Raw genomic sequence first — 72,089 nt, 5'->3', positions numbered from 1 at the left:
TGAACCCCTGAGAATGTTGGAAACTCTGCTGCAATAGGATCAGTTGAAAAATGTAGCATAACAAATGAATTCTGGAAACGTGTGTTCGTGTTTACATTACTTGTACTTGTTTGGCGGATGCTTTTCTCCAAAGCAAGGTAGAGCTCAGAGTAAACAAAGGTTCATTCCACAATGAACAGAGGACTTGGATACGCTGGTTATTGAAGCACATATTCCAGTAACTTCCGACAGAAGTTACATAGGAACTCATACGAGAAAAAAATTAAACCGAGCACACTTTTTTTTTTCCAAAGATGAATTAAAACAACAGGTTTATTCCAGGCTTTTTCAGTTTTCAAATACTATTTGCAACTGAGCATCTGCTTTCTCCCAAACGGCAAAGTTGCGCACCTAAGGCGGTTTGAGTTCTGCTTGAGCTGTGAAAAATTGTACAAGGCACAGCGAGCGTTGCCTCTTTGTTGTCCAGATTGAAGGAAGTGGGCTTTTAGTTTTGTTTAGAAGCAAAAACTGGAAAGGTGTGATCCACCTCCAAGGTGCCACACGTTTGGCTAGATAAGTGTGGAGCGCAGGGAAAATTGGATGTCCTCGGATTTTAAGTGCTTTGAGCAACTCGGCGAAATGATTTGGCCCTTGTCTCGGCCTCCATCTACGTAATGAGTTTCGGACGGGGCTGCCTAAGCCACGCAGATACCGGGGACAATTTTTAATGTTTAATCTGGAGCAACTCCTTGTACTTAAGGCTGCAACGTCTTCATTTAAATATTGCTAAGCCTCTCCTGAAAGCCCTGAGAGCAGCAAAAAAGATATCTGACCTCTGAATGGGGCATAAAAAATTGCATTGGCCCTTCATAACACAGGGATTAATCGCACATATGATTACACATTAAATTACCTGGTATGTAAGCATTTGTGCACCGCTTGGGTGTCAGCACGTCAAGGTTTTCCCAAGTTGGTAGCAACTACTTCCTTGCGTTTAAAAAAAAAAAATCCTTGTAACCAATTGGTTTTTGACTGATATAGAGTGACATTCTGCCTGGCTTACCCTTTTCCTTACAAAAAGGAAAGATTAAGACAATCCGTTGCAAGCCACCTCAACTTTGCAAGGTGCTTAAGGACTAAGAGCAAAGAGGATTCCTCCACCAGTGGAAGGAAGATGCTGAGGAATCCGGCCGCATTAGCTGTACCCACCTGGAAGTCGGCACCAGATCACGACACCTCTGCCCTTTGTTTATCAGCTTATCCTCTACTTTTAACATCGATAAAGCCGTACCTGCCGCACTCCACGCCAGCGTCCCTTCCGCCTTTGCGCAAGTCTGCTGCACTTCCGCAGCTTGTCAACATCTATTGTCGAGCATTTACAGTACAAAAGGTCTTACGTAGGACCTAATACCCCGATTTGCAGAAATCCTGAAACTATCTGTTATCTGCCGTCTTCACAATGTGCAAACTTCACTTACACAAGGGTTCGAAATGAAGATAATCAGAAACAGATGTATGGCGTAATTCTCGAGTTTATTTTTCAGAAACTGCTGGCATTTAGTACAAATGTAGAGATGAAGTGTATTGTCCCAGAAACAAAGACGCCAGTGGGAACGTATAGGATCCACTGTCCTATTAAGGCTGCTACATCTCGACTTATTAGTTAGCATTGTACTTTGTGACTTATTTGTGTACTTTTCTGAAGACTACAGGCTTAAATGTTAAGATGTCAAAGCATCTTAGAGGACAGCAATTCTACTCGAAGAAGTTGCTAATAACAGATTGTGGGTTTTTGATGGATCTGATTTAAGTGCTCGGAACATCTGCCGCTCTCTATTTAGCAAAGTGACAGCGGAAAAAGTCTGCTAACAGAGCTCTATCCTTGAACAACTGGGTCCAAGGCACTAATTAATTAAACGGTTTCCAGGGAAAAAAATTTTACAAAAATCAATAGATGGTTATTTTGAAAAAAAAAAGGAAAAACTTGTCAAATGCATGCCAAATCCACCGTATACCATCCAGGTGTAACAACATTAACCTTCTCATTATATGGCAATTTCAAAGCGGGACTTTGATTCCGTGAGAATATCTGAATTACTGAAAACAACAGCTTTGCCACAGAGTTCCACAGGGGGATGGGAGAAGGACCAGACGGCTCCTTCCAATCTGCCGGTGTAACCTGCGCGCCCACTTTGGGTGCCAGTTGCCCATTTGTGCCTGCACAGGCCCGCTCTCAATCACTCGTTTATCTTGCCCGGGTTCCCACCCCAGCCGGGCAGATGGCAACCCCTCCGCTGCCAGACGAGCATGCCAGCACCGGACCAAGCTGGAATACTAAACAAGTCAGCTGTATGCACACGGCATTAGCATACAGTTGACATGTTTGGAAACTCTTACGATATCCCGTGCCGGAGCCTCCTTTTCTCAGAGGAGAGATGTCTATAAGGCCATTTGGCCGAAGAGAGCCCAACAAAAGACCCCTGTAAATAAATAACCTTTTGAAGGAGTCAGATCCATTAAATATGCTCTTTGTTTCCACAGGCCAAGTGTCCACTATGCAGATAACTACTAAGGACAATTTGTTATCCAGGCCCCAACTACTATTGCTGTCCAAAAGCCCGTGGGTGGCGTTTTGAAGAGCCCATATGTTATTATTTTAGTGCTGATTTTGAGTGTCCAGTAAAATCGCAACGTTCCCTGCATTCCAAATATGTTCAATTTACTGATCATTGCAAAGAGGCGAAAACCAAAACGAGGAGAAAACAACGGGGTTCTGTCATCCACTCATATGACCAGAATGAAAAAAATAAAATGCATAATTTTTACATTTTTAAAACTTTATTTCACTAAATTACCACCAAATATCACTTTTTGCATGTATTTTTTATGAGTAATCACACTACGGCCACAAAGGAAAGCAACCAGCCATCAAAGTAACCTTTCATAGCTGCGCAGCTGACGTACATTCGTGCTTAAAAATTTATTAAAAAAGGTTTTTGGTGGTGTGATTGTTTTTGAAAGCGATACAAAAAAGAACGTGTCAAATATTTTCTCATTGCTTTTTTAAAGGATTATTTACTTTATGAGCGCATTAAGTCCAACAATAGAGTTCAACCTGAAAAGGGGTCCTGTAGGCATCTCATGTTATATTATTAATTGTGATTATTACCATTTATTTAATATCTTTTAACTGTACTTCACAGTTGATGCATTTTGTTCTTAAAACTATGTAATTTTGCTCTGTTGTTTTCCTTGTTTTCACAAATGCAGTTTGGCCTTCAGGGAGAGAAATGTTTTGATTCTTTTAATTAGAAGAATAAGACTTCAGTTTCTTCTTGTCCTTACCTTCTGAAAAACTCTTAACTCTCTTTTTGTTTTTAAATGTGGAATTAATGCTATAGGAAAGGCATATAGTAACGGCAATACCAATGCAACCAGCCATGATATGAGCACAGAACTTACTCACAGTGCATAATTTCTTGAATAAGGTAATTAAGGGAAAAAGACATTTTTTTAATTTTTTTTTTTTTTTTTTTTAACAACTGTAAGTTGATTTTTTTCCAACCTAAACTGAAATTACCCATGTGAATAAACTTTAAATACACGCTGGGGCACTCATCACAAATGACATCTGTATTATTAACTACTGTAGGTTCCGTACAACAGCCTGCCCTCCTGGAATTAGAAAATTAAAGAAAATATGCCCAAAACAAACGGAAACGCTGAGCTGAGTTTTCACCAACCTGTACCAAACGATTGTTATATAACCACTGACTGTTTTAACGCCACTTGGAGATTACTTGTCGGCTGGGTACAGATTTTTTTCCCCTAAACAGTCGGTAAACCTCATCTTCCTCTGTGAGTCCGGGGCCGACAGTTGCAGGCAATATTAGAAGCAGTAATTACTCACATCTCTCAGCAGCCTTTGTCTCGGTCCGGCGGAGACCTGAAGCGGATCAGGTACAGGGAGGCGCTGTCTGACCCAGGGGCCAACTGGGCTCCCTGCCTGCCAGCTGTTGCTTGGGGCTCAGGGCTACAGCCGTGCCGTGGAAAGAGCAGAGGAGACAACGGAAACACTGCTCTGCCCCGCTAACCGGAGATCGGCTCTTTAGAAACACTACCGTCCGCTGCAGCTTTGAGCCTTTGAGCACCCAGAAGCCGTACCTGTAACTAAACATGTCCCCATCTGTCCGTCTAACGCCGTCATCGGGTTTCCCGCTGTCTACTGATCCAGCCCTGGAAGTTAAAACCCCAAACGCTCATGTGCCAGGCCCTGCGTGACAGCTGTACTTCCCTGGCTCGGACCACCGAGGACGTGGCTGACCATGGCCGCGCTGAGCTGTCCCCCGGTCGGCTCTTTATGTACCTCGTTGCTTTCCCTTTTTTACAGATTGCTGTGGATAACAATATTTCCTCACATACAACCGTAGGACCGAGACACATTTGGACAGCTTGAAGTCATACAGACTGTATATATGTAAAATGTAAATATTCTGGTCTTCCTGTCGAGCTATGGCATTTACACATGCCTTGAAGTATGTCATGGTAAAAATAGCAAAAGCTGCATTTGTTTTGCGTTGACAATTGCTGTTCTTCCATGTGTAATGATGCTCAGGCCGTCTGAAAATCTTAAACGATCAACCCAAATAATTCATTCATTCATTTACTGATTGATTCATTCATTCATTCATTCATTCATTCATTACTGCTTGTCCAGTGTGGGTTGCAGTAATCTGCAGCTTTACCTGGAGCCACAGGGCACACCAAGGATGGGCAACTATCACAGGGTTGCCACAGACTCTGTCTCTCTCTCTCTCTCTCTCTCTCTCTCTCTCTCTCGCTCTGTATCTCACAAACACACACACACACACACACACACACACACACACACACACACACACACACACACACACTATGGGAAGTTTAGAGTCACCAGTGCACCTGAAACATGTGTTCTGACTGTGGGAAGAAACCAGAGCAAACACGGTGCCAACATGCAAACTCCACATAAACTGAGCGGGCTTCGAACCAATCTTCGATTGCACGGCCTGGGTGCCATGAAGAGTAAATGCCTCCTGCTCCGTGACCAAGCCATCCAAACACTTAAAGATTTCAGCTTTATGGATCTAATTAATTTGAGAACCAAAAATTATTAGAAATTTGACGGTATGTCATCATGTCACCATCGTTAACCAATTGTCCAAGTTTGGGTCCCAGTGGTCTGAAGCCTACCTTGGACAGTCCAAGACACACACACACACACACATTTTCAGAACCGCTTGTCCCTTACGGGGTCACGGGGAACCGGAGCCTACCCGGCAACACAGGGCGTAAGGCCGGAGGGGGAAGGGGACACACCCAGGAAGGGACGCCAGTCCGTCACAAGGCACCCCAAGCGAGACTCGAACCCCAGACCCACCGGAGAGTAGGACTGCGGTCCAACCCACTGCGCCACCGCACCCCCCCAGTCCAAGACAATACTACATTGTATTTTATTACACTTCATCTTATACTTTATAGGAGGAATCATAATGCATAAGTGCAAATATGTTGTTTTAATGATCTTTTTTTGAAAATGTTAAGTTGGAGTGATTTTAACATATCAACGTCAGCAGTCGGGCAACCGGTCGAGACTTCATTTCTTCGACTTGTGCTACCTTTCAAAGTTTACGTTTGACAAGAGTCTTGAGTCGGGGAGTAAAATCGAAGTGCCTTTCCAAGTTCCACTTCTTTGAAATGGAGATGAAATTTTGGAAGATCAGACACATATTTGGTGTCTGCAAAAAAAAAGTCTTCCTCTGTGAAAAAGTCTCTTCTTCATCCATAAGTTCTTACAATCTTTGCAGGAACATTTGAACTCGACCGATCAGGATTTTCGAGCAGATTTTTTTTTCTGTTGAAGGTCAGCCATACCGTATTAGCTGGATGAAGAAACAAGCTTGAACAGTTACCAGCCACTTGCACTGCACTGTCAAGTGCTTCTCCATTGCATGGAAGTACATTTTACTTTTCAGCTGGGCTTGTTCAGTTCTACAGACAAAACCACCAGAGACAATTGCACAAAACCTACCTGTCAGTCAGCTGACCTTTTTCCTACCTACCTAGATTGACTAATCCATCAACTATAATCACTATCTGCAACGTAAAAGAATGAACCGCTTAATGGCCAGTTTGGTATTGTCATACTGTATGTAACAAAATTTAAAATCTAGATGGTTTTAACTATTTAATGATTTTCTGGAATAGACAGTTTTTAATTCAGTGCTTACACAGAGTAGAAAATTGAAATACATTGAAATACATGACTCATTTTGAGTGCCAGAATGGTGATTTGTATAGATGTGAGCAAAGGTTCAGTTTGGAGGAATTGTCTTGGTAACTAGTCAATATTTGGATTTCTTTTTTAGGGTTTTCCTGACTTCCTCAAGTGTGAGTTTGTTTGATTGATGGCAAAGAACGAGTCACTGTGTCGAAAGGCAAGCGATTAATCTACTCCTCAGTCACACAGGTATAGTTCAACTGGATTCCCCAAAGGTCAGACCGCCCTTGCGTGAGCAAGGCATTGTGGGATGTTGTTAATGTTTAACTCTCCTTGACAAACATGTGGAAACATATGTGAAACATGTCATGGTATAAGGGAAGGACCCCCCCGAGCACAGAGGTGTGGCCTCAGGTGAGGGATGAATACAAGGAGCACAGAAGAGCAATAGTCATAGGATGCTGGTGCAAAACATAATTGTGATTGCATTTTTTTTTTTTTTTTCATTTTTCAGGGTCCATCATAAACCCTAATAGTTACGTTTCTTTTTTGAAGTGGTTAAGAGCAACAGCAGCACTGGGTCACAGTGACATGGAAACTGCACACAGAGAGAAATTACAAATACAGTTACATGTGTTAAACCAGGGCTGAGATGTTCCTGGAGATAAGTTATAAAGGTGTGTTACAGTAAACTAGATTCTGTAAATAAACTAGGAATATAAATACAAAGGATATTATGGTATCGGTGCTGCTCCTGAATTATTAAAGCCAGAAGAAGTAAACCTAAACACAGTTCCTTACAAAATTTCAATGCACCATTGAGCAGACAAATTTTTCATTTAAGAATATTTAAGTAAATTTAAATCTCCCGACCTTTAATTATATATTTGTAATAGGTACGATTAGCATGATTCGACAGTATTCCTTTGACACGCATCTCCTGAACGTGACTTAATCTTCCACTGTTGACCTATGTTGGGAATTATGCTTTCCTGATACCATGTAATTAGGTATCACCCATAACAGTTGTATTGTGGTGAGGAGAAGGTGGGTGTACTGAAGTGGTGACACAGCATACACAAATTGGATTGCGGTCTTTTAATATAAATTGAAGATCAAAGTGGACCTTAAAGCTGAGCGCCTAACTTCTCAATAATAGCCTAAAAACTATTACCTGAAACAGATTTGCGGTATCATCCACTTAATGCTCAGCTCCAAAAAATATAATGTCGAACTGGGCGGGAGTTTTATTTCTTGCAAAACAACTACACTTTGTGAAAGTTGCTACTGGCGCAAATGTTCCCAACATTCCAAATTGTTTTTTTGTGTTTATGTTTCAAGGCGACGAAAGATTATGAATGAAATTATTGAAGTGCTACATTACATTATTTACCCGAAAAGGAGCTTGACCCAAACTGTATAACAGGCAATAACCCAGATTACATTACCAATCAAGGCTGTTTCTTCTCTGTTCTTATATTTTCTGGGCTCTTCATCACATTAATGGAATTTGCAAGTTATGTTTTAGTTTAATCATATTTTCTCATATTTGATTACTCCCTCATGGGAATTTTATATTGCTTCATGGTTGACAGCAAGTCATGTCTTCAAGTGCAAAATGATGTCAGAATAGAGACTGTAAACAGAAATAGATTAAGTGACCACAGTAGGACACACTGAATGTGGTTTATTATATTCCACTGAAAGGATGTCTTAATAATGGTACATATAAACTTGTATACAATGGGCTTTCCTCATTTTAAAAAATCCTTTGTTGGATCTCGGCATGATTAACAACATTTTCCTTTCTAATGAAATTGACTCCCTATGGATGGGCAGCAGGATTACGTAATTTTAGCCAATCAGCTTTAGAAGTGGCATTTATTTCAAAAGAAATGTAGCTGCATCCATGGCAACAGCTGGGTGTTTTCAGCTCAGATCTGCATCTTTAGATATAATAAAAACATCTGGTCCTTTATAAACGATTGATATTTTGTCCCTGGGAAACTGCTCGAATACATTAGCAAATCAAGTATAATGATTTTGTTTATCTCAAGACTGCTGCTGCAAAATTACATGCAAGTACCTATCTAGGGACTGTATGTTTACAAAAGTGCAATGTACAGTATACTGGATGAAAGCAACCAATGTTAATAAAATCTTTCCAAGTCCTTAACAAGCTCAAAACTTTTGAATGACCCTATTTAAATAACCATGAATTACTGATGAGTCATCGTAAAGCTTGTTATTTATTGGAGATTTTTCACAATGCACTAAATGAAATAAAATTATCCAATCCGCTTTTACTAGTATTTTGGGATGTATAAGTACCTTTGTTATTATGACCATCAGTCAGCAGAGCCTATATTGTGGAGAACTTTGCATAACTGTCTCCTTCTAATTTCCAAGTCTTTGTATCTTTCCAGAATAATTCCAATGCCAAAATGTGCATATTCAGATTAATATGAAGCCCTTATAATAACTTCCTGCATTTGTGTTAGTCAGTCATCGCAAAATGTTCACTGTACAAATTATTTGCTTCTCATTGTTTTCTGGGTACCAAATAATATTATAGCTTCTATTCTACTCACAAATTAATAACTGTTATTGGCATCACCTTACTGCTTTGTTTGCACTTACATTTTAACACAGGTATGTTAGGAGCTTCCATCCATAGCTTCCTTTCCACTTTCTTATCCTCTCCTAGATTCAGCATTATGTATTACAGCACATGCCACAATGAATCCCTCACTTTCCAGCGCTCTGAAAATTTGCTTTTGAAAACATAAGAGTAAACCTGGGCTCCTCGTTCAGGATATGGGTGAGGGGTGAATGAAAACGGAATGCAGACACAACCCCTTCCACCAGCAAGAACAGCAATGTGACAACTGGGAGATCATTTAAATATGGAAACACCAAAGCTGTCAATTAAATATGTGCATTAAATATACACTTGTAGAAATGTATTACTTTTATTACTTTTTAGGCTCTGGGCCTTTCACTGCAAGTGGCTGATGATGGATGGATGGATGGATGGATGGATGGATGGATGGATGGATGGATGGATTTGTTTGTTTAGATGTTGACATTGCCAAGGTGACTTACTTAATACAAGGTAAGAGGTGCTTCTTAAGGTTTCACAATAGCAGCTGATGGCAATATAGATGTTATGCAACATATATAGACAAAGTGACACGGCACATACAGTTAACAGAAAAAGGGCTAACTAAAAACTCTCCAATGTCTCTCAACCCCCCCGTGACCTCATTCACAGATTCATGGGAAGGAACTTCAAATATGATTCAGATATTTCTTTAGTGTAGTGATTTTTAACTGCATATCAAACTTTAGCCGTGATAAAGACACACCTGAACAGCAATGTACAAAACAAGGTCTTAGCTAAGGATTTCCTCCTAATGCACGGAATTTGTTGTGAAAGCTGATTGGTTGAGTGACGTTGATAATACTTTTTTTATGGAACTATTTATTTTAAATCTTCTGCTTAAATATTGCAAATACTTCAAAAAATAAATTGAGCTCAAGTTGAGTTCAAAATTTCTAATTCTAGTTACTAGTTCAATTGAACATGTAGAAGTTAAATTAAGTATTTCAAATATTAGTTGTTCAGCCTTACACGGGACAGCAGGTAGAATGGCAGTTGAAGGCATGGACTTGTTACTCTGAAGTCTGGACTTTCTAGCCCCTCTACTTGCTTTTGTACCTTTGACAGTGGTGCTTATGCTAAAATGCGCCCTTAAAAATAGGTTCAACTGTGCAAATCTCTTCACTCTAATGTCAGCTGAGTGGTTCTTTAAATGGATATCCATCAATGTATATCTGCAATGAATTACAGAATTCAAGAATGTAATGAAAGAATTACATTAAGATTTCCTTCAACTTTTTTCCAATAATATACAGCACTAAACACCATACAATTAGTATGATTAGAATGATTAGCAGTTGAGGAGCAGTATACAGAGGTGATTGTTCCAGAGGCACAGTTTGTTCCATCCTGTACTTCTGTGCCAATGATCATAACAAATGAAAATGGTTTGTATGTGTTCTTCATTACCCTTTATCCTCAGTTTGATGAGTGATATTCACAAAGTGCTATTAAAGTTTTTTTTCCCCCAGAAATGTTTATGAGTTTTTAGTGATTTAGGCTCATTTCATTTGAAAATGAATTTCAAAGGAAAACACCAAATTAAGGTTGTGAAAAAACAGTATACAGCTCTGGCCATTTTTTTATTTTATCAAACACATTCTGAGTGCATACAGTACATGGACATATTATACAGGTGGTCCTCAATTTACGATGGAGTTACGTTCCGCGAAACCCATCGGAAGTCGAAAATATCATAAATCAAAAATGCATTTAATACACCTAATACACACCTCTGCGTGACAGATTGGGAGATGCGGATCGCTGCCGCTGCCCAGCATCACAAGAGAGTATCATTCTGCGTATCACTTGCCAAGAAAAAATCAAAATTCAAAGTACAGTTTCCACTGAATGTCTATCACCAGCTCACCATCGTAAAGTCGAAAACAATCTTAAGTCGAGCCATCGTAAATCGGGGCCCACCTGTATAGTTTGGGAGAATACCCATGAACTGCTAAAATTAATTTCATGTTGAGCAGAGAACATTTTCCCATGTGTTAAAACAAAGTTTCGTTGCAGCTGAATTTATTTCGCCAATAGACGCTTCCACTGGGAGGTATGTTCTCAGAGGTTCATGAAAGCTATTTCTGTACCCGAAAAAGATCTTACTGTAATCGAACATTATTACGGAGAATATTTTCTAGAAAAAAGCGTTACCAATTTGCTTTTTTCAAGCAACCCCTTTTACTAAAGGCTCTCCGAGGTCTAGGGTTTCAGTGGAGGTACTCGACAGGTGCATTCTCGCCAAGTGCCTAAGTCTCAGATTAATGGTGGAAAAAGTAATCGACGTGTGGTCTTTATCGCCACGCACACTGAAAGCTCCCATTACCCTGTTCCAACATACGAGGAAGGACCACAGGTGAGCTGGAATGAGGGGAAACTTCTGTTATTGTCACTTCTGTTTTGCTGCTATTTCCGCAATCAGGACTTGGCATTTTTTGTAACTCACATCATTATATGATTTCACCTCTGCTGGATTAGATGTAGTCTGCTCTGTCCCTGGAGAGTCCTGATGTGTGTATTATTAACATGTACATTCATTATAAGGATGGTAAGTTTCTCGACGAAAGCTTCAGGTGTAAATCAGGCGCTCCATTACGCTTCTTGCAGTCTTAAACTGACTGGATGGAGGTCCTCTGGGACTGACCATATTGCATTAGGTCATGGTACTTGCAACATGCAGATATGCTGTACTGACCACATTAGGAGGGCAGATTGTCTCCTCCTTTCTCTCTCTCTCTCTCTCTCTCTCTCTCTCTCTCACACACACACACACACACACACTTTTATACTCCCTTCGGGACAAATTCCCACACACTCACTGCTCAGGGCACTTTGCTTCTGCAATACTGACATATTGCTTCAGACGCAGAGATGACAACTCATTAAAGCTTTTCTGATCGTGATAATCTCCTTTAATCCAGGGCTGATCAAATCTTTTACACCTGATTAGATCTCTGAATCCAAAACACCAATGAGTCGCTTGAAGCTCAGTTAATCTATTTTCTCCTAAATCTTTAATAAAGGTACCAAAATCAGCCAGGGATTTACAGTAAGCAGCTGAACTCATGTATTTTTAGGCAAAATATTTTTTTTTAAATGTTTCCGGCATCTTGTCATGCATCAATCTATAAATCGAGATATGTTGCATACTGGCACTTGAGTTCAGCCCTGATCCTGCTCCCATCCGCCGCGATAATGTTTTCTCAAAGATATTATACATGCAAGGCCATAATTTCAGTGAGTTAGAGGAATGTCTCAGTTTAAAAGCTGAAATCAAAGTCAGCCCCGTGTAGGCTTTTACCAGTGATTTATTGTGGATTATCAAGGCATTATACTATAAAACTGTGGATCAGTTGATCACCTACGAAAACCTTACAATTAAATAGTCAAACAGACTCACTGAAACCTGCAATAGAATCACAGCAATCTCTCCACATGTGTAGGCAGTACGATGATGTTAGCTGGTGCAGATATCTTAAAAGCCTTAAAAGCAGAACTCCTTTGTTTAAAGAAAATTTGTGTTCCTAATAAGCCATGAAAGATTTCATTTTCTTTCATTTCACTTTATTTTATTTTCAGCCCGAGACGCCTCAAAGGTTGTGGCGACAGAAGGGAGCGAACAAATACGCAGCCCAAGCTTTTGCACACTATCAAACCTGGCAACAGACAAACCCAACCACGAGACATTAAAAACGCATACAGTACGTACATTTGAATATTAAACCCGAGGCCCACCGCTTCCTTTTGTGTATTCTGATTAACGTGGCAGCTGGCGCTGCAGTTTGTCCAACTGTTTGCGTGTCTGTTTGTGCTGCTGTCTGTCACGTTTCGCTTGCGACCATATTTATCAGCTCTTCTCCCATGCGGCACCCAGACGACACACCTACGGAGACGCACCTACAGTGATCTTCGCCAGGTTCACACCTGCAAGCCCTCACCCCTGCCCTGCCTATCACTGACCCACAGAACATCGCGTGAATGCTAGATGGGGGGCCTTTCAGGTACTCGACCGCATTTACATGCTTTTACTCCTTCAGCTGACGCTGTTCCCCAATGTGACTTTTCGACATTTTACAACTGGCTCATTTTACTGCACCAGTTCAAAGTAGGTGGTTTGATCAAGAGTACTACAGAAGGTGGGATTCAAACCCAGATTCTCCAGCTCAGCCTTATAGCTTTTCACGCACATTAATCTTTAAATGTGCGCCTTGGTACTCATGTTACCGCCCAGTATTTCTATTTGTGTTCTCCGTTAAGCACCCTGAGACATCCTGATGGGAAGGGCGCTATACAAAAATGCAGAACTGGGCTTAGATACTTCATTTTGAGTTTTACATACTTTGCCCACCTGGTTTTTCTTGTGCAAATGTGCGTGAAAACAAGCACAGCATAAAGTAACCACAATGAAAGAATACAATTCTTTGATATCACTGACGTGGATTTTTTTTTCCTTTCTTTTTTTTCCTCTTTCCCTCAGCTGCTTGTATTTCGAAAAGAACTTAAGACTCCAGCAGCTACCAGACCAATCTCAGAAATTCATCTTAAAAGTGAAAGGGTTAAAAAAAAAAACCTACTTTCAGTGCATTCCTTTCTTTGGCAAAGACAAAATGCGCTGCCCAACCCCACCACAGGCAAACACAGGTGTGTGTTGAGGAAACTCGCTAAAGCGCGCACGCACACACACACACACACACACACACACTCTGAAGTGCAGTACTAGGATTAATATTTCATCAGGAAGCTTTAGTAATGATCTGAAATCTGAGGCTCTGCTTGAACTTTTATACTAATTCAATAATTGCAGCTCTGTCTGGGATGGGCGTCTTCCAGCACTTTAACAAGCTGCGCTTCCAGTCACAGAGGTTAACACCTAAGTTCAAACTTTAATTAACACTTTAGGTAGATGTTTGTTTAACGTTGTAGAGCTTCCCTGGGCTACGATGTCTGACCCCAAGCCATACACGCAACACACTGTACAGATCCATGTGTACCGAAGGGCTAAATTAAACTCCCTTTTTTATATTACGCGCTGCAGTTTGTCTTTACCGTTTCGGTTCAGCACAAGAATATATCAGATCATAGACGAGAAGCTGGACACAAATAATGAACTCTTTGCAGCAAGCGTTAGTGACACATCACATGCGAAATGTCAATCTGGAAAAATGTAATTGTATTCGCTGTGATTTCCTCACCTTTTCTTATAGGAATCAACCACAGGAAGAGCTTCTTGATTTCTCACGTTCCTCCCGATAACACGACATTGCTATCCTGTAACGTTCTCCTCTTTCCCTTACCCAGGTACCACTGGAATTACTGCAAAACAGAATCAATGTGATTTGCACTGAATGCCTAATTAAATGTTCACTGGGATATGCTGAGAAAGGACAAACTGTGTTCCAAAGTATCAGCATTGCTGATCAGGGTAGCATGAAAGGTAATCACCGAGAACACACAGGCATCAGGGGTGTGTAACCTGCGGAAACCCAAACAGCAGATGTAGTATGATAAGGGAAAAGGAATATTGTGCAACTGAACCCACTGTGTCTCATAGAATGATGACTTCATTTTTTACATTCAAAACAGGAAGAGAAATGTCATTCCTAAGGTCCTACAACACATATTAGGAAAAAATGAAATTAAACTTCAATACAATTTAAGATGACCACATTACTGCACTGGCATGTGTGTTACTGCTGAACTTTGCCATGGCAATGCATTGAGATTTCTCTTCGAAATAGAGCATAGCATCTTCAAAACAGAAATGTGAAAGCATTATTACTACTGTCTTTATAATAAAAAAAAATCAGATAGTAAGCAATAGAATTCTAAGAAAATGACACTCAAAAAAAGTGATGTTCATGTATTATTGTATGGATGTATTATACTTCATTGAACCTCTTTCTGTGCATTGCATACTGTATCATACAAGCAAACAGAGCAGCATTCCGGAAGCAAATGGAAGAAAAAAGAACTCTGACAAAGAGTCCAGGCCATTGCAATAATTACTGTTTAACAGTGCTGCTGATGTTACTGAAAAGTCAAGTTTCATTAATTGTCAGAGACTCCTTCCACGCCTCCTTCTAAGCGGTGACATGTCTCAGGATATTATACTTTCAAGGTAAGAATGACCGATGTACATGCAACGTAAAGCGATTGTTTTATATAACAGAATGAAATTTAATTGTCAATCACAGATTACTGCGAAGAAAAAATTTTTCTGATCATAATTTCATGAACACTGCCTTACAGTGATTTGTGAAAAACAAAGCTTGATGTTTCAATTCTGTATGCGTTCCCCTTACACAAAGGGGAAACTAAAACAGCTGATTTTCAGAACCCACCGATATATGACCAAAGTAATAAAACCATCCACTAAGAAATAACAGATGACACGAGAAGGTAATGTGATTAAATGCCTTGACAAAAAAGAAGAAAACCAAACAATAATAATGTAATTACCCTTTTGACCACACAATATGCCTCCAAACAATAGGTTGTGTGTTTACCAGAAGGTTAAGACAGAGCTCTTGTCATTATAGAAATATGTTTGTTGATAATACTCATATTGTTCTGCCTCTGTCGAAGACACAGGCTACAGCCAGAGCCTTGCTACCTAACCATGTCATACACACACACACACACACACACACACAAAGTTTAGTGTCTTTTTAAATGAGAAATTCAGGGACACACGTCTGACTGTGATTGTAAGTATTTACAGTATATGTAATGGCATCTGAAAGAAGATGTCAAATTTCATTGATCCCCCAACAATTAAATATCACATTTATTATTTGTTTAAATTTATTTTTTACTGGTATTCATTACTTAGCTGTTGCTTTTATATGAAGTGAAATACACAGTTTTACCCATTTACACACCAGGATGTTTTCCTGGAGCTTTTCATATTAACTGTAACTCAGAGTACATGAGTCTATGTTCCCAATTTTTACAGAAACCTAAATACTGACAAGGATCGAGGTCCTAGGTCTTACTAGGACAGTATATACATATATCTATATATATATATATATATATATATATGATAACACTGTGATAATACTGATAATTAATCTCCGCAGGGAAATTCACAACAGATTCACTTTATTCCCCGAGGGTCGACTCACAGCTCCATTAGGGTGTTGGTGGCAGACCCAACAGTGATTAAAGATCGCAAAGCAGCTACTGTTGCTCCCAGATGTCACCCCCTAGGCACTGGCCCCTGACTGTCTGCTTGTTGTGGTTCCAGCTGAGGGTGCGAACCCACCCCCTACCCCCCCAAGCCAATGTGACAGCTGCTTCCAGCTGCATTCCGGGACAGCGCTGTCACAAGGCATCGCTGTTGGTCCACTCACACCGCTGTCAGAGGTCCTTCTTTTTCTGCTTCACTGGGAGATGGTGGTGAGTTGTCACGTTTCAGCTTCCTGACGCCCAGTAATGATAATGAACGCGGCAGGCTCACTGCTGCTGGAGTAGGGTTTACCGCAGGTGGAGTCGTACTCTTTACTCCACATTCCTCTTGTGCTTAATATGATGGCCCACGGGAGGGAATACACACTTCGTCATTCTCTAAGATTAATATACAAATCAAGTGCTTTGATTTTTAGCTAATTCTACCTATTTTAGATCAATTAAACTAAGGGTAGCCTGCTTCTGCATTTAAAAATATGTAAAGAAATTGATAACGTTTTCTTTCCGTAAGGCTTATTTTCATATCCCAAAAGATAAATAATTAAGGTATTTTGTAGATTACTTTTGAAATTCACACCAAAGAAAAACATTTTTTTAAAAACAGAGGCCGTTTCTATGAATATGGTGAGCGATGGTAAAGTCTTCACGACATTTGCCAAATAGGCATAAATCTGAATTTATCTGGTCAGTTGTATTTCTTTACAGGAAACACTGGCATAAACAAAATGAGTCAGAGACTTACCCCGTCCTACTACTTGTTTAACGGTACTGTAACTAAGAAGACAAATCTCTGTGTGCCATGTGGCAAAGGGGAAAAAACCCTCCACTCCAATTTCCAGCAAAATTAGTGATGAGGAAAAACACCACGAGTGACCCCAGGAGACGCAGTCTGACAGAACCTGTCAAAGCGATAAGATCTCCCCGAAATTAAGAGAAGGTGAAAGGCCAATCTCTCCCAGTAATCTTGTCGTGATTAACATTGGGATAATTACACGTTGCGTAGCTGTGGGAAACTGGCTCTTCCTAAAAGGGCAATGCAACTTTAGATTATCATCGTTTGAGTTTTCATAACCAATACTGCAGGTACCATTTTTAGTTCCCGAAGGAGGGAAACTCTTCATCTTAGGGAAGCATAACTTTGTTACATATTTTTTCCCCCACAAAGAGTCCAAAAGATTAACCTTGACAGAACCACGTCTAAGGGAAAAAGAAAGCAAAATCACAATACCTACATTTACTCTGCGCTTTTCTCCAAAGCAGCCGACAATTACTTACCCATTTATACAGCAGGGTAATTTTTACTCGAGCGTCTCACGGTAAGCACCTTGATCAAGGGTTTCAATACAGTAGATTGGATTCAAACATGCAACCTTCAGCTCCAAAGGCATCAGCACCAACTACGGCACAACCTGCTGCCTCACACATGCACAGCTAGCTTCTCATTCTGAAGCGATGGGAATTACCGGACAAATGCCTGAGCATACACACAAGTTTTATGTCCGATGGAGTTTTTAGCAATGCTCACTAATCTGATGTAGCATTTCAGCGAGGACCACACACTGGTCGTCTGAATGGGATTCCTAAAGCACCCTAATGGGAGAGTAAGGTCATTAAGAAAAAACACAAAACTGTCATGCTTGATTATGTTCCAGAACAATGGATAGGTGCAGGTTCTGACCGACTGGAAGGTGGGTTTAACTAGAAGTTTTCCATCCCCCTTCCTACAGTGACCTCCTGCTGAAATAATTTGAGCAGTCGTTATAAGGGGCCCGTGCTGCTTTCGTTCTGGGAGTTTTCGTTCTCTCCACAGGCTCTTGCCACATACACATCAGAAGCAGGGTAACCAAACCAACTTTGACTACCCTACAGGTGCCAAGTTAGCCCAAAGTGCACTTCCATGGTGCATGTTGACTGCAAGGCAGTGAACATTACAACGGTGCTGAAAGACAAGTTAAAGGGTTTATTTTTGCTGCAGTCTTTGGTGTGAGAGACCAGCATTCAATATTCAATGCAAGTTGACTTGAATCCTCAGTGCAAATGCTACACTGCTGCACCTCCCACTCATTTAATTACCCTCGGTTATATACAGGATATTGGAAGAACCTTGAAATTATGCCGTTTGACTGCATGGACTTACGTGCTAAACCTCAAAAATCCATTCCATAAGTGGAAAAAAGTATTCCAACTTTCTCTATTTTTGCATCTTTTTTGACATTGAAGTTAACGTGATAATTTGTAAATTTTGCATGAATGAAGCCCGAGTGGAAAAAAAGTATTGTTTTTGTTATTTCATTATTGTGAAACATAATGAAATGGACAATAATGGGTGATGAAAAAGTCACAATCAAAAACTGGCTGTGTCACCTTTAGCTGCAATGAGTGCAACACTTGGTCACTGTTGGCAGCAGTGAGAGATGTTAGAGGCAGTTGTTAGTGCAGTGGTTAGATGCCATTGCTTTTAGACGCAAAAGGTTGCAGGTTTAAATCCAGAAAAGTTAACCTCCAGCTATATACTCTTGAGCAATGTACTTCCCCTAAAATTGGTCCAGTAAAAGTGTCCAGCTGTAAAATAGGCGAATAATTGTAGGTAGCTTAACACCGTAAATCGACTTGGTGAAAGTGTCATAAATGTAGAGGTGGAGGAATTCTGGACCACTCCTCCATACATAACTGCTTTCGGTCGGCAATATTTGCAGTTTGAAAATATTTGAACACAAACAGCAGCAAAAATACAGGAAATTGGAAACAGCAAATGTATATATTTTATATAGTTCTTGACTTAATCCAAGTTCTCATTTTCAGGTTTGCTTGGGAGGAACTGTTTCCAAGACAGCTACTGGCTACCATATTAAGCAGTTTAAGAACAACCAGTTACTATGACAATGGGAAGATCCTGTAAAGAAGGAATGAGCACGTACAGTTAGCTGACTACCAGAAGATCGAGAGGTCAAGTATTCTAACCGCTGTCGTGTCTTGCTAAAGACGTTCACGCTCATTGATGCTCATGATCCAAAATTACTGCATGGATGGTTTATATGCATCCCTAAATTATAATGTCTTTGTAAATGATTTGAGCTGATTGGCTCTAAAGAGTGATGGGGTTTGGAGTTTACCTGTTGCTATGGTTGTCATCACAAAACACACTGATGCTAAGGATCAGCATGGAAATACTGTAGCAGGGGTACTGATCAAACATTGGCTGCATTTTTTCGACACCTGAGTATATTCTTTCAGTTGAGCCTTAGAGTTTCATAAGCATCCTGATCAATCAGCTGTGCAGTGTACACCATTACCGTAAGTAAAATAGACTCTTATCATCCCGAAGTTAATGGACTGTGCAAACATTTTAATTGCATCCATACTCTTCCACCAGACCAAAATCATGCCAGCTGCATTTTATTTTAAATGTTACATCATTCATCACCTGCTGAGTGAGGAACAACAAGAATAATAGCTGGTCACCATGTTAACTCACCATGTTAACATCAGCTCCTGCATCACATGCACAAAATAAGTCCATAGCTAATATATTATAAAATACATTATACAGTGGTAAACTTCAAGGCATTAAATACTAACAAAGGCAACAACAGTCTGGAAGTATTTTGTATTGTACACGATGTCACTGGATGTGACGCTGGATTGTTATTAATGTATTATATGTATTATTTTTCAAAGTGTTCACATGTGATGATCCATCGTCAAGTGTGTTGTAAAAAGATCACTTACATATCATGTAAGCTGTAGGACTCTAAGATTTACTGGTATTGTTTATTACTAGTTTTCACAGGCTTTTTTGAATTGCTGTTCCTCGCTGGCTATAAAAATGTCAAGCAATTTCCAGAACCATGTGTGCTCGCAACCTCGAACTAAAATGAAAATAATTTCCGGAATTATTCCGAGTTTTCATGTTTATTGTCATCACAACAAAAATCCATGCCACAAAGTGACCATCTATACATTTATAGGATGAATGGACAAAAAGCAAATAACTGTCCCCTTTATTTAACCTGGTTTGCTTAATCATGTTGTGTAGTAACTGCACAATGGGAACGACAATGGAGTAAAAGCACTGAACATTGTCCCAGAAATTTTAACAGTTACTGATATTTTTTGCCAGTTTTGTGTTTTGAAGATTTCATTGTTTGTATTATGTACACTAGAGAGCCTCCCCCCACCCTTCTCAGTTGACCTTAATCAGATTTTGAAAGAGAAATAGAGATAAAAAATAAAAATAAAAAATATGTATAACATAGGTCTGTGAAGCCAGAGGCAGAGCAGCGGCACCCCTGTCTCAAGTATTCGTGCAGTACAGAAGGAATGAAGGAGCAGTTGTGTGTGGGAGGTATAAACTGTTTAATTACAGGAATGAGCAAGCCAGTTTGATTATTTATATTTCACAGTATCGTAATTAGTTTGGTTTCACGCTGATTTTCGAAAGCTTATTGTAACCCGCAAAACAAGCAGCAATGCTAAGGTTAAACTGAACAACATGAGGTGCTACAACATGTTGGTTGTGGATTTAAACCCCAGGCAAGCCAGTTCTGTATGCTTCTGCACAACAGACCGTTTCATCAGACGTGTAGATGCGATTCACAGTTTTTAGGACTTTAAATCACAGTCGACTTTGGCAAACCATAATGAAGTCCAGGAAATCATACGTGATACATCATCTTAGATACTGGGCTGATGAACTTAGAACTCCAAAAAGCTAAACACGAACAAACAGTAAAAGCTTAGCCTGCAGCACAGCTGAGATGTGTTTTTCTAAGAAGAAATTTAAATAAGGGAATACAACTGTTTCAGGAGCCAGCATCGAGCACGGTGGCATCCCGATAAAGCGACTATGCATGCGAAAACATACAAGGTTGATCGTTCACCCCGATACAAATGGCAGCTCGCTGTGGGTGTTCCAGTTTCTTGTTTGGTCGTGGTCTGTTGCTAAAGCTACAGCAGGCAACCGGCTCTACTAGTCCCTCAGCTCTGCGCCGTCTAGACCGCCTGCCTTCGAGACTCCTCCATGTGGGCTGTCAACAGGAAAAAACATCCGAGCCGTTCCTCAAAAAAGCTCAAGATAAAGGCCAGCTGGAGAGCTGGTCTAACTCACCTGGCATGTGGTTATGCTCACTATAAAACATATTCCAAAACAGATGTATTTATAATTAATATACGTATATATAAACATACTATTTATTTGTGTAGATGGGGTTTTCAGGTTCGCTTTGTGCGTCCTACAGAAAAAGTTTTTTAGACCACAACGAACTAATATCCCTGTCACTCTCCCTCTGTTCTTCTTCCTCGTGTCTTAATATATTGCAAAACAAGGATGAAGTGTGTGTGTGTTGACAGATTCAGAAAATGACAGATGAAGCGGTGTTCCACTACCCACCCGACACACAGTTACCCGAAGACAAACCTAGTGCCTAGACAGGGAGGTTCTCAGATCCCTAGTAAAGGTGATCACTACATCTTTCACTGGATATAAGGGAGATGATTGTGCTTAACCCTCAAAGGCCCATGTCTACAGACCGCAGAAGTAGCTGCGGAAACACAACGAGGACTGCTGCTGAAAAAAATGTTTTGAATGAGGCCGCATGCTCTGCGGACTGAAGAACATTTTCCTAAACCTAGTTATACTTACACGCAGGCACAAATAAAAAAGCTGCTCTTTTCTGTATTCAGAAGATCACCAGAGAAAATTTTCCTTTGTTTAAGATACTTTTATAACGTAGATTTAAAATCTGGACAACCTTAACTAACTTTGTGCCTTTTCTGAAGAATATAATTAATAATGAAACTGAAATAATCTTCGATTCAAACGATATATTTTCAAAACTTTTACGTTACTAATGTGACGGCTCAAATGAGGGCCGTTGTTGGTAAAACAAGGAAAAAGTGAAATAATGATTATGTTTTTAGTTTTACAGTTAAATTGCAGAAGGTGTTATGTTGCTCGTGAAGCAAATGGAAAAATTTACCAAAGTGTATGGACACAGTAACCCGTGAAGTAGTGTAGTCATTTAGAGCTCAGGGTGTGTATTTAGACTTGATCTTACCCCTCTGATTTATCCATTAGTCGGAATTCGTTGTTTACTTTCTGGATTCTTATCGCTGCTTAGCCTCTGTTTGCATGTGATTTTTCACCTCATGGCATACAGCAGTACTATATGCTCCTAAGCAGTTTTTTCCCTCTCTTTTCCCGCTCACCATAAATACTGGGAAACATATTCTTCTGCTGTATTTAAAGAAGGCAGTTTTAATACAACAAACGCAGTACAACTGCTGATACAAGTGGTAGTGTCGTGGTTAGTCCAAAGGTTGCAGGTTTGAATCCCACCTCTAGCTTCAGTATCCTTAAGCAAGGTGCTCACTCTACATCGCTCTAGGAAAACTACCTGGATGCATAAATAGGTAAAAAATTGTAAGTCGCTTTGGAGAACTGTCAGCTCAATGAGTAAATGTAATAGAAATGAAGAACTTTGTCCATTCACAAGTTTCCACAAATGGATGAAGTGTCGAATTGTGAGAATTATTTTCATGACTTCTCATTAGTTGTTAAAAGTCTACATAATATACTTCATTGATATCATTTTAGATTTGAAAATGTGCCAACGATACATAATTATATGGTTCATAATTTCAGATATCCAGATCACAGATGCAATTATTTGAAGGTGATAACACTCGATAAATGAAAATTGCCATAAATATAAAGTATGCAAATCATGAAGTGCAAATAAATATGCCCTAAAAATCCTTTTAATATAATCCTCACCATGTCAAATGAAAAGATACATTACAAGATGAAAAGCTTTAGCATACTCTTAAGGATTTTTACTTTATCTGTAAGTGAAGTGTTTTATATATGTGTGTGTTATTTATGCTAATGTGCATGGCATTCTATATTTCAGTAAAACCAACTCTATTAGTGATCCAGTAATCCTGGAGAAAAAAAAAAAAGAAAAAGATAACGGCACCATAAATGACTCTAAATTTGTGAAGTGTATCTGTTTAGAAAAGGATAAAGTAGATTTAGAGCGTTTTCTGAAGTTCCCGGCAAATGAGCCGGCCCCATAATTCAGTAAAGAATGACACAATTACTCTTGGTTTGCTCAGAGCCCGAATGGAGCCGACGGAGCGGAGTGAAACGGAAAAGCAGGCCTGCGTTTCGGGCCGGGGCCGCGGGTGCGCGCTACAGCCTGAGTCCCGGCGCTTGTTTGAGGAAAGATTATCTTGACAAATTGGATAAACATCTTCTGGCTGACAGAGCGCTGATGGAGAGTCCACTCTGCATGCACACCTGGAGATCGTTTGCTTAGCGTGTCACCGGGGTACACGGCTCTACCGGGTTCCTCCGGCAGCGGTTTGTTTATCCGAGGGCAGGTAACAACAGGTCTGCAGCCCGGGCCTTCCCAAATAGTTGATGCAGGTTTTCAGGTGTTTCCAGAGGGTTTTCCTGCGTCTGATATGACTGCGGCCTGCGCACCGGGACAAGAGGAGGAGGCCGCCGCTTCGGAAACAAGCCTTGGCTGAGGAACCGAGTGGAGCATTGCAGCAGCTGGAAGCTGGCGGAGAGCAAACAAACGTAGGGCACAACAACGGCCGCTTCCCTTTGTGAGCCCCACCACGGGCTGGCTGACTTCCATGGCCATCATTCAACAAAGGTGAACTGTGCAGCAGCACCCGGTGTTATTACCAGCTCGTAATCAGCTGCTCCAGGAGACGGGACTCGGCTCGAGGAGAGGAACCACGAGTTCGCGGGAAAAGCCGTGACCCACCCGAAGTTGACATTTTGAACAATTTTGTTTGGTAGAACCCAGAGATTTTTCTTGGAAAGGAGATGAATCGTTTTTACGAGTTAATGGGCCGTACTACAATAAACACCTGGCTTGAGGGATCGTAGTTTCACCGCCATGAAAAGTTATCAATTCGTTCGATAATATACACTAATTAGTCACTGCACCAGATGTTTTCATTGTTAAATGTGAGTTTTGTGGATCTTTCTATTGAAAAAAGGCGATTTTGCGGCACAACACCGAATAGCGGGCTGCTCGGTTTATCTGTTCGTTCGGGAATATAAGCTTCAGCAACATCTACGATATAAGATTGGCTGAAACGTGCTTCGAGGGTCACCGCTATCACCGCTATCACCGCACATTTCACCGCTCATCCTTGGCTGCGACATTCACTTCTTCGCATTACATTTTTGGGTGTTTGCGTTGCGCCTATAACAGCGCCGTCTCACTCAGGCCACGCGTGCGTTCAGGACCCGCATCTTCCGCATTTACGGACATCGTTCCCATTGGCGATCAATAGCCATCGCACCCACTCTCACCCCCCTCGCCAGCACCCAGCCGGGCACAATGGAAACAGTCTGTGCCTTACTAAAAATAATCCACAAGCAAATAGCTCCCTTTTGCTTGTGAGGATGTGTGAAAGGACCCACTAATCAAGCCACAAAGGGATTGGAAAACAAGTGTAGAGGAAATACAAGGCAGGCTGCATAATAGAGCTTTGTGTGGCATTCTGCTTCCTCTCCACCCTCGGACTGTATCATAGCTGACGTTTCCACTCTCATTAGCGAGATTCCATGAATGGAACCTCAAGGACGCTGTCGATGAGCAAAGGAAGGCTTTCCTCTCTTCCATCCCATGCCACGTTGTCTTCTAATGAACATGAGTTCTCGTGGAAAACCATTGACCAGGGCCGCGCCTTAATATCGGCTCTGTTTACCGGGTTCCGAGGACATACGGACGCACAATGCGGTCGCATCCTTGGACCTGGGCTACCAAGGGTTTAGTGTTGACAAAATTGCATCTCTGGCCTCCCACTGACATTTGAAGGGCCATTTTCCAGGTTAGAAACAGGAAATGTATTTAATCCCTCCCTGCTCATTAAATTCAAGAGGCTCTTGTTCTTTAGGAATTTCCCTGCCCTCTACTTGTTTCGTAAAGCCCTGGTTTTTTTTTTTCTTTTTTTTTTTTTTTTTCCATCTATATTCTTTAAGTTAATGAAGAAAAAGAGGTTTGGCGTCACGAGATATGGTTTGAAAACCGAAGTGATTATAAGACGCATCTTGTTTTGCTTTCTTTCGATTCAGGCGTTTCGGTGCACAAAATTTCTCATTCACACAAAGGACTCTAAAGAACCCGCTGAGTACACATGTTTGCAGTGATTACAATGCTAGCTAATCTGCAAACTTAATTTAGCATTTTCTGGTGTTATTTCATTATTGCCATGAGAATGCACAATTTCCAGCAGCAAAACAATGTATAAATCCAATCGTACAATTTCCATCAAGTCTTGCGAGGAACTGGACAAGTGCAGGCCCAAGGTGTTGCCCTGGCAATTTGCCATATGCTATTTCATCTTCCCCATTTGTACTTCGCAGGCTCGGCTTGGCCAAGCAATGCCCGAGCACCCAGCAAGGCTGGCATAGGGCCTGTTGTCCATCATTCTGCACAACTGAGCCTTTCCAACTGGGAAATCATCTCTGATTGTGCTGTGGGAATGAGGGGAGCTGCCCTCCTGGGTACCCGTCACAGCGAAAGAGCTATGACTCGTCCGCTTGGTGCGGTCGCGCGGGGTCTGAGCTGGGCCGGGTGCCCATGAAATAACCGTGCTCTAATTTGAGTCGTATCAGTGCGGTCAAAAAAAATGATTTCACACCATGCATAGACGACAAACTACGCTTGCAGACAGTTCAGCGGTAGAAGGACGGTTGTGCCAGTTCAGGTGGATTTCCGACACTAAAGCGCGTGTGTGGTTACCTTGCAATGGACTGGCAGTCGTCCAGGGTCCAGGGTCTAGTCTTGTACCCACTGATCTTGGGACAGGCTCTGCTGCAACCCTGGCAAGGACAAGAGGTTAAAAAAAAAGTGAATGAATGAGTTCTTCACACATCTACCTCTCAGTGAAATAAAATCCAGTTAATTCATAAACAAAACTGCACAGAAGTTTTCAACGTTGTTTTGAAGAATTTCTGATGTGAAACGTATTATTTTTCTCACCTTAACTTCATATCACGCGACTTAATACATACATACAGTACACCTCAAGGCATTACAATCTTTTAACAGCAGTTTTAAAACAGTTTTTTTTCTTTCTTTTTTTTTTTTTTTGTATTTGGAAACGATCACAGTCCATCCAATGCTTTTTACTATTATATTATACTGTATGTTACTATTATAGAGTGTCTTTCAGCAGCTTCAGTGCACATTTTTTTGGAGACACCAGTCAGCAAAAGTAGTTTGCATCCAAGACCTGATCTGTGGACTACGAAGATCCTTCTTAAATGCCACTGTTTCTGTACGGCCGCCAGCATGACGGAAATATTGTCGATGGTTAATATTGTCACCTTTCAGCATCTTCAGCATCCAATCTGACACTGGCGATGATTCTGTCACTTAAGAAGAAAGATCAGCGAAACGCTGTAGTGTTTTTCAATTAAAAAAAAATGACTGCTTTCCCTAAGTGAGAAGGTTTTCGACTTTACCGCGTGCTCAAAAGCGTTTTGTTATTAGGATGCAATAAAAAAAGCATTTCCATACCAACAGCTGTTAGCCGAGGCATTCGCTCGAATGTCACATGTCATATGCTGAATTCGAGGCTTTATGGTTTTCTGCTTCCATTACTTTTTGTCACTTGCGTTATGTTCGATTTAATCTGCTATTAAGATATGTACTGAGACGAGCGGTTGTCATCCCCCCCACCCCATTCCCTTTCATTACATATTATAATGAAACCAGAAAAAACACCGCATACCGTGTGGGTAGCATGCTCTTGCAGACTGGACTTGTTGCCAAATGAAAACAACTCAATGGATCCCTGTAATCTGCTCTATAGTTGTGAGTGCAGAAGAGCAAAGAAGGGGGTGGGACAGCACAGATCTGATGGTGGTGGGGGCAGAGCGCCGCATGCACGCAGAGAGGCCAGAAGGGCCCGGAAACCCAGCTCGCGCAGAAGACACCGATCTCTCCTCTCTCCTCATTTGTATAATGCTGGGTCATGGATGAAATTGAGTCTTAGGCGAGCGGGATTGAAGTTTTAATTTTGTGTCTGTGCTGGGGGCACCTGATCTGTCTGCCCCGCCCCCTGGACACCCAATCAATTAAGGGAAACGTAACGTCGCTGAAAAGTAAAGGCTACCGTCTGTGTCTCGAGCGAGCCTCTGCAGACTGCTGCGTGAACTCTGCTCTATGGAAATAATACAATAGCAGAGAGACGCTGTGCTGCCATTTCTTTGTATTGTCACAGCACTATTTTTAACATCACATCACTACCCTCTCTTTGTTTTCCTAAGACAACTGGTGTGTTTACGAATGTATTTATGAATGCGTCTGCGTTATTGCTCTGCTCTTTAAATGTGTGAATGTTCATAAGGAATCTAGCACAGCGTATGTCGCATCATAAGACACCATGGACAAAAAGTGTCAGCGAAATACTAGTTAACGTTTTAGGGGCAAGACGTATTTCCCGGCCTATGTTCAAGATCATGCACTCTTTTTCAGCTGGAGCAGTTTTAATAAATGTCTTTTTTTCATTTGCCCAGTAAGCAGATTCAGCACATTATCTTTTTTCTTTTTTTTTTGTATTTTCTTAAGCGGTGACTTCATTAGCTGTGATTGTAATAAATGACACTAATGTTTCAACAGGCATCACAGGTGGCGGGATTTGTTTTGACCAGTATCTGTACTGCTGAGTTGGAAATTTTTGCAGCTACCTGCTGTGCGTTACACACTGCGTGCCAAGTACAAAATACACTCTTTTAAACGCGTTAACTGCTTCCTACTGCGGGGTAACCGGGGCTAAATTAAGCGGGAAGTTCTTTTTAAAGAGGAAAGCTACGTTACACAGAAAACGCAAAGTGGAGTCAGTGCGCAAAATAGTTTGGGTGGATCACCGGTGACGTTTGTTGAGGGACAACATTGACATCATCCTTACATGTGAACGCGACACATTCACTGTGCGGTATGCTTGGACACTGGTGACTCAGATGACACGTTGCTCATGCTGGCCAGGTACAAATGCCTTCACAGTGTAACGCTTACTTTTGCGGTGCGAGCGCTGCTCCGGTCAGAACGGAAGGATGCCGTTTGGCTTGTAACTGCAGCGACCTCTCGTCGGGCCGAGGCTAATGTGAGCACAGGCTCCTGAATGGGGCTGGGTCAGCGCCCAGTGACACATGACCCGCCACGGTTCATTCCTGCAGAACAATAGACACGGGCCCGCTAAGATCTCATCCTATTACACCTCGATGCCAGATTAATTGTTTGTTTTTGTGGCCGACGCTCACGTGACCTTCTGGTCAACTTGAATAATAACGCCATGTTAACCTGGAAATCCAAAAAGCAATCTCTGCTGAAAACAGATGGACTCTTAATTAATCCCATCAAAGCGCGCTCCACGCCACCGCGAACGCCACGGACGGTTTTTGGTCCGACAGACATGTTTTGACGGCGTCCAAAACCTTTCTGCGAGTCTCGTCCCTCCGCAACTCCTGCACTTAGACACAACGGTTTTCTGTTTGAGCGTCATTTATGACAGATCAATGACTAGGGTGGTACAACAACTGTTTTAACTGCAGGATGTTTGGAACACACTGCTGCATTCCACTGGGGCCTTCACACCAAAAGGCTTAGAAACTCCTGAGTTGCCCATCATCTGATGTCACGCTGGCTCCCAAAGCTCTGACTGTTCTGATGGTAGAACGTACAGACCTACAACGCACCAGCAGCGGCACGACCAGAAGCTCGATCAAATAGTGTAACCTCCTCCAAATGGCGTGAGCTTTACCGCATGGTGCCTGGAGACCTAAAGTGTGTGGGAAAAGGTAGATCAATGACTAGGTGGATGTAGCGGGTGCTGGAAACAGCTGTGCGATACAGAATCAGAAACTGCCTCATGTAACAGTTGCCGTTTGACCAATGCTTGAACTTGCACGTAACCTCAGCTTAAGCCAGTGCCTACCCAGGAGATTAGCTCACTGAGCTAAAGGCATGGATCCACAGCTAAGGGAAGTTATCAGACTCGTCCCAGGGAGTAATGTCACTGAAAGAAAGCGCTTGTATTAGCTCAATGACCTCTGCTAAAATCTTCCCCAACTGCAGGCAATCAACGGGCATCAGTCCGTATGATCTGAATCAAATGACTGGCGATCGAACCCATGTCGCAACATGCTGCAACCTCCTGGCAAGTGAAATCCTTTGCGGTGATAAAGACCCCAGCGCCCGGCTCAAAGAACCAATCAAACTGTTGCCTCAACTCAGCAGAGTCGGGTCATGGTTTCAACAGGCTCATTTTGGCTCAGGGAGGGTGAAAATTGGGGAGAATGGTTTTTGATGTAGAGGACTGACATACATCAGAAATTTCTTTGTATGGAGAGCAGAACTGAGAGAGTTCAGGAGAAGAGACAAAAGCGACTTGAACAGGTTAACACGCAACGTAAAATATATTGCAACTTATCCGTTTTGATTCGGTAAACAGATGGATCATTTGAAATGCCATCAAATATATGGGAACGTATGCTTTCTTAAGGTTGGTCTCTAACGGCTCTGAAACCCCCCCATTTCTGCACTGTTACACACACTACATAAACATAAGGTGTGTATGAATAACTTTCTCTGCATATTTAATCCACTGATGTTTATATGTTAATATTGACAAGGCAGGTGGAATAGGAAAAGAATATATGTTGTTCTTCTAGGTAACATGGACGATAATACTGTCTTTTTTGTTATTTCTTAACAGCTGGAACACATATTCTGTGACGGATAAGCATTGCATAATACGAGGTCACCAGAGTTTCTGCTAAGTATGTATTTAACCGAAAAATAAGCTTTTACAAAGCCACATATATAACATTCTCTTTTTTTTTTGTTTGAGTAACAGCGAGTAAGACAGACCTCCACGTCGTGGAGCTCGTCCTGCCATCCGGTGACACTTATCGTCTACAGTCCAAGCGGGGACAGAAAGGACTGGGAAAGCAGACTGGACGGCGTGCTCCTGTTCCTTGTGTTCGCGTGATACCGCGCTAACAGCACGTTTACCGTTAACCGAACCGTGTTCATCAGATACCGCTTCAACGCAATTGGTGCTCTTATTAACATTTCAGTCATTTGGAGTCAGTGGGAAAAAATAAAAAATGCGTTTGGAACAGGCTGCACGACAAGCATTATCTGAACGTCTACAGGTGCTGGTGTTTCTTTTGGCCAGACGTTTTGGCAATCGTCACACTCCTTGTGTATGCAACGACAACCGCAGGAGGGCCGCGGTGACTGTACTGTTCGCAGACTGCTGTCGCAGAGCTGCACATTCGGGTCCCGGGCCGACGGCGCATTTTGCAGCGAACGGTTGGTCTCACGCGGCCTCAGATAAAAGCGGGCGGCGTTCGGATCCAGCTATATGCAGAGAGCGAGCCCACAGGTGTACATGTAATCACCATTTCCCAAGACAAATACCGGGGATGATTGGGGACTTTAAGCGGCTCGTGCGGCGATGAGAGGCGCTATCTTAGCCTGGCAGGCTAGTTATCGAAGCGTTTAAAAGAAGTCACACCGGGGACAGTAAACACGAGCAAAAAGCCATATCATTAGCGCAAAGGGAGAAAGTTTACGGAATTACGGCGCCTTGTTTATGCAGTACAGCTCAGGGTTCGAACAAGCGTAACGTGGGAGTGTCCACCTGACTGGTCAGTTCAGAAAACAAAGCACGGTAAATTTACATTCCCCGGCATGCAAAACTGCACCATGAGCTGTTACTGCAACATTTTCCCGTTGTGCATTCAATGTGCGATCGGTCCCCGACTGACACCCGCGACCTTTAAAATAACGTTTTAAATACAACAGATTTATCTGCGGCAGAAAACGTATCTGTAGGGCTCGAGTGTCAATATGGTATTATTTTTACACAATAAATATTCCAGAGGTTTCCATCGCGTAGGGGCTTTAAGAAGAGGGTGAATGGTGTCTAACTGATACTGAAACTAATTTAGGATAGCTTGTCCAAAGAGATATGCCTTCCACTGAGACTGAACATTTGGGCAAGCCTATACTTCCTGTTAAAAAAAAAAAAAGCACTAATGAAGTTGATCTCTTGGCTGTTTGAACTAATTGCGGAGTTGAGATTATGCGGTATTCACTAAGTAAAAGAGGTTGTTAATTTAAATGGTGCTCTATAATGCTTATATTCAATATAAATAGGGATGCTAATCAGCGATGAGTTCCCTGGCTGGAGATGTTTGGGATGACAAGGTCAATAGCTGCCAGCAGAACCTCCCTTAACATCCTCCAGCAGAACGCTGCCACACTTTCCGCTGCTAAATCTAGTTTAGCACCGCTGTGGCCAGGCGGAAAGGGACTAGAAACGGTTGCGTTTCAGTCAATAAATATACCGACCTCATTCAATGACTGGGCCTGTATTACACACACAGTGCGTACGGACTATTTCTTAAACGATCGCACAGCCCCTACACCTGGTTATATTATCCTTTTGTTCATTAAAACACAAGCGAAGCAAGATTTTTTAATTTCAGTAATTATATTCCAGTAGGCTGTGCATCTGTGAGCGTATTTCAGACAGAACCATTTCCTGCTTGTGCTCAACAGTGACTGCAGTCATATTGCACAAGAAGCCCATCCAAAACTGTGCTCTGTTTGGTGGGGTGGAAGTGCAAATAGTGGAGGACTGTAGTCCGTGCTACATCTCCCCCTCGTCCCTCTTTCTTCCCCCCATCTATAATTATGGAGAGAGTGCCTTGGGGCGCTCCAGTTACTATAGTGAGTGCTGTGCTAAGTTCTGTTTGGGCTCATTGTTCTCCGCTAATCAGCCGTGGCAAATGGAGCCGTCCAGCTCATTTCATATTCTCACTCCGAGGTGACCACAGGAAGGCCACGCTGTCTGCGCCAGCCTGATAATCACCTGCTCAAACACCTTGCAGAGGCCTCCATCCGCACAACCCGTGTTTGGAGAGCAGCGTCTCGGGCGCGATACATCGGCGGCCCCCGGAGCCGCGTTGGCAGCCGGGCGATTCATCTCCTCAGGTTTCAGTAGAGGGCCCATCACGTGGCCTCTCTGGGTCAGTGCCGCACACCGGGGTGCCTGGTATTGTCTCCAAACACCCGGGATGCACTTGTGCTCAAGACACTTTGGCAGTCTGTGGAGAAGACTCCAAGAATGTTCTAGATGACTTTGGTAACAGATGTACATGCTCCTATTGGACCCTGTAGATGATGGATCAAGAGTCATGGGGTTGTTTCCACCTAATCGTAAAGAGTAACTAAGCCAACACACTGGAATACAATTTGCAAACTTTATCATTTTCCGAAGCGACATAACCTGAGTGACTGGTAGTGGGTAACTTGGAGGAACTCCGCTCAGGAAGACTTCAGGATGGTTTCCTGCTACTTGGCTGCAGGATTTTGGAGAATAAACCAGTTGAGTTGGTTCAAAGCGGAAGGAGGGGCTTTGGAGAGCACCACTTTTGATGTACCATGTTGGAGGGGGCTGGGTTTGGCCGTTGTATGGGTTAACATGACAATAATTAGAGTTGACTCAGCCATCTCAAGTTATAATCCCCTGGATGTACTGCACTGGTACAGGTGTCCAGAAAATCCAATTACCATAACCGTGGTGGTGGAAAACTAAGGAGAAAGAGAAGGGGGAAAAGCATGACTACAAATGTCATTACATTGTACATCACCCTCAAAGGAAAATCTCAGCACAGACTCTTTATATCTAGAGCCTTTATATCGGAACTGTGTCATATTTCTGAAGTTTTGTTGGCAAAACTTGCTCTCCGTCTCATATACATATGTGTATACATGTATATACGTAGATATGAGATGACATTTAGGAAATTGTTTTTAAATTTACTGATTATTTCTAAATAATCACTATCAACAAATAATTAATCTTTATTCAAAACAATTTCAATCTCAATGCGACAGATAGGTATGTTTGCATCCATAAATATGCTCATATGACTTTGTGTTCTCATGGCACGTTTTTGGCGTTTGTCTCTCTTCTGAACTACTGACTTACAATTGCTCGGTTTTAAAAGCCGTTTGTCATTAGAGCACCGTGTCAGGGGACTTAGCAACGGTGAAGGAACCCGTGGTGGGAGAAGGCTGGAGGCTGCACAGCTTCAAGGGGCCCAAGTTCCTTCCAAATTAAATCTGCTCATCCTGCCATTTAGCATCCACCAAAATATTGTTTATCTAGCGCAAATAAGGCTTAGTGTACGCATTATTGAACGGATTAATGGCCTCCATGGAGAGACTAAGTGGTGCTTCTGTGAGAGGAGTGATGCTGGGGAGCTTTAGAACAGGAGAAGAAGATGAAATATGCCCACGTGCGCCCACTGTTGAAATGGGACCTTCACACCAACCTCGGTAAATAAACAGCTGGGCGGCTCACACGCACGATACGGCCCTTTTTTCTGGAAAACGGGGGCACGAGCATGGCTTCCACAGCAAGATCCCACTGTGCGTGCCCAGCAAAGCGCGAGGCTCGTTGCAGCACTATCATCCCAACTGTCCATAAAACCTCGAGTCCGTCCCGGTCGAACATACGGAATAAACCAAGCGAACGTCAACGCGCGTCATACATATTGAAACGTTACATGGCTTCAAAGTCGGTCGGAGGAAATTAAAATGGTTAACACATTAGGACACACTTCACATCAAGTTGAAAAGGAAAGAAAAGGCCTTGAGGCTCGGGTGTTCCCAAATGGAATTACAGATAACAGCTGGGACTGGACTCGCCAGTGTGTAAACTTGTATATCTCAGGAAGCTCCCTTTTGCCACTTTGTCCCCTCAGATGCTTTCATTAATTCTAGATTGGCTCTTAATTGAGTCTTACCCTTTATAACTTAGGGTTTAAAATTAGATTAATTTATATTCAAATTGTGAGTTGTCCTTAAACCACCGCAGTAATAAAAGATTCATTATTTCTATTGAAGATACTGTGATATTCCCCACTACAATTCGTCATCTCCATTTTCGGCTGAAGGCCAGCTTAACTCCCTGAAATGCGGAAGCAATCTTGCTATTTAATATTAAAGAGAGGCAGTATAATGACTCTCTAATTAGTACACAATTTGCCGCACGCTTAAAAGGACTGTTAAGTCTTGGTCCATTTAAAAATTCTGTTGTTCCTCAACATTTGCTGACAACCGGTTGTCAGTCGCACACAAACATTTACGTCGGTCCATTTAGCGGGCGCTTTTCTCCAAAGTGACTTACGGCGTTAAGCTGCATACAATTATTTACCCATTTATGCAGTTGGGTAATTTTTACTGGAGCAATTTTCCGGTAAGTACCTTCCTCAAGGGTACTACAGCAAGAGGTGAGATGTGAACCTGCTACCAGGGAAATATCTGCATAAAAAACTCAACATGACAAAGGATGCAGCAGAAGATGGTTCAACAGTAGGAACAATCCCATCCCAGCGGTAATAGGCACAGATCTCGTTCTTTCGTCCGAACGGCTCAGCGGCAGAAAAATTTCACGTGGGAGGAGTGACATGTGACACCTGCTGGAAGAGGGGGGTCCCATGTAAGAAGAGCCCTGACTGGACTGGACTGGACTCGACTGGAATATTTTCCGTCGAGTACATTTTCATATTCACAAAGAATCACTCGAAGAGTCCATTGTGTTCTGCACTTTGGTTCGATTCACCACAACAGAGTAGCGTAGTGATTAAAGAAATGTGTAACCTGAAGGTGGCAGGTTCAAGTCCTGGGAGGAGCCCTGATGATGAAACCTCAACCGTGGTGCCTACCCTGAAGATATTCAGTGAAAATATCAATCTGCAGAAACTGGAAAGAGTAAGAAGCTGTAAGGCAGCGAATGTGCTCTCGACAAAAACACGTCCCTGATGGTAAATAAACATAATCATAAAAAAATGTCCTTTCGTGAGGTGCCTGTGAAAAAGCAAAAGAAAACCGTGAAACGTGCGACTGAGCTGGGCCACGTCCGAGGAAATCGCCACAACTCAGTCGGTGAAGTGGCTATAATGTTCCACATTCATTTGTTCTAAGTCCCATATCTATGTGCGTTGGAACACTCACCTGAGTGTTTATTAACTTTAATATGTGCAGACAGTTGGCAGGAAAGCATGTCACTTAAAGAGTTTTCAATATAGTAACACTTTGTAATGCTATAGGACGTTATTATTTATTATGTTTTATTATTTACGCATTATATTTAATTGTATTTGACATTATATATATATAGTTTATATTGTATGATATTTAGCATTTCATTCTAAGAAATTTCTGACGTGTGGTTTATTTCATAAGCACAGGATTTAAGTAGCAAGTAGTTGTACACTGCTAACTATTATTACAATTCAGCGTACCTTCAACAATATGGCTGAAGGACAAATCTAATCCGATTAGATCGCGTGACTTCATATTGAGCGAGAGCGAGTGACTTTATGCTGCGAAGTTTGCCGACCCACCCAGGACATGTATATACTCACTCATTTTATAGGATTTTATTGTAAAACTGGGTCGGATTAACTGGACAAGTTAGAAGTTAAGCAAGGAACTGCAAAGGGTGCGCTGAGAATTCCGTGACATTTGTTAAAAAAAGAAAAAAAATGTAAAAGGTGTCATTATGTCTCTCTCCTTCTTCAATCAACGATGCTAAGTGAAAACAGTCTTTTACCTTTATTCATTCAGCTGACAATATTTACAGTGATTTACCCATTTGTACAGTTGGCTAATTTTAACAGTATCAGTTGAGGGAAGGTTTTTTATTGTAAGTTCCTTGCTATAGTAAGAGGAGGATTTGAGTCCTCTGAGTGCACAGCAGCAGCTCTCATCGACACACTATTTGCTTGCTTCCCCTGCATATAAACATATGTAAAAAGGCTTTTATTTATTATTCATTATTCACTATACCTGCCAGGGTCTAATATAACCTTTAGTAATGGGACACAATTCAGAATGCATGGACATACAGTATTTTTGATAGTATCCTTTTTTAACCTCGTGAAGACACAACGAATTTGTCAACTAGATGGACGAGCAATGAGGAAGTTTACCCCTTCTAATAGTACTGATGAAGACATTCACAGACAGCTGGGGCACACTTGGCACTGCTGGGAAAGGACCAACGAGGTATCGAGGTAGCCACACACTAACACGCAATCCGTTAATATTTTAAAGTGAATGAGAGCGAGCGATAGGCCAGGGTTTACGTGAACACCAGCTGTCCCCTTGTGTCTTTCTTTTCCCACCTCACCACCTCTACCTTGACCAAAGCACTTCGTTCCCATTTTTACTACTGTTACTCTGCCAGTTCACACACTTCAAAACGCACTGCAAATAATTGTACTGAAAACAACCATTTATATACAAGGGCTCTTGGACGGCCAGGTAAAAAAAAAAAATACATAAAAAAATAAAGAAATCGTATGGCTCTCGGTCAGTTTGGTCATTTCGACTGCTCTTAAATCGCGTTATTCAGTTTTCAGTCAAAGAGAAACTCTTGTTAGTGGCCAAACCTCAGCAACAATTCTCTGCTGGAATCTGAGGGCAAGACTGTATAATCACAAAGAATTTCAGAGGCAGGCTGGCCAGCAGCAAATTAGAAATTTTAGGCCTCAAATGAAAGAGCTGCCTTGTTTTGGACCACATAGTGCAGCTGCCTCTTTTTCTGCTAGTTTATAACACACGGGCTGCTAATGAATGGGAGCTGCTGTTTTACAGTATGTCACAATTACATGACTTATCTCCGCGTCCACCACAGATCTGACTGACCCTCAGCAAGGCACGGCCATCATAATTCTTCCGAAGAGGAGCGGTATAAAGAGGACTTGTTGGGGTTTGGCGAAGCCTACAAGGTCCTGCCTTCAGGGCCTGTCAATGCCATCCCTAGTTGTGTTCTTTGGCACACTGAGCTATTGAAACATGAATTGTGCACCAGTCTGAGTGGTCCAAAATTGTCAAATGACAGACCTTATGAAAGGCAGTTTGCAGGTTCAAGTGGGGTTAAAAACGGTTTTGAGAGGAAGAGAGGGAACCTATAATTTCTTGCAAATTTGTTGCATTTGTGCAAATAGAAATAACCTTAGTGCATCTTTGGTCAGCTGGATTGCACCTATCATGCAGCATACAATATTTCTTTCGCTGATGTTGTCACATCCGTCCATATGCGTGGACATGGAACTTCTGGGCTCTAGTGTATCAGTGAGTAAACAGAAAACAGAAGCGTGGAACCTTCTGAAAGATTTTCATACTTTATATATTTAGTTATAGCTCAAAACCACTGAGTGATGTTATGATCGACTGTGTATGAAAAGAAATCCCATCATTTTTATTGTTAATACTACTTTTTATTGTTGTAATTATACTTTCGAGCTTGTTGCAAGCTAAAGTGCTCATCGTTTTGTACAGCTCAGGAGACGATCATGTCCTCTGTCCTTTTAAAAATGCCCTGGTTTTCATATTCATGCGTGATAAAATATGAAAAACACCTGAAAAAAAGACCAAACTGGAATTTGTGTGGCTACACAATCACTGCGATACCATCAGATCCATATAACAACAATTAAATAATATGTAATATGTTAACAAGTGTAAAGCAACAGAGAATATAAAAGGAGGAACCCCAGCAATACCAAAATACAGGTAAAATGAGAATATCTTATTTGAAACTGACAATAACCAGCCTCAGGATGGAACTAGCTTTGCATTACTGTGTAACAGCAGAACCGCGCCACCGAATGATGCAGAAAAATTTGTATAATGATGCTGCAAACATTAAATTCTAACCGAGCAAAATAATTTTTCCCTGTATTTTCTTTTTTTGACAAGATACATATGCAAATACTTTGCATTTAACAAATGCTTTTTTATTGAAAGAACATGTTTACAGGTAATCGTGCTCACAGTGCTACACATATATAGCAGAGATTTGCCAGGAAAACCAAGGGTGGAATCATTCCACCAAGTCTGCACTAAACAAACAAAGGTGTGTTTTGTCCATATTTAATGTTTCCTTGTTCTGTGACTGTTCAGCGATACAGGTAGTGGACAAACAAACGGAACCACCAGGGTACAAGGGTCATATAACATGTATGCAAAATATGTCGCCGCCAGACATACATATAAAATTCGAGACCATCCACTTAGTCAAATCCTCCTTCCTCCCGGCTTCCATTGTGTTTACTGTACTTTATCAGTCCGCACACCCCTCGTGTTACTAAGAACCCACACGGCCGAAGGTAGGGGTGGGGGCAGGGTATCCGCGACTTTGAACAGGGTGCAGAGAGGTCGACGTAAGCTTCTAACGCCTAGAATGTGATGTCTACGGAGAAGAAAAGAAGAGAGCATCGCTGAGGAGCAACAGGGGGGCAGATGTGAACATTCCAAAACCCCATAAGTGACGCATTCGGAAGAGAGTGGGGCAAAGGCAAAAGGAGCTGACCGAAAGGTTCAGTGTGAGCCACGAGCATCCTCAATCTACAAATAACGATGCAAAAAAAGAAAACCGCATGTCATCGTACCTGTAAAATAGTCATCTTTACACTTCCTGCCCGTGCTCCATGTATGCGAACGTGTTTGCAACCAACAAACAGAAGCGTAGAGGAAATGTAATATAAACAGGACATTTATATGCCATATACTGGATGACTTGGACAAACTGTATCAAACACCTGGCAATGGCTGCCCGCTGATCCATTATCGTAAGAGTACTGGCAACGGGGTGGTATTCTAAGGTTGCGCTCTCCAAAGAACTGCACTTCACCACTTTTCTGGAAGATGGAGGACAAGCACAACGTGCGACGGCAAACTAAGGGTCTAGCTCTCCAGAGTGCCCGGACCCAGCCGTCAGATCTTCACACGGCTCTGCGGTGATTTCCCAAGTCCGCTCGTTCGGTGACTGGACGCAGTGAATTCAACAAGTGGTTGAGCCGTCACCCCGCTCCCCATAAGGCAGCACTTCTTGTGTTTTCCAGGAAGGCGGTGCTCCGACTCAGAAAGCACCGAACTGAGCAGCGAAGTTACTCATCTTCCACGGCCATCCGAGAGACCGCACCTCGATCGTGGGATGGTTTGGTGTCCGTCTCCCACAAACTTGGAAGAAAGTTTAAAAGTCCACTGTGGAATACGTGCAGATCTGTTTCAGACCATTGTTGACTCCTTGCCATGTGGTATCTACAGCTACGCTCAGCGGCCTGTCAGCAAGTCGAGAAATATTAGGCTGCTTCCATTGTTTCTCCATTACCTGTAGTTATGAAAATAAATAAGTGCAATATTATACAAAACATTTCATAAGCATGTCCAGGTTATTATTAAGCAGCAGTCAGTTTTCAGCTACGACAGACCTACGGTGTTACTAAGCATTTATTACACCTGTATGAATGACTAAACAAAACAAAATAAACACGGTCGACTGTCTTGAAAATGTAAGCAGTAGATACAGAGCATCTTAATTTTCGCACATGGGCGGTTTGCGGTGAAAACCAACCAATTACAATAAGAATATGATTTTTTGCAAACCAGGATCTTAATCTTTTTTCATTTAAAAAAACTGCAATGATTAATCAAATTACGCATCTTTGCTTAGTTCTATAATGATAATGAGTCTAACATACAGATTTCTGTGTTAACAGCCACAGGTCCGTTTATTATCCTGTGTGACTATTTGCAAAAGCCATTCAGCTGCCTACATTACATACCCACTACTTCGGTTTACTCCTATGGTGAGGACTTGTGAATTCACAACATACCTAACAGCATCGGCACTAAATGATTTTTACATGAATTGTGTGCTCATTTACTGTACGTTCTTACGCTAGATAATGTGATGTGGTTTTTGCGGAGAGAAAATTTTTTTGTTATTAATTTCTTGCTTGGCTGACACTTTTAACCAAATTAGCTTACATCATGTGGCCCATTTATACAAGTGGGTGTTTTATTATACAGAAATGCAAAATAAGTGCCATGCTCAAGGGTTCAACAACAGAGGCGAGACTGGGACTTGAACCAGTAACCTTCAGGCTACAAGTCCGCGACCTTTATTTCTATGCAACCGGCAGCCTCAGGTATATGGACCGTACACGCCACAAAACGCATTCACGGTGATGGACAAACAACCCAAAAATATGTTGTTGCTTCTGATGATTTAACTCAAAACAGCACCATCCTTTGGCACTTTTTATTTTTGTTGCCGTGAAAAGGGGACCGTGTTCAGCCCAGACCGGGCCCCTATAATGCTGCAAGCACCACGGATTTGGAGCCTGCTTTTGTTGTCCCGCATGCTGACATCACACAGTGCTGATGGGATAAAACCCTCTTTCTCCAACACCAGCAGTTTTAAAACAAAACCGCCATGACACTGATGAGTAATGCCAACTTGCCAAAAATACCCCGTTAATCATTGCGCACAACTGAGTTCAACCAGCGAATTCAAAAGGTAATCAGAAATATATCTCGGCTGTCACAAACACTTTGCGTAAAGCCTCCACAAGTGGATCTGGCACTTGGTTTGTTAGTCGATTCCGACACCAGCTCTTGTTGTGCAAGCGGACCGTGCTGCAGCCCAACTGCGGCCACAGGGGCAGCGAGACGCGGAAGAAACGCTCACATTCCTCTTGTCAGGAACATTTACTTACTAACAACCAAATGAGGCCCCCCGAACATTTGGCGGAGTTTAGAGGTTTTTAATTAGTCAACAAACATGGCCAGTGCTGTAGAGGGCTAAGGACGAACCCCTAACGTGTTTTTTTGTGTGGCAGCACCAGTCTGTACGGCAAATAACTTTTACTCAGCGAGTGTGTGTGTGTGTGTGTGTGTGTCTTTGTTTTCCCATGCACCAATTCGAAACAATAAAAATGCACACTGTGTGGATGCCCTCCGAAAAAACATTAAAAACGCCTTTTTTCTCAGCTTTAGTTTAAGCAAATGAAAATGTGAGAGCACTTTAAGCTCTAATATGTTTTGGAGCTTCGGTGGAGAGGAGTTGGGCATCATTGCTTGCATTGAAGCAGAAACCAGAGTGAAATCCCACAAAGGTAGGAAAATGTATGTGTGTGTGTGTGTGTGTGTGTGTGTTATACAACATGCTTTTCAAAGAGTGACAGCAGAAGACAGATTCAAACACAGATTGTTAATATATTTATTAATCACTTTAACTTTTGACCAATTAATTTAGGAAACGTGTATTCTAGGATTACGGGTACATGAGTGACTCCTGGTATTCATGAAGGAAAGAAAATATATTGCAGTCAGTACACGCCCACTACAAGCGAGGACAGGGTATCTGTTCCGTCGAGGGCCCCGGTTTGCTGCGTGACACACATGTGCATGGCAACAGTCTCTCACCCGCTGCCGCAGTGCTATCGGACCTGATCACGCCCTGGAATGTGTCCACAGAATGTGCCAGAGAACTGCTGTTTCCATGGTTCAGTAAAGTTCACAGCGGTCAAGAGAAACAGCCGGGACAGTGATTTTGCATGTGACGGACGTTCGTTCATTTCAGAGGCCACAGGCTGGACAGCACACATTTATGATTTTCACAATATCTGGAGTTCAGCTTTGGGCTCACACAAGTTTCCAATACGAGCAAACTGTACCAAGTCCGATAAAAGCAGCGGATGATGTTTTACCTCAACAATATCCAAAAATGTATTTCGGGTTAGTTCTGGGATTACTGTACGCATTATAGAAAGAGTGACACGAGCAGAAACATGACAGGACACACATGGGTTCCCTCAAGGACCACTAAGTCTCTTCAAGTATGAGAATGTCAATATCCTCGTAAGGCCCAGTGGTAGTACAGTCAACAGAAAGACTATGCGGCAAGGCGCCGCATTCATCCGAGTTCCTTGTGTTCACCGTGAAGACATCAACACCCGAACAGCCAAACTCCTTCACGTGAGGTTACGTGGTGCGCAACCATGGAAATCCTTCCAACAGGGAACAGCCGTACAGTTCTGGTCGTACCGCAAAGACAAAGCACAGTTAAGTATTCGACAAAGCCATAAATCCGCATGGGCGACTACGGTCAGGTCATCGAGCATGTGGTAAAGAAGAGCGTTCCCTCCTCGCTCCACATACAGATGACAAAGTATGAGACGCCAAATCGCCGAAGCAGCCAGAGACGTGAGAGCCGAACGTGATTTCACTGTGAATTGTGTGCTCAGGCCGTCAGATAGATTTGTTATCTTTGAAGGAGCTTGGATATAACAAAATGACATGTCAGTTCTGCAACAACAGCCCTTGCTGTCGAGGAAACTTTGACCTTTTCCCGAAATTATAAACCTTTCATTTCTCGTCTTCATATATTAGTCCTAACACTGAGTGCATACAGTCAACATGAAGCATGAATGAATTTTCATGCGGGCAAAGTCACAGATATTATTATGAGGATATACTTGTCTGTTTTTCTGAAATGCTAGTATTGATTATTCTTAACCAAGGACGAAGAGAGTAAGTCGGAAGTGAAATCTAAGCAACTATTGTCGATTCGGTTCAACTTACATGGTTCTTCATTTCTTCACCTTGTTTTCCCGCTATTTTGGCCTGGGGTTTCCAAACCTGGGAACGCAATTTCGTCCATCCTTCCAACGTTACGGAAACAAAACGGGGAATGAATATAGTCGTGGACACACAGCTGAAACCTTGCCTTTTTCCTTGAAAATAACATTTTTTCTGAGTAATTACACCAATATGGTCCAATCCCTGCTGTCAGAAATGTAATGAAAGATAATCAAAGTCACATTTAGCTGCGTGAATCATTTTAATTAGTCATCCAGTTATTAAAGCCACATACTTAGCGCACTCGCAAGGAAATAGTAATAAAACAGTAATCATACAAGTATTTAAAATATCCCATAAAGCTGAGCTTAAGAAGCAGGACAGAAAATGTGCTTACTCTGGAACAGATTAAAATCAATATCTGATATCAAAAGTAACCCAGTAACATTAAAAATTAAAACAAGCGTTAAACACATCAAGATGTTTACTACATTACAAGTGTGTCATCTTGTTTAGTAATGTTATTAGAATAATTATTTTTTGGTAACATGTAATGAGGCTGAAATTGTGTCGTTCGTGATCACCGGGAGACATAATACCGAACTGTGGTGCCAAGTCAACGGGGTCATGAAGATATCGAAAAAAACTCCAGTCGTCGACAGACATATCAAAGGTATGGAGCCTCGCGAAACGTACACTTCAACGTTGTTTTAAGCTTCTCTAAAGGTATGAAATGCTTAGCTCGCTTTCGTCTTATTACAGCACAGCAATCGTGGATCACACGCTCCATGGCCGGACACACCCCTTCCTCGTAAAACAGATACGCTTTACCATGCTGAGTGAAATCGCATACTTGTATCTGTCATGAAAACTTCATACCAGTATTGAACCGAATGGACTAATGTCCACTTAGGAGGCCTGCAAAATGAAATGCCAAAATGTTAAACATTTCTACTCATAAATCACCGAGCACAAAGTTGCGCCCCCGTGGCATTCTGTGCCGCCAGAACGCATGCCTCTCGAGTGATTAACACTCTCAGATCCGCGGATCCAGAGCCGCAGACACATTCAATAACCCTCTTGCTCACCATTGAAAACTTTTAATAAGGTTTTAATGACCACTTCTAGCACACACCCATCTCGGCAGAACTGTTTGCACAGGCCCCCTTGTAGAGCCCAGTGGAAATCTGTCACTGCCCGCTAAATCCTTGCCCAGGTTGTCAACCGTGCCTCTTCTCGACAGGGTCACGGGGTTAAAATCGATTTCACAGGCCACCTGGAAAGCCCGGGCTGCAAACTGACTCAAAAAATTTATATCAGAGTTGGAATGGCCTACCACCCAGGGCTAGGCTGGGGTAAGACTCCCACAGCAGTCCGAGCCCAACAGAAGTTGGCACAGGCAGAGGCCGGAGCTGTTGACCCTGCAAGCTGACCTCTTCAAACTTCACTTGTTCAGGCTGAATTGTTCTGGCAGTTACCACGGCGACTAGGCACCCCAAGCTTATCCCGCTTACTGAAAAAATAAGGGTAGCACAATCTTGATAATCTACTGAGAAATAATGCCAGCGTCGCATCTGTGTTTCCCTTTAAATATCTCATTGTTCACGTATTAAACTGAAACGCCGAGAACTGATATAGATTAAACAATTACAAAAAAAAAAAAAATTTAGTTAAAATATTTTAACTCGTTTGGAAGGCTTCTAAAGACCGGCGCAAAATTCTCAGCGCTCAATATGTGTTACTTTCATTACGATGTGCCAGACTTTAGAAGGAAAATGCCGCATCTGATTTTAGTAATTTTGGGGTTGCTGCTGAATTGTATGTGCCTTTACCAAAGACGCAGTTCTGTTCAGTTGTGACCCCTAAAAAAATGCTAGAGAGCAACAAGTGTAAGAATCCAAAAAACTGATAAAGGTTCCTTTAAAAAGTACCTATTTGTACCGATTTCTTGTTACATTTGATTATTATTATTCTTATTAGGTGAAAAGTTTGTATGGACTAAGCTATGTTTCACAAAAGAAAATAAGGCAAGAACAGCACTGCAAGGAAGAGTTACAAAGGAGCGAGTGTTAAGGACACAGTGACTTACTAGTGTGATCGTGATTAACGAGAGACAGTAACTACTGTTAGCTACTTGAGACTAATTAAGGTTTCAAAATTCATCGATTGCTCTGCAGTGGGGCATTTGGCCCATTCCATTAGGAAAAACCAAATTTAGACCCATTTCTTTGCCGCAAACAGTATCTCGGGGGATGATGATGAGCCAGGCAGGTCATTGTGAGGGGCTGACATTGGGAATGATGAAGAGACCGCGTATTTGTACTCGAAGGAGACGGCGTCCAAGTCCTCCTTGAAAACCAACGCAAATGAGGCACTCACGAGCAGAATGGATTTTATATGTCGAACTGTCAGAGATTTGTCAGTATGTGTCGCCGGCGCTGTGGCTTCTTCGCGCTAAAACAAATAATGAAGGAGAAAAACCGTCACTTTGTTCCTTCTAAGACAAGTCAGTGACATGCAAATCACATCCCGTGAAGGAATGTACGGGGTGATTTTGTTCCATTTCAGCCAACATTTTACAGCACTTTGAATGAACAGAATACGCCTCCCACACAACTTATTTTAGCATCATTGGAATATTCCATTGATTTTATGCACCAAACAATAAATTCCAGTACAACATGCATACACTCTAAAACGAACACTCACGTTTTAGCCGAACAGAAATAATAACTAAATATATACCGTAAGTCCATTTGCAACCCTGTTTTGCGAACAGGAGGAAAAGAATACCTGGACTTGGCCCGTTTCTTTCTTTTAGGATCTGAGCAATACCAACTTGTAGGAGCAACTGGCAATGATCTGCTAATGGACGCGACCTTGTTGGAGGCACTGGACAGCTTATAGGGCAAAGGATGTTATTTTTTATTTTCTCTTTCTCTCTCTCAGACAGTGAAACCCCATCCTGTGACTGGGCCCTCTTTTCGGCACTAGCTGTCATTCTGCGGGTGGGACACAAAGACGCGCTCAGGAGTGACAGAGCTCTGATCTCCATGATGGGGAGATAGCCACCTCATTCAAATGGATCGCTTGTTCTCCACGGTCACCTGATCGGCGTGTGAACTCCTCTTATTTACAATCAAATGGGATGACCGAGTCCTCTGGCCTGGCTGTGTCTGCACATCCAGCGTTACGCTGAGCCCGACACAGGTGCGAGTCCGGTAACGGTCTCGGAGACATCCACGACGGCGCTGTCATCGTCATCAGCACAACAAAACGACAACGACGATGACGACAACAGGTGCTTTTGTTTTATTATGAAAGCACATGAGGAGGGGTGGATAAAAATGTGGCAAAAAGCCAAAGCAAACATGTAGGCTGGGGACAAAACAAGAACTGAATATTACTTCTTAACATCTCTTAGTGTCTAACACTGATTTATGCAATTTATGATTAATATATCCAGGTGCATATTAGACAGTTAAATGTTACTCTCAGAGTAAAGCTGAACTCCCTGTAGGCATGGAGAGACTGCTCTTAAATTGAGTTAAATGAAATTTTTAAAACCCCCGTACAAAATACCTGAATATGTACTAGGCTGATTAAAACCCCAACATGCACAGATTTAACATGAAGGATCCTCAGTTTTGTCTGTCGATAGAAAACAGGCCAACAAGTGCAGTGTGACCGTTTATTTAACAGCCCCGTGTATGAAGAGCCATTTAATTTCTAATATTTTATTGCTGTGTAGGTGAGGTTAAGCTTGGATTCGATTTCAGAAAGAAGACAACAGGACAGCGCTTATTTTAGATAAATTCGCAACAAAGGCAGCGGAATCGCAGGCGGAAAGAAAAGTTCATTTGCTAAGCGGCCACATTGTGGACGAAGAAATCGAACCTAAAACCTTCTGGTTTGGTTCGGACGGTACGGCGTCCTCACATCTGTTATTCTCCGCACTTGAGCGAGCCGCACCACCGTTTATTAGCGGCTCGCGTATTAAAATAATAATTGATCCCATTAATTCTATCTATTAGAGATTAGACAAATATCTGAGGAATTCAGAGACAAGAATTTGTCGGATGCGTTCGGGGTTCATTTTTTTTCTCCCGTATTTCAAGACTTTTGCATAACAGTTTTAGGGGGTTGGGGGGGGGGCAGCCACAAGCGCAGGAAACTTTATTTTTTCCCCCCAGTGCTCAACATGGTAAAATTGTGCCGTGTTTTCGCTGAATGAAAGTTTAAGGTCAGTCATCGACCGCTGTTCGTCGCGGCGAAAAGTGTATTTTTAGCCCGTCATTCTTCGCTATTCAGCTCCTCTCAGCGGTGACTGAAGTTGCGTCCTCTGTCTTCTTACGAGACATGCAATAACCTGGAGTTTGATTAATAATCTATTTGCAAAGATCGGCCAATGAAATAACCTGGATTGTTAAAAAGAAAAAAAAAAAAAAAAACTAAGATGTGTGTCCCCATGGAAAGTGGGGCAAGGCAGATGGTGACAGCGTCATTAACACACAGAGCTGGTGTGTGTGTGTGTGTGTGTGTGTGTGTGTGTGTGTGCGCGCGCGCAAGTGAAGCCTGAAATTGGGAGGAAGGCGCAGAACAATAGACTGCTGTTGGAGGGGTAAAAACACAGATTGGGGGGTGGGAGAGGGGGGCTGAAAAAGTACAAGAGCCTCATAGGTGCTCCCATTAATAAACTTTTTTTTTAACTTCATAGTCTTTGTCCTCCATCCAAAAGTTGCATTATTTCAGGAGCACATTACATTCTATATATAAAATGAAAAATTTTGTACATTTTCAATAGTTTGGCAGAACTTTTTGAAAGAGTATTTTAAAAAAAAAATAATTAAAAACTTTCACGAAGAGAAAGTTCGGGAAATCAAACGGTCCTTGCGGGGCGCATTTTGAAAGGACACTGGTCCGGTGCGGACTTTCCTTCGGAAAAAAAACGGGTTCCAGTCCATCCCAGGCTGATCAAACGAAACTTTTTTTGCCGTCTTGCTCGGTATTGGAAAGTTACCACATTTACCACGAAGAAAAGTTGACACCAGACCTCTGCTCTGCGGCGGCACCCAATGCGGAGCGCTTTATAAATAAATTGATATAAAACTACACGTAAAATTCACGAATCGCTACTTGATCCTCTATATTTAAAGCTGCTGGATGTTGAAGACATATCGAAACGTTTAGTGCTTAAAAACGTTCCGCGGCCAATTTTCATTCTTTTGAAAAAAAATAAAAAATCCATGAATCTGAATTGTTCTGATTTGTCTCCCCACTACACTATAAATTCCGGTCAAACAGGTGTGATATATAAACCCAAATGTACCACAATTTACACTTCCAATTGTCCATGTCGGCAGTGAGAAACATGACGACTGACTGATGATCACGGATCATTTTCCTTCACGGGACTTGGACATTCGGGATGTTCACGCCTGCATTGTATTTATTCTAGGTAAAACACTGCGCAGCTTTTATTTTTTTTAAAAGAACGTAAGAGTTGGGTACAAATGAGTATTTAATAGTGGAAAAATAACTGCGTGGCACTCAAAAGCTTCTTCTCCTCCTCCTCCTCCTCATCCTTCTTCTCCTCCTCCTCCTCCTCCTTTTCCTTCTTCTCCTCCTTCTTCTCCTCGTCCTCCTCCCATCATGGGCCATACACAGGGTGCGCTGTGTGGATCTTTGTGAAGAGCCCTGCCGTCCGAAGCCCCGCATCAAAGCACATATTGTTCCGAGCACAGGGTGGCCTATTAGCTGCAGAAACAGGAACAGCAGCGCTTCGCCTCCTTGGGCCACTCCTCGCAGGAGTATTTTTGCAGCCGTGGGACTAAAATAAAGAGCTAAATCGTTAAATGCGTCTTGCTAACTTATCCTCGCCCGGACACTAAACGCTTTTATTACTTGTCACTTGTTGCTGAACGACGGCTTGGGCTACGCGAACCGAGGAGTGACCGGGAGCCTCACATTCAGTAGCGTTATTGCTTCGAATCTTAAATTATTTCGTCTCGTCTTCGTCTAATAATGGGTTTTATTTCGTGTAGAATGATTTTCGGGTGGGGAATAGGCACGGGCGGAGAGCGTGTGATAGTCAGGGAGAAGAATTCGGATTTTGCAAATTATCTGAGGTGAGACCTCAAGGAGGCAAACAAAAAAAAAAAAAAAAAAAGAAAGAAAAGAAAAGAAAAAGAAATTGGCCCGAAAGTCAGTTTTGGGGGATGTTGCTAGGATCCCGACGCGGGAGGGGGGAAAAAAAAAAAAAAAAAAAATATTCTCATGCAATGAGTGCCAGTGTCTGTCGTGGTGTGTGATGGAGAAAAAAAAAAGTCTGTGTGTGTGTGTGTGTGTGTGTGTGTGTGTACGCGCACGCCTGCTCCACTGTTTGCGGCCAACTTGTGAAATCTCCACAATTAGATGTGCATTGTTGCCTGGAGAAGAAGAGGTCTTCCTTCCCTGTCGGAGCCGGTCCAACAAAGCGTTTCAACTTATTAAATAATAAAGAGATGGCGATTTACATTGTTGTCCGCGGAAAAAAGGGCCAATTATCCGCTGTTATATTGCCATTAAGAACGTATTAACTCGAATTAGTTACAAAACAATGCGTTTATATTTAAGTTGGTGATATCGAGTCCATTGTTCTTCTGCTTAAACAAACATCCACGCAGTGCGTTCCTGCGATCATTTCTTCTTATACTTTATATTTTCCAATTTCACAAGAGACTACGTAAAATGCTGAATCTTATTGTTATTATTACTACTATTATTATTCCGGGACGATTGTAAAGAGCGGCTGTTTATTGGCAAACATGATGGCGCAGATTCGTTTACTTTACCGCGTTTTTAAGTCCCTTCTTAACTCACGAGCGCAACCGATGCAGTAGTAGAGTCAACAAACATAAAAGGTTACGGCTTTCATGAACACAACTTGAAAGTGATACAAGATATTTATAAATTACACGAAAGAAATGATGCGCAAAGTGCGGCATTACAGGTTTTTTTTTTTTTTTTTTTAAACGGCAGTAAGGTCCCCGTTTTAAAACAGCCACGTTCATTTAAAAAAAAAAAAAAAAAAAAAGGAGTTTGGACTGCATTTCACGCAACACGTATTAAAATATGCAGAGCGACTACAAATATTATATTTCACCACCCATCTGTTTTAGATTATTATTATTGTCTCTATTTGTTTGTCCAAACCGACTTACAATGCTACTAGACCAGCAACTTTACAATTAAACTACTCGTTCATAAAGAAAGTTTTTTTTGGGGGGGAAAAAAAAAAAAAAAAGAAGAAGAAAGCAGAGAGGACAAGGAGAAAAAGGAGCGCTGCATATTATTTGGAGTTTCTCTTCAACAGCTGGTGTGCAGAACAACACCCCAGTGACACAACGCGACTCGTGGACAGGGACACGCTAAGCGATCCACTCACACGCCCGAGTTGCGGGCTGAGCACGAGGAGGGCGAAGCGGGGGCTCCTGACATGGGAACGCGCAAAAAGCAACAGCGATCAGCGACAAGTTGCGGGAGCGGCGCGCGGGGGCCCGTGTTTGCGGTGCCGCGCGCGGCGCGCGTTGACCCCGCGGTGGGGCCGTTTCCTCCGCGCTCTGTCACGTAACAATGGCCAGAGCTAATGACGGTGCCGATGAGCAGGGAGACGAAGGGGGCACATTAGCGGAGCTGCCCAGAAGCTCAGAGCAGCACTTGTGTCATTTGTGAAGCACTAAAATGCACTCAGTGGAAAAGGGAGGGGAGAAAAAAAAAAAGAAAAAAAAAAGAAAGAAAAAAAAAAAAAAGTGTGAGAAGCGCAGAGTTTGTGCCATGCTGGCTGACAGTGTGTGGTCTATTGAAGGGAATGCGCATTTTGGCCGAGCGCAGAGAAGCCCCACCACCCCCAACCCGCCCCATCCCCCACCACCCCCCACATCCCCTGCACCTGCACTGGATCAGGGAGCCGCTGCCATTCACCCCATGAGAGACTGTTAAAATAGACGACATCTCTGACAGTTTTCAATTCAGCAGCATCTCACAATGGCGCGCGCCATCCCAGCGCAGCGCCCACCCGGTCCACCCACCGCCCCCCGTAAAAGAGAGACAAAAAAAACAGCCGAGGACAAGTCATTATTTATACCCGTGTTTTTCCCTCTTCTGCATAGCATTAACCTTAATAATCAATTGTTTGCAACTGTCTAGAAAGTCTGAACTGATAACTTCAATGAAAACTGTCTGAAAACCAGTCGCGTGACGGGAATCAAAATACGCGAGCATATGAAGGCGCGAGGCATGTTCAGCAAGAACAAAAATGTTGAAAACGGTGCAAAAAATCCTGGATACTGAGCGAAAACTCTAATGTAAACTAACAAGCAGAGAAAGGGCGCGAGGAAAACGCGCGAGATTAAAGGCTTAAATTCCTTTTAAATGGCTGTGGCCCTCCAGTGACCGCCGCTCAACTGTTTTCGACATAGCAAAATAAGACTAAAATACTTTTTTTGTTCATAATTCCAGGGGCCCCGTGACGTCACGGGCCTCATTAGCATACAGTAAATGTGCGCGCGGGTGATAAGGCTCTCTGGAGGAGTTTCTCTATGTTCACCACACTAATTACTTCTCCTTTCCCAAGACCTAGAACGCAAATCAACCAAAAAAAAAAAAAAAAAAAAAAAAGCACACAGAAGAATGCTAAAACGTTTCACTCAGTACGCAGCGTGCTTTCTGTCCTCATTGATCCAAATTATTTATTAATGTTTGAGGATCAAGTGAGAGGCGGATGGTGGCGCGCGCGTGATAAACTGCAACACCTCATTTTACATGAAAATAATCAATAGTCATATGGTAATTCACGGAAACGACTAAGCACGAAATAATATGACGATAAATTGTTTCCACGTCTTATCATCCGATATTTATTTTAGCCTACATTAATCAAAAACACTTTCTAAAACAAAACTTTACCCGCAAAGACAATTACTATAAAAAATAATGCCTTTGAATTTGTGAGATATTTTTCCATCAGAATTTTATGCTATATAACAATAAACAATGATCAAATTTTAAAAAAAGGAAGAAAAAAATCACTTTTGACAATTAAAACTAAAAAGTGAGGCTTACCACCTGTTGCTGTTGAAATATGTGTTAAAAATGTGAGCACCCTTCCTGTGCGCGAGGGAGCGCACACTTCTGCAGTCTCCTGGTCACCTCACCTTCATCCTCACCCTGTTGCACAGAGAATGATATATCCAGTTACTCATTTCCTCTTTTTCTTATTGTGAAACAGGGAGGCCCAAATAAATAAAGAAATTAATTAATAATTAATCAAAAATGAATTAATCTATCCATTACCCATATAACGGAGTAATTTTTTTTCTTTGACTGTGCGAACGCGTCAGTCATTTGGCACACTTTGAATTGGCATTTTACAATAATAATGGAGTGGAGCATGAACCTTTTCCTCTTTGTTCTTGTGATGTTTCTAGACGAGGAATCCCGAGGAAAAACCGTGTCGCACATGTGAATAATTTGTTCTTCCCAAAACTCTACAGCTGAGCAATTCCACAAAGACCAGCCCTTATACTCTACTACAATTACTTCAAATAACGTATTTAATAACAGCAGCGGTGTTCAACATACATATATACAAATATATATATTTTTTTCTTTTTCATGTGCGCGATAAAAGCGCTTCAAAGCAAAACTGGTAATAAATAATAACGAGCAGATCCAAAGGTGTACTAATTTTCCCAATAATGAATACAGGTGGAGCTTCAGCGCACCTTTGAAGGTCCTAGTTTATGAAGCACGTTGCACTATTACAAGCCGCTCTGCTGGTTGTATAAATAATTAATTGAACCAGTGCTCCCTGACCCTTTGAAAGTCCAGCAGGGACACGTTTGTAGAATAATACTTGGGAATGAGCCCTCGTCAAATATTCATTTAGCGGTTAATGTGAGCTCTTCTCCCTTGGGATGCGCTGTAATAGAAGCTCTCCGGTCTTGGCAAGCAACTCTGATCATCTACTTCTGCACTTCAGCAAAAATATTTTAACAACCTTCAGATTTACACCTTTGCTATTATTTATTTTCTCACTCATAATAATAGGAATGGACCCAGTACAGTCCTGCTCTTGCGGTTACTACAGATATTAAGTAGACATCCTTATATATAACATACATATTATATATAGGCACCATACGGGGAAGATTCCTCACACAAATTATTAATAAACTCCATTAATTAACACATTATAACCCGAATTATGAAAAAATGCAAGCTCAAATTTAAATATGTACTTTCTTGACAACAAGCGACTCTGCACGTCTATTTGATTTTATTTACTTCTAAACGAAAAATATATGTCGCATGTATGTTTCCTTTATGTACATATTGCTAAAAAACATACGGTCTGCTTCAGATAGACTGAAAAATTTTATGAGACTATACTTTGCTTTAAAAAAAGTTACATTTGAAAGGCTGTTTACAGTTTGACTTACATTTAATTATTAAATATAATGAGATGAAGATGTCTAAATACATCAATTTATATTAATATAAATATATTATTAATATTTCATATGGTTGTTTATTTCCTAACTGAAGAATACCACAGAAACATGTAAATACATATTAATCTTGTTAAAGGTCCTATAATTGTTATCTATCCGTTACTTAAATTTATTTTGACTTCTTTTCTGTGTGACGGGGACGAGAAATTTAAAACACAGTTCCTTAATTATTTATGAGGCCTAAAAGATCTTTTCAGTTAGGTAAGAGAAAAAAAAAGTTCCACTGCGCTTGTCAACCTGCCAATCCAGATAGTTATGCCACATGCGATTCATTTCTTTCTTTTTATTACCCACCCTTTTTGTGTCATCTAAAATATTAATAAGCATAGGCACCTTTCTAAAGATGCCAGTGCCTCTGAGTAGCTGCACATGTCAAAGGTCTGGAGGAAATATATCACACATGTTGGATGAAAGAACAAAACATGTGCACAAATGGGCATGTGAAAATAATAATAATAATAATGATAATAATAAAAATAATAACTACCTGGAAGGAAATCTTGGCCTTTTTGGCATCCTGTCTCTTCCCTACCAGGGCTCCAAAGGTTTGAGCTGCACTGGGATCCTCCCGCATCCTCCAATGTGTCCATGTCCACTAAAAACACAGAAATGTCAATAAGTTCATGTCACATTCGGGACATGCAAACTATTCAGCTACATGAGTATTATTTTACAGCAACAGTCAACGCCTTGGAAGCCCCATACAGCATTCCCCATACTTACTTCTCAGGCAATCAAAGTGCACCTTTCTCCGTGGTCCCTACGTTTCACTTCCCAAATATAACATAAGAAGTTTAACAGATTTCACTTTTATATGCATTATAACGTCAGACAGGTTCCTGCTATAGTTACATTAATTTAAGACATAACAATTGGTGAAACAGTGAAGAAAGCTTTTAAGTTAAACGTATAATTTAAATCATAACACAAGACATATTTAAAGAAATGATACAGACGTACAGTTCACAATGAAATGGCCTAATCATGTTTTTATACCTTTTAAAGCTGAACACATCTATCCGTTATATTAAAAATTATAAATGAATATTGATTTGGCAGTAGTCACAGGACACCATGAATGGCAAAGAAAAATCAAAACTCGAACAAGTTTCAAGTATCGAAATTTCAAAAATTTATTAATTTCAAACTGCATATTGAAAAACCGTAAGCTGAAACTGTAACTGTTATTATGTTATTAGTTCAAATATATACAAGAAGTGGCAACTGCTCTCAATACAGGCCAAATTTTTAAAATACAACTATGGAAATGAAAAATTTGAAAATAAAACTTAAAATATCACAGTAAATATACAGAAATATTACAAACCATGAGGAAAAAAATAACACAAACTTCATATCTCTAACAGATGAAAAGCGGGAGACAAAAATATAAATTAACAGTTATGTTTAACCTTCAAAAAAAAAGGTTTTTGCTCAATCTGACTTTCAACAAATTAAAACGATTTAGTACTATATTTGCCTTCAAGAAGAAACATTTACCTGATTTAGATCCGCTCTTTCCTTTCACTGCTTTGCATTATTAGAACCAAATTGAACTCTTTCGTATCCTGCAATTTCATCGTTTGCCTCTTTTTTTTTTTTGCAGAATTGTTGTTAAAAACGCAACAACCTCGCATAGTGTACAAACACCACATCTTTTTTTTTTTTTGATTGTTAAGTCTCTTGATAAATACTGTACAAAACGTGATTGCAATAATAAAAACATTTAATCAGTGGAGACTCTTTAAAATCGGGTACACTTTTTTTTTTTTTTTTTTTGTTTTGCAAAGTTCCTACCGTTCCTCTAGAACTTTTCTTTGAAAAGAAAGAAAGAAAAAAAAAAGGGGGGGAGGGGGGAGAAAAAAAGTTTCGCGTTCATTCCTTGAGTTCCTATACAAGTTCTCCCTCCCAGAAATGATCTGTACAAAAAAATATATGTATATGTATGTATGTATATATATATAGATATATATATATATATATATATACTGTGTATAATAGTCCAGAGCAGTCCGGCTTGTGCGATGGCGACTCATGGCAGTTCATTTACATGTGTGACAACGGGAGCGTGCCGTTAATCGTCGTGCCCGGCACGGGCGCGCTCTGGTAGTGCTGCGACATGTGCAGTCTGCTTTGGCTCTGTTCCGGCACCTCGGCCCCGGGCAGGTACATACTGATCATGTCCCGCAGGTCGCCCGTCTGGCACGGGGCGGCCCTCGCGTGCGACGGCGAGGTGACCACGGGCGGGCTCGAGCTCGACTCCGACTTGACCACAGAGCCCATGGAGCCGAGCGCCATGCCGGGCGCGCTCTGCTGCGAGTACGACATGCTGTACGTGGGCGAGCCGTTCATGTAGGTCTGCGAGCTGCTCATGGAGTTGTACTGCAGCGCGCCCATGTCGTACGCGCGGTGCATGGGCTGCATCTGCGCCGCGTTGTGCGCGTTCAGGCCGGGGTGCTGCGCGTAGCCGAGCTGCTCCTGCATCATGCCGTAGCCGCCGTTGCTCCAGCCGTTCATGTGCGCGTAGCCGTCCATGCGCTGCGTGACCCCCGCGGCCAAGCCGCCGCCCCCCACGCCCACCCCGGCGCTCATGGCGTTGGCGCCGGGCGCGAGCAGCCCGCCGGGCAGCGCGTACTTGTCCTTCTTCATGAGCGTCTTGGTCTTGCGCCGCGGCCGGTATTTGTAATCCGGGTGCTCCTTCATGTGCAGCGCGCGCAGCCGCTTCGCCTCGTCGATGAACGGGCGCTTCTCGCTCTCGGACAGCAGCTTCCACTCGGCCCCGAGGCGCTTGCTGATCTCCGAGTTGTGCATCTTGGGGTTCTCCTGGGCCATCTTCCTGCGCTGGCCCCGCGACCACACCATGAACGCGTTCATGGGTCTCTTGACCCGGTCCGGGCTGTTCTTCTGGTTGCCGCCCGGCGCGCTCGCGTTGCCCGTGGCGCCCGAGTTGGGCTGCGGCGCCGGGGGCTTCAGCTCGGTCTCCATCATGTTGTACATTGGGCACGGAGCTCGTTGAAGCTTGCCTCCCCGAGAATTAATACACGCGGCAAAAACACGCACGCATACACACGCGCTCCGGTCCGGGTGGGAGCCGACAGCGCGCACTTTCCACCAACTTTACTCAAAACAGTACAAAAAGCGCGCACACACTGCACACACGCGCGCGCGCACATGCGACTTTTTCTGTCTTCGCTCAGCGAATCCTGTTGTGTCCCAGAACAACAGCGAGGAGAGCAGCAGCAGCAGCAACAACAACAACAACCGAAAAAAAAAAAAAAAAAAAAAAAAAAAACTTCTCTCTTGGTGTTTTAAGAATCAACAAACTACTTTTCCCCCCTCTTCGCCAGAGCCTTGACAACTCCTGATACTTTTTGAACAAGTTAATAGACAACCATTCATGTGATGAGGGCTGTCAGGGAATAAATGGGTTTTACCTGACCAATCACAGAGCGCCTTTCCCTCCGCCAGGGTTGTGTGTTTTATTAGCATAAAGGGGCGGGGTTTAGGGTCGCTCACTGGCGCTACGGCGGGGGCCCAACCCCCCAGTGCCCGCCTCGTATTCCGTACTACAGCAGGTGCTAAAGTGGGAGAATTTCACACTGAAACTGCTCTCCACACAAAATTACGGCGACGCACAGGCCCCAAAACTTTTACATTTCGGGCAAAAATCCTGGCACTGCGAAATACACCCTCGGGAATTCAAAGAAAGGAGTTTTCTGTTATTTATTTTTTTTTAAAAAAAAAAACAACATTCAAAAAGAAATCATTTTTACAGCAGCATTTTTAAAGGGGCAACAGCTGTATAGCGACAATAAAAGGCGATCGAGCCGAATCAAAGCTTCGGCGGTGCTTAAATGTTTACAGCTGCTCAGGGAGCTTTTGTTCGTTATTCCGGCTCAGTGTCCCTATAAACTTTGCGCTCCCTTTCAGCTCCTGTCCGTGTCTTCAGTTGATCCACCTTTCAAAGTGGCCGTATACATGATCATCACGGCCTCGAGGCATTATAACTGTGCATCACCCATAAGAGCGAAGCAAAGCCCACAAAAATACTGTAATTAACAGGCAAAGGTTCGACACTAATCTCCTACATTCAGTTAATCTGCAATGCATTCTTAGTCACTCCGATTTTATGTCTTCGCAAAATAAAATAAAGGGGGAAAACATGTCGGGAGGTAAATCTGATGGATTGTTTTGCTAATAAAGTGGAAAGGAGACCTCCAGGAGATCTTCAGCTGAATCACAAGAGGAAAAGAAAATGCCCCCCACAAACAAACAGTTCCTTTTTGACTTGTGTCTCTGCCCCAAGGCTAAAAAAAAAAAGTTAATCTACATTTACTTCCACTCTGAGATCCTCAGTATTCAAGAGCCCTTCTCCACAAATGATAATACGATTGAAAAGAAGTGTGTAATTTCACTTTCTCAGGAAGTTTAAGAGTTGGGGACACGGAAAGTAAAACAACGGGTGATCTGCCTAAAAAAAAATCTATGTAGGCCAGCTAAATTAAGCTTTGCTGAAGTAAGGAAATAAATCGGAGTCTGGTTTCATGTTAAAATATAGCCTCTATTATTGTTAACTTGCACAGTGAGGCAGCAAACATACTGAAGTAAATAAATAAAATAAAAAAAATGTTCTCCGCTACAAAAGTAATGTGCCATGTCGTGTGTGTGAGTAAGATGGAAGCAGATAAAGCCCACGTACACTTCACAAGCGGGCCGCCAGCGGATGGGGCCACGTTGTTGCGAGACAATAGCGCCGTCTAGTGGCGAACGGAACAAAAACCGTGACTCGACGCCACATTCCAGAGCGATGTCGCGCCTCATTTAACCTCGAATAGGACGCACATTACCATAATTACAAAAAAAGTATTTATACCACTGACACTACATGTCTGCAGTTTTCCTGAGGAGAACGCGTTCGTGATTTCTAACACTGAATTATACTTTTGAATGGGCTAATTTGAAAAGATTTCCACTCTCACTTTAGTGGTAATAATAATAATAATAATAATAATAATAATAATAATAAACTAATCCAACACAATGTCGAAAACACTATTTAGCACCAGTGTGTTTCCATTTTTATTCAAAACCGAATCGGTGACGCTGAGTTGCAACAAGAAACCTGCGTTAACTTGAACAAATGTCTTTTTTATTTATTTTTTTAAACGAATGCGTTAAAAATAGAGAAGTCGAACGGCCGTTTGAGCAACGCTTCCGTTAAAAACAATTATTAACCGCTACAGAAAGTGAAGATGGGGGAATTTACAGCGCGGGACGGTGCTCTGGCAGCGCGGGATGCTCCGCGAGGAGCGGCCGAAGGGAGCGCGCTCCGCTGCGTGCGCGTGTCCGCGTGTCCGCGCGCCGCCGCTCCTGCAGCTCTAATCTGCTTATAGAAATGCAGCGGAGCAGCGGGGGACCGTGTAGACCCTCGCGAAATGCCCTTGTTAACTGGAATTCCTCGGAATTGCTAATTGGCAGTTTGAAGACCTCCAATGTTTGAGAAAACACAATTTAACACCACCACAGATTTTTTTAAAAATTATCAGTTAAACCTGGAAACGTGTCGAGGATGAGTGACGCTTTACACACTATTTAAAAAATTTAGATTTACATATAACCCTACTCAAAAATCATTGCAGTGATTCTTAGTACTGTACACACACCTACGCATTTATTACTACTATTAACTGCTCGCTCTTTAACAGCATTTATACACATTTGTACTTTTTTTGCTAAGAAGCAAGCGTAATAGAAAAAAAATATACATTACAATATATTTATTCCTGTATTAAAATAACATAGATGTTACCCAATCTTAGTCATTCATTACATTTAATTATGTGAGCGAATATATTTAGCGGCACACCTTTTCCAGCAATAAAAATGTCGAAGTTGACGGTTAGTTACATTATACATTCACACACACACATACAGCCACCACCCACTTTGCATGCTTTGAAATTCTGCTACTAAATAGGTTTCCCTTAATTCAAAAATTGTTTTGAAGGACTAGAACACGAACCATATGAATAGTACGGTTCCAAAACTGATAGTGACCCTTTTTTTAAAAATAAATTTTTTTTAGCACGTTATGTTCCCTTGTGAAAATTAGATTAGCACAGTGAAGCGGATGAGAAAGTACATAGGAGGATGTCCAAGTACAGTAGTCAGAGCGCGATTCCATGAGTAAAGGCGCTGCGGAGCTCACTCTGTCCACTAGAGGCCGCTCGAGCGACTACACCACAGCGCACTTTCACTACTGCGATAACAAGCGCACTTTGAAATAACAGTATGTCGAGATGCGCTACCTATAGACCTTATTACAGACCTAACACACATTTCAAATTAAACATTCTTTACAATTTGACTTAAATGAGAAAAATACATTTCACCTGTACTCATTTCACACCCTGTCGTCTGTGAAGCTGCTTGTGATACACGTTTTATACAGACACACGTGAAAGAAAAAGTGGCTTCGATGTTGTGGTTATGGCGCGTGATCAGTTAATTAACTTTTAAGTTTCGGGTGGTTTGGGTCAATTGTTAATTGATTTTACAGACACGGCGGAATCCTCTTTGAATTAAACGCATTAAATAAAACTGGCCTCCAGTCAACACCTTTCCCAAGAGAAAAGAAGATGTGTGTGTGTGTGTGTGTGTGTGTGTGTGTGTGAGAGAGAGAGAGAGAGAGAGAGAGAGAGAAAGGCGGGGGTGGGGGTACTACTGTACTTTTTGCTCGTACTGCAAAAGTTCTGGTTTTTTTTGTCTACACTAATCCCGTTATCCAACTGTATGGAGCACTACTAACGTGTGCCACAACATCAGTGTAACTTAATCCGAAGAGCGCGCGACCGTGCGTGTATGTATGTGTGTGTGTGTGTGTGTTTGTGTGGTCGCACTTCAATAACTTTAAACACAGTATGTCTCTCTGACAATAATGGTCAACATTAATTTCAGCAGCTAACGCTTCATTTTCACATTACTCGCGCAGCTCTGCGACACCAAGACGACACACACACACACACACACACACACACACACACACACAGAGCGAGACGCGTTTGACAGTTTTCACCGCCGCGACACGCAACCATCTGCACAAAAATTGGGCAGCGAGTAAAGAGGCGGATGACGGAAAGGCGCGGAAGGAAGCGAAGTTCCCGCGCGGTTCCGCCCCAGTCGCAGTCCGCGCTCTTCGCGGCTATGCGGACCGTCCTTACCCGCTCATCCGGACCGCGCTGCCACCGCACGCGTCCCGCGCGAGACACAACAAGTCCGTGCGCGCGACGGACCGGAGCGAGGCGAGCCGGCTCTCCGTGGCGCGAGGAAGCACCGAGAGCGCGCGCGTCTCGCGGCCGCCGCCGTTTCCCCGCTTCCCCGGCAAGAGAGGAGAGGAGAGGAGAGGAGAGGAGAAGCGCAGTGCGCGACGCGGCACATATCGGGAAAGAGTGCGCTTTTAAAAAGGCCCAAGAAGGCATGAAGAACAACAAAAAAGTCCGTTATACGGAGCCGGCATTATCCCCCCTGCCACAGAGAATGAGAAGAACGAGCTTTATATTTTTTCACTGGGTATTCAAAGATAATTTGAAGCCATTGTTTCTGCTACAGATGGGTCTTTTTAATACAATAACACTGCTCTTTGTGAATACTACCCACAATAAAAAATCTAAAGCGTTCCCCTGAATAACCATTTTGTTCTCTCTTGTATAGGGCCAACAAAAGCTGCCGTGAGGTAATGGGTTCTGTTTGTTGAAGCCATAGAATGGGGTTTTGATAAAGATTTTCTTCTGTGCGACAAAAAATAAAAAAGACACGGCAAGGTCAAACGAAACCTGCACACATGCATGGCCATCATCGCCATTATTATTATTATTATTATTATTATTATTATTATTATTATGTTACTAGTAGCGATGGCAAAAACACACACAGCTAAAATAATAAAAAATAACAGTATCTCAGGCAAGTTCCTTTTGGATTTTCTTTTAACCACAAATCAAAGCTTAACACTTAGGTATTAAAAAAAAAAAAAAAAAATTAATGACTTTTGTACATGTGCCTGAATGAGTAAGCAGGAGACCGAAATGGCCTTTGCTTAGTACGTAGGTCTCAATTTAAGGCTTGTTGCTATATGCAAATCTTTTTTTCTTTTTTTTTCCCCCCACCTAAGCAGGAACGGAGGAATTTGAAGAGGAGAAGAATGGAAGCTGTGCATTCGTTTCCGGAAAGCGTTTCCCTTGCTTCCAAGCCTTTTTTTTTTTCCTTTTTTAATTACGCAATAGGTAATCAATAAAGTACTTATGGCGCTACAATAGCATTATACACGTTTATCCGGACAAAATATATTGCCTGTCAGCGGCCATTAAAAGCAACTTTAGTGTCCGTGTCACAGAGACTTTGGATTTGGCTCGAGCTGGAGGTCTTTATCAGGCCTGACAGGGAGCCTGAAAAGAAAAGGAAAGTGTGAGACAAAGGGCCGCGGCGGGGAAAGTTGTTAGTCACTGACTCGGTGTTTGTCTACCTTTCTATAGGAATTACGGGCTCCTTGCAGCAGCGCCGCGGCTCCACACTGACAGTAATCCACTCCACTGGCTGCGGCCCTTTGTCTTTCCATGGAACATGGTTCACTGTTAATCTCTGAGGTGCTGATACAAAGCGGAGGTAATAATGACTTCAATCAAAGTGCTACCCCCTTTAATTAGCTTGCAAGGTGCGGCGGGCGAAAGGGAAGGAGTCGAACAGATTATAAAGAGGACGTCTAATAACAACAACACAAATAGTAATCAGGTGATAGGATTATTGTGTTACAGTGACAGAAATATGCGTACGGCCCATTTGGAATGCACTATCAGCGCAGCTACAGTAATGTGGAAATGTTGCGTGTTAAGGCCAACTTAATTTTCAAAGCACTTTTCCTTTTGTGGAGAGAAAAGTGCTCGTATTAAGTGTTATTGTCAAGAGGATTAACAGATTTGCTGCCACCAATACGCTTTACCGCAGATTGCATTAATGTGACCTGCGAGTTAAAAATCAAAACAGAACGCGGGGCACAATGTAATTCGGCAAAGGCTCGGAATAAAAGCTGCGGCAAGTGGCGGAATACGACTCGACTTTAAAACAATGCGTCGCCGCAGGGATTAGAAATCGCACCTTTACACGTTTCCGACTCGAAGGATCGAGAAGCTCTTCAAAAGAGCGGTGGATCCACACTGGCGTCAGGGCGTAAGTTTCACGTGCACCAGATCCATGTTCTTGCCTGTTTGTGTTTATTCGTTTTATATGAACTAAAGCCTTGTGATGAAACAGGACTTTTGTAACCTATAATAAACATAAGAAACATGCAAGTGATCCTCCACTGAACTTGATTCAGGTTTATGATGCAAGTTCCAACAGACTTTACAGCATATACCTACCATCTGTCTGCTCTTTTCTCAAAACTGATTTTTTTAAAAAATTTATTTATCTTTAGGAATAATGATGAATGACCCCGCAACCTTTGCTGCGCACCATTATTTTCCCCACCCTCTATTTTGGATTATTTTTTGTCACTTGACTTTATAAGTAGTGTCCATCCTGCCCTTTCAGTACACATTTCAGCTTTACACCTTTACTTTCATTCTTTCAGCTCTTTAACATCTGTTCCATCTGTCAGTTTTCACAATCCGCTCATCATCGATTTGGCAATATTTTTTAACCCTTCTCCAGCCCACTGCTTTGACAGGTTTGAATTACTAGTGTTAAATTCCCGAAGTTTCCAACGGATTCGCGTTGCATCTGCTGGTTTCCACGCAAAATTTTCACAACTGAACCTGTGCAGCTTTTCGAGAAGTCTTAAGACTCCGAGCTTCTGAAACCACAGCATGTGCCGGGCTTTTCTACAACGAAGCACCACTACCAGTTGACATAAAAGCGCTGCTGCCGCCCCAAACGGTGGGCAAAGTTTCGCTCCGAAGAGGTACCACCTGGGGACTCATTATAACACACACAGGTATACGGACACTTCGCCACAACAAGTGTGACTGCTCGACCCGCTGGTCTCCTTTCTACTCATCAGTTAGACTAAACATCCTGAAGATAACGAGGTGAAAGAAGGACCGACGCACACAGGCAGAAAAGTAGAGCTCGACAAAGCAGCCAATAAGTCAACAGACTTCATTCAGCAGTTTCGACCTGAGAAGTTACGACGTGTGTACGGCTGTGCCATGAAAATGCTCAAATAACAGATTTTTGGTCTAGAAGGGTTTTTTTTTTTTTTTAACATACATATACACACATCAGCAAAGAATATCTTGTCTGGGCCCATTTTCCCTCAAGATTTGCATCTTTCTATACCTTTGTACAAACTGTGAGCAAAAATCACCAAAACTAGTGGAAAATTAAAATACGACATCGTTATGACTCAGTCATTGGCATCAGCCATTAAAACGCGATTTCTTTTTTCAGGGTTTCACTCGCACCAGTCTTGTCCGTTGTTCCTCGTAGAGTTTCGTTGACTTGGAGTATTATTAGCTTACACTATGAAGTCTGTAATGATTTATGCAGGACATAGTGCAACACTCAAACTCGGTGGGGGGTGATTTTTTTTTTTTTTTTTTTTTTTAAATTAACACACCTCGCCCAGGACTGGTGGACACAACAAAGCAGATTTCTACATTTAATTGACGACCACGGGCTGATTATTCACTCGTCGACAACAGCATATCTTCCTCATCATATTCATCATACACAAGAGCGGTTTATCAGCACTATTAAGAGCGTCAGACTTTGGATGGACACAGCACTTTCTAAGTATATAACTCTCCATCTTATGCTCAGTGTGATTAAATAGCCACTATGACTCAATTGTCACAAAAGTTCCAGAGTCTGTAGATATTTTCCATGTGAGTGTATGATAATGGAAAATTTAATTATTAGCCTTCTTATTATGCATGTATAACATGCTCCTTTCAAAGCTGTGTCTCTCTGCAAATGTTTAATTAAGATGGCTTTTCTCTATCGCAAAGCACACGGAAGAGGAGGAAAAGCATTTTATCCCACTTCCACTCGTGCACAAAAGATGTTATTCGAAATCATCACCCGGAGTAAACAGGGAACAAAGGACATATGTCTTTTATTTTCACATTTGCCGTGCTTGAGATGATTCGGTTAAAAAGTATCTTGATGGAAAACGTGGAAAGCAGTGACACTACACCGACAAACAATAACAGCACACTGGAAAACACTAGGTCTTTGTACAGCTGACTGCAACTGTTCTCCACAACAGTCATTCCTGGGGGGGGGAGAAAAAGAATATTATGGCATCTACATATTTAAGCATAACATCTACAGATATATGTCTCCTTGGATGGATATGAAACATGTTTTTCAGTGCATACGAAACTTAAAATATGCTGAAATATTGGGGGGAAAAAAAACAAAAAAAAAGCCATACAGACCTACAAATATAAATATATACATACACACACACAGGTATATCTATGTGACAGTTCATTAGTTTCATTTAATCGTAATATAAACAAAATACACATAATTCACCAGGCCAAATGCAGCTAAATGGCAATAATAATGATTTGCTTTCACTGTGCTTACTAGACAGTTATTCTTACCATCAGACATACCAGTGGTTTTGTTTACCGGCCAATTTGAATTAAAATAAAGCTTTGCTTCTGCTGACTGCACATTGTCATCCATGAGACCATAATCCCACCAGCAAATCCTTCGGCTTCCTGATCCCGGGCCTTTGTTTGGGATTACTGACAGCTTAGCCGCTAACAAAGAGAAATGAGGCGTTCCCCCCATCCTCTGTAATTAAGTGTGGAGGGTAATTTAGAAAGCAGCCGCGACAGAAAAAGAGCATCGGAAGGTGTGCGTCGGACTCCCGTCGCAGTCGGGACGACCGGTGATACCGTGCGCCGCCGCACGTCGCCTCCGCCGCTTTCGCGCCCAGAAGCTCGTCCACATGCACGCCTCTCCGGGTGATCGAGGCACTTACAGGCAGCGCGCTTAACATCTTCGATTTCTTCTCAGAAAAATAGTCCAAATTACTATGTAAACGACCCCTCAGATTTGCATATATGCGATGTAAGCAACCGGAGAAGATGTTCTTATAGCTTGAACAACTGTCTCTGGGAGAGGCTCCAGGTGTCCCGGGGGGCCACACGATGACAGGCGGCTCCAGGTGGGGCCCAGTCCTCACATCCCCTCACGGTGCTGGCACCCGGCGCTCATCTCTAACTACGGCAGAGCGATGCGTAGAAGCTGCTCCCCTTCCCACGCCGGCCAAGCGACGATAGATACACTCCAGGCACGGGCTCTGGAATACCATCTGAGGGCTGCCGCTCGTGATAGAGGTAAACGCTTTGTTTTCATGGCGATCCAAACACATTGGCTCCCAACTGCTCTCTTACGGGGGACTTTGCAAAGCCTGGGTCGCTGGAGGACACGGCAGGCCCCCGCGATGCGAATGCGGAGTCAGCGCTTCCGACACAGGCCAAATATCCCGAAACATCGCGTATCGCTGAAGAAAAGTAGAGCCGCTCTGCGACGGCGCTCGGCCGGACACATTTCACAAGATGCAGCAACTAGTTTATTGGTTTGTGGTAAAATATTGGTGCTGATGTTCCGTAAATATTCTGGAAACTTTCTTCAAAACCATTTTTTTTTTTTCAATAAATTTTTTTTAAAAAATCAGGTTTCTGATCTGCTTTGAACAATGTGGTCAACACAACGACGCAAGATCCTATTAAACAAGTAACAAATGCAAACTGATTTAAACAATTTTTTTTAAAAAAATGTAAGCATTTAAAAAATTTGAGCCGAACATTGCTTTGGAACGAACAAACGTCTGCCTCTCGGAGTCACCAGCACTACCCGCTGGTGTTTCCCAGCACCCGCACTGTGCGATACTACACGGGTTCAATGTGCGCTCTGTCTGCGTGGCGACTGCGGGTTCCTGCACGTTCCAAGTGCTCTGGTTTCCTCCCACAGTTCAAAGACGTGTTTCGGGTCAATTCTAGAGTGTAAACTGCCCTTGGTGTGTGTGTATATCCAGATGCGTTTCATTTCCTTACATTGATGATGACGAACACATAGATGCGCGGCTGTAAGGAGTTTACCGCAGTGTGTCTAACACTAAGTGACCTTGGATGAAGTATGAAGTTAACAGTTGAATACTAGTTAACCATTTCAAGCTGCTTTGGAGAAGCTTAATGAATAAATGTAAAGACGATGGCACTAATTTAGACATTTCACACCTGCTTTGCACATGGAGGCTGTTTCACTCTCTCTCTCACACACACACACACACACACACACACACACACACACACACACCACACACACACTCGAACTTAATGTGACATCAAAGTCCAGCCGTCACGTCTATGAGTCCACCGAAGCGACTTATCCATGGAATACAAATGGGAGGGAACCGGATTTGAGGCCGCGTGGTGTGTTTACGCAGTCCAAATGTGCAGGGGGGGACACATCCTGTCGCTGTACGCAGTCGGCATTTCAACTACGGCCACATGCCGGCCACACAATGGGTGGCGCTGGCACGCAGAGACGGGACGGGCCGTGACTCGGGCGCCCATTCCTCGCTCGCGGTGCTTTCCTTGCTCTTGTTTGAACGCGAGCTGTGGAATTTCACAGCTTGCTAGCAAAGGGTTCTGGCCGACGGGGAGGTAAATCACCCGCGTTTGCCTTGTCGGCGAGAAGCGAAGACACGGGGCTTCTGGAGACGTCTGAAAGCTGTTCTCGCTGAAAGGAATGGCAGAACCCCGTGCGAAAGATCTGCTGGGCCATAAAGGCTAAAGGCACGTGCGTGCAACAGTTTGCAGCATCTGCCATGCGTGTGTCTACATGCATGTGGGTGCCGGAGCCCTCAGCTGACATCCCCCGTACCTCCCACTGTTAACATCTGCTGCTCCTTGGCAGGAGGACGTGCGAACGGTGCAGTGCGATACGCACTTCCGCCTCCACCGCGTTCCGTGCGTTTGCCCGTCTCGCCCGCCAAAGCGGTCAAGGGAGCCGAGGACTGGATTGTGCTTACTCATCTGAGGTCACACAAACACTACGGTAAAATATGAAATACAAGATTTTTTGGCCTTCAGCATCTAAAAAGAAAGAAAAAAATTTTATCTGAAAAAAAATTGCTCGCTCCGCTCAATACGTGAAAATGTTTTCTGCTCAAGTACTTTTTCTAGTTCTGATCCATAAATAATAAGTGTGAGCTGCTTGCCTTGTTTGTATCGTCATATACAGTCATATAATTACGATCATAAAACTGTTTGGGCGTACACCATGAGTTCCGGCGAGCTTTTAAACCAATAATCACGAAATCCTACAGAAAATATTAAGCATGCTGTCTACATAACATGGGAAATTATAATTTTTAATCACAATTCATAATTTTTCAAGATGTTTCTTGTAATACTGGGTATGATGCGAGTTAACATGTGTCACATCATCATCAGGGCAGGATGGAGGGGCAGACAGAGCTGGTTCGCTGCTCACTAACTTTCTCGAACTGCGGTTTCTTCATGGACACGCAGCTGAAAACCCGAGGAGCTGCTGAACAGAAACTACCATGCGATGATTTTTCAGGGACTTATTTATGGCATGGCAGTGTCGATATGTCAAATTACACAGCAGCACATGGCAGTCTTGCGCTATAAAATTCTTATTCCAGTTTGTTTTTTCTTCTGTGACAGTACTGTTACTCCCCATTTGTTGAGCTATGCCGAAAGTTTCACAATGTTAACAGCTTGAAGAAGGGACAAGAAGAAACGATATTTTGGATGCAAGTGCGCTGCGGGCGGACACTGGGAGATACGGCAGGCAGGTGAACGAATAAGGCCACGGATCCCCAGCAAGGCATTCTGGTCCAGGCGTTGACACAGATCTCCCGTTCCTGCTCCTGCTCCTCTAATGTGGGTCTGCTGGACTACCCCCGGGTCCTTCATCGACATTTCTTCAAAAATCAATAAAAAATGACCACGGTCTCCATAAGCCATTTGGCAGCTCCACACCGGGGCATATCTTCAGAGTATATAGGACTAACTGTACAAAGGGTCAGCCGAGCGCACGTAATTTGCCAGGCTAATCTGAAGCACTCTTACATTGATTTTCTTTTCCCTTACTGACTCCTTAGCCTCTAGTCATTAGGAACACAAAACCCAACTTAATCATACAGCGTGTTAATGTACGGGTTGCAACGGAGTCCATTTTCCTGCCCTCAAGGTAATTTCTCTCCATCTTTCTGTCGTTTTCTGTTTTTTTGAAAGCATTTTTATAGGTCGTCATCCATCTGCTTTCATGCTTAAGATGGAAAAAACCCACTTGGCTTAATTCAAAAAGTACAAACAAAAGTTTCTGGTATTATAATAATATGGGTTATATGCCGATGATACAATACGTGCGTGTGCTTGTATTTGTGTGTATTGTGTGAATTGCGTGCAGGGGTTAATAAAGTATTATCCTATGCCATGCTGTGTATGTTTTCTATCCATGAAAGAGTAATTTTTATCTTCTTTATTTATTTTTTTAATCATACAACTAAACTTATTTCAAAATCCATTAATTTGACCACAAGCACAGTTAGGTCAGCTAGGACATCGCAGAGTTGTGCGTAACAGATTGGAACGAAGGCCGTTTCATTTTATTGCAGTTTTCTGTCAAAAGAGGATGGAAGACTCCTCTTTACTTTATGGACGCTTGTGTCTATTTGCATGCGAGTAGTGCCTAGAAAAGAGTACCATTGACTAAACTCAAGACCATTTTTGTGTTTTTTTTCCTCGGTAAAACATGAGGAAAACTCCGGAAGACCCGTACTCTCCAGTGCCATTAACACGATGCAAAATCCACCCACGGCAATTCATACGACGACCATATCTGCAGCAACGCACTACCAGCAGCGTGTCAGTTTTACAGGGAATTCTTTAAATAAATTGCAGAAAATCAAATCCTTGATGTAGAAGCATTGATCTACGGGCAAGAATCGATACGGCCACTAAACTAACAACCCTAGATTAGAACTCGCGTTACCTAGTCTCAGAAGAACTTGCTTCAAATTTTCCATTTTGGAAGGCTGTGCCCGGCAGCGACACGACCTCAAAGCTACGACGGAGATGCCATCGCGTGCAGTGCTGCTTTGCGAGCGCGACAATGTCGCAGTAGCAGCTAAACCCCCGTGTAGCGCTCAAGCATTACGCTGCACTTTGTGCCGGCAGCAGAAGCCAAGAGGCTATGACTATCAGGCGTCTTATTAAATAATCCAAGCATATCCAAAACTTGCACATGTTACATGCACTGAATAGGCATCCTGGTTGTTTACCGCCAGGTATCACTTGCAGCAAAGCTCTGTAACCTCTTGTGGCATGTGTGTCACCTGCTCTCTTAAAGCCTCTACCCCTTGTGCGCTTATCTGCCTCAGTCAAATGTATTTCTTATCGACAGCGTGGTGGGGGGGGGGGCAGCCTGACAATACTCCGTTATCAAATTTCTTCAGCTGAGTCCCTCTGTCATTCAGCACTCAGATGGCCTCCAATTTGATTGATGGATGGGCTCCCAACAAAATAAAACTAGGATCAACAGCTTTGCACCTCTTTCCCCATCAGAGACCAGAGTCAAACATTCCCTGGTAACAAAGGCAGGATTAGGGATGCATTAGCTCTCGATCGACCACAGCCTTCGAGTCCCGTCAATACTTTGCACATAATAACCCGAAGCTATGATAAGGAAACAAAGGAGGGAAGGGAGCGGGAGAAAACAAATCAATGAGAAGCAAGAAAAGTTTGAAAGACACACTGTCAAAGTGGAAAAGAATTTCGGGCCAATCGGCAGAATAATGGCCCCTGACAAGGGGACAATGGGGGCTTCCAGGTTCATCAGTGGGCAGCCGCATCGCCTCAGTGGACAGCGGCAGATAGAGGAAGACAGAGGAGGATGGGGAGGGCAGCAGACCTTGCAGCCAAGAGTAACAAGGACAGCCTTGGGTACGGCTCTTTTTACGCCGGGCATGTGCCGCCGATTTTCCAGAAGATCGGAAAGCTCGACGTTAAAAAAACAAGAATTTTAGTTCAAATATAGCTGTTACAATACCCAGCTAGCTATACAGTTACCTATTATAATAGTTAACATAGTCTCTTATATTCCCCATATGCATGTTACCAACATTATGGAATTACAGAAGTTGTTGGGTTTCCAAATGAAAAATTGACCAAGTAGGACTGATGCAGGGTAGCGTTCCTTTCAAACGGACGGTCGTTTTCGAGATTGCATTTTGAGATCGGATTCTGCCGATATGGATCGATCAACGTACATCACACAAGTGCGTAGACGCCACAACAAGTAGAACCTACTGCGTGGAGCTAGTTCAAGGAAAAAGCGTAAACGTAGCCGAGAACCACGACAGCACTGGGCGCTCCGAAGCGACTCGACAGGAGCTTGAATGAGAAGTACCCGAGACAATTGTCTCACCATTCCTAATTAATTAATTTCCCTCCTGTTTTGCCCACCCTCCCCCAGCCTTAATATGTGTGCTGCAAGGCAGGGCTATGGGGTACAGGTGATGATAAATAAATAAGAGAGCGCAGGCTCCGGAAAATTAATGAGAAATGAGAAAAGAGCTGATGTATGTTCTGTCTGCAGAGGGCTGACATACAAAGGCACAATAAACCCAGGAACAAACACAGTCACTTAAAAAACTAGCTAAGAAACAGTGGGCAAATTCAATTACAGAAGTAATTAGAAGATATAGGGCAAGGCTGCCTTTTGGGACTGTGCCAGAAAACATGAATTAATAAGAGTGAATAGAAGGAGTCTGGTGTAGTAATTAAGAGGCAATCACCTATGTCAATGAATACCTAAAAACAGGATGGAAAACTATTAATTCAGTGATCAAAAATATTTTTTAAGATGATTAATACAGCAAATTCATTTAAAAAGACTAATTTCTGGAAAGATATCAAGACAATTGCACATTATGTGCTCCTTCTGGCATTTATATTGCTAATTAAATTTGATAATTTGCCAAGGCATTTTGAATTATCTATAAAACAGCAAAGGCAGCATTTACTAAACACGGAGCGCCTCGATGGAGGGGGTTCGTGGTATTGCTCAGGATCACATGTGGCAGCCTTCAAATGAGCTTTCAAAGGAAACTTTCACAGGAAACGTGTATTTTATTAGGAAGGTTTTATTTCTGCTTCTCTTATCGCCGGTTTTCCCTCCCTAAAACAATAGCTGTAATTATGATACACGATAAGAACAAAATAAATATTACCCTGGCTGATTTGCATCCCTTGAGGAAAATTATTTTGGCATGATACATTTTGCTCCTCTACACTGTACTTGTAAACTAATTAAATAGTTTCCCACCCCCCACCCTAAATCTGTATATCAGAAAGAACAAAAGCTGTAACAAAATAAACAGAGGTGACTGAAAGAGCCAATTTAAACCCTGAAAGTAATCCCCACTAAATTGATATTTTGGTAAATACGCAGCAGGCCACAGCGTATTTTGCCTTTGTTTTATTATTATTTTTACACACGTTTATAACACATCCCGAGATCTGTGTCTGCACACAATCTTTGCATTTTAAATTGGTACAGATTTCTCAGGTCGTTCAGCATCTTGTAAAAGTTAGAAATACAATTTACAGCTTTAAAACTTTTTATTTGTTCTTTTTTTTTTTCCTTTTCTTTTTTTTTTTTAATACTCCATTCCTTTGGTAACAGGACGAAAGTAATTTATTTGCTTTCACGTATAAATCTCAGTCCCGACAGACACGGCGAGATTTACGAAGATGTGATGATGGAACGCGCGCGGAGGCAATTGGAATTTGGAATCTCGTAATAAAGAACACCTGAGCAGACAGACTACGGCGCACGGAAAACAGCCCACATTTTAAGAAAGAAAATACAGATAGAATTGTTTCCTCGATTGCCTG

General features: G+C 42.3%; 1 protein-coding gene across 1 annotated transcript; it reads right to left on the bottom strand.

The window, feature by feature from the left end:
- Positions 1 to 54,519: 54,519 nt before the first annotated feature.
- On the bottom strand, positions 54,520 to 56,396 carry sox2 (SRY-box transcription factor 2). The gene has a single exon (XM_018749494.2). It carries the CDS (start codon positions 56,134 to 56,136, stop codon positions 55,186 to 55,188), a length of 951 nt encoding a protein of 316 aa, XP_018605010.2. The 5' UTR covers positions 56,137 to 56,396; the 3' UTR covers positions 54,520 to 55,185.
- Positions 56,397 to 72,089: the final 15,693 nt, after the last annotated feature.

Source organism: Scleropages formosus, chromosome 8 (assembly GCF_900964775.1).
Source record: "Scleropages formosus chromosome 8, fSclFor1.1, whole genome shotgun sequence".
NCBI classification, from domain to species: Eukaryota; Metazoa; Chordata; class Actinopteri; order Osteoglossiformes; family Osteoglossidae; genus Scleropages; species Scleropages formosus.
The sequence above is the reverse complement of the archived record's forward strand: the minus strand, read 5'-3'. Positions and strand labels throughout refer to the sequence as shown.

Excerpts from the sequence above, each read along its gene's own strand:
- sox2 (XM_018749494.2), bottom strand. The coding sequence starts at position 56,136 with ATGTACAACATGATGGAGACCGAGCTGAAGCCCCCGGCGCCGCAGCCC.